The sequence below is a fragment of the Lutra lutra genome, chromosome 1 (assembly GCF_902655055.1).
Source record: "Lutra lutra chromosome 1, mLutLut1.2, whole genome shotgun sequence".
Taxonomy (NCBI): Eukaryota; Metazoa; Chordata; class Mammalia; order Carnivora; family Mustelidae; genus Lutra; species Lutra lutra.
The window spans coordinates 172,099,882-172,163,054 of record NC_062278.1 but is presented as its reverse complement, the minus strand read 5'-3'; the positions used below and the strand labels follow the sequence as shown (position 1 = coordinate 172,163,054).

At 50.1% G+C, this 63,173-nt stretch overlaps 2 protein-coding genes across 2 annotated transcripts; one reads left to right on the top strand and one right to left on the bottom strand.

Annotated features, from left to right (window-relative positions):
• Nucleotides 1–15,371: 15,371 nt before the first annotated feature.
• Nucleotides 15,372–28,719, top strand: CAV3 (caveolin 3). The gene is made up of 2 exons (XM_047746089.1): nt 15,372–15,626; nt 28,001–28,719. Exons 1-2 carry the CDS (start codon nt 15,513–15,515, stop codon nt 28,340–28,342), a joined length of 456 nt encoding a protein of 151 aa, XP_047602045.1. The 5' UTR covers nt 15,372–15,512; the 3' UTR covers nt 28,343–28,719.
• Nucleotides 28,720–33,830: 5,111 nt separating this feature from the next.
• On the bottom strand, nt 33,831–55,789 carry OXTR (oxytocin receptor). The gene is made up of 3 exons (XM_047746077.1): nt 55,527–55,789; nt 53,576–54,665; nt 33,831–35,724 (listed from the first exon to the last, which is right to left on the bottom strand). Exons 2-3 carry the CDS (start codon nt 54,501–54,503, stop codon nt 35,477–35,479), a joined length of 1,176 nt encoding a protein of 391 aa, XP_047602033.1. The 5' UTR covers nt 54,504–54,665; nt 55,527–55,789; the 3' UTR covers nt 33,831–35,476.
• Between the last annotated feature and the right edge of the window lie 7,384 nt (nt 55,790–63,173).

The window sequence follows — 63,173 nt, the reverse complement described above, 5'->3', positions numbered from 1 at the left end:
ATGAGTCAAATTCCTAGAAAAACTTCTGGCTTTACCAGGTACTGTGCAAGGGCTTATTTATTAAAAGGTACACCAATAAGATATTTTTCAAACTCATCACCCACCACTACTTATCTAAGGGAAGGGTGAAATTTTTAGGGGGGAATTTGCTGCAGTAACCCGTACCAAGGCATTTCCCCACGGATAAGGAAATAGGGAGTTCTTCCTGGGCCTCTCAATCCAAGTGTGGGGAAGCCCAGGAGAGCATTTTGGATGGAATGGGGAAGGTTTGCAGGATGAAGACATAGGCATATCCTACTTGGCTGGATCTCTGCTGAGCTGCAGAATCTCAAATGCCACCATAAGCATTCATGGAGTTCCTAGGAGCAGCAGACAAGATGCCCAGGAGGTCCCAAGAATTGGAGGGATATGCAAACGTAGGCCTCGCTTTAGCCCCCCAGAGAAGCCTATGGTGGGCAGCTCCCAGAAGCAGCCTGGAGTAGCAGAGCAAGAACCGTCTGCATGGAGGGTGGGCCCAGGGCTTTGGACAGAGTTGCTCCTACCCAGCCCCCCATTCAGATGCCGAAGCTCTCACCCCCGAGTGTGATAATGTGGGCCAAGGAAGTAGTAAAGGTTAAATGAGGTCATAAGGCATGACTCCAGACAGCTGACTCTCTGCCACGTGAGGACACGGCACGAAGGCTTCCATCCGCAAGCCAGGAAGGCAGCCCTCACCTGACACCATATACACCTGCACCTTGATCTTGGACTTCCAGCCTCCAAGACTGTGAAAGATAAATGTCTGTTGTTGAAGCTACTCAGTATTTGGAATTTTGTTACGGCCGCCAACAGCAAGACGCTCACTTGGGATGACTGCACAACCCCCGGCACCAAGGAAACTCTGGAGGGCTGCGTGCTGCGGAGCCCCGGGGGTGTGTGCCAGGAGCAGGACCCAAGATCAAGCAGAGGGGAGAGCTGGGGAGGCAAGAGCAGAAGCCTCTTCAAAGCATTCTCCAGAGAGAGAATGGGCTGCTGTGTCTGCCATCTGTCCGCCCAGAGGGGTCAGCTACAGATAGCACTAGCTTTGTACAAAGGCCTTTGGAGCTTTGCCCCAACAGCCCGTCCTCACTTCTGGGGAGCTGGTGGTGGGGTGAAAGGGGAGCAATGCACTGAAAAGCCAGACCACATCCCCTTCCCCACTCTGGTTCCCAGACAGGGCCAACCTCGACTGAGCAGAGGAGACAAGCTTCGCATTAGAAATAAAATGGCATTTATACTGGGCTTTCTTTTAGTTTTTGTTTTTTTAATTGAAGCATGACATGTTGCTGCCCACAGTGGGGTCCCCAGATGGGACACGGCATCACCTGGAAGCCTGTCAGAAATAGTCTCATCTCGAACCCCAGACCTGCAGAGTCCACATGTTAACAAGAGCTGACGTCTGCTGAGGTTCATGCCCACAGAAGTTCGAGAAGCACTGGTGTCACATACATTCTGCCTGAGGAATGTCTACACGGGGACACACCCAAGGACCCACCACTCACCTATGCGTCCTCTCCCCAGCACCCCAGTAGGCAAATTCCCCTAAGAGAACCTGAAGCAGGAGTCTCTGCTCCGGATGTCAACAAGAGAGGCAGGGTGCCCAGCCAAGCCTTCTGAAGGTAGCAGTGGGAAAGAAAACAAAGCAACCCCAGAAGGCCCCCTGCTCATCCAGCTCTTGCAGAAACCAGCCCCCTGCAGGCGCTCTCCCATCCTCTCTAGCTCTGCCCCATCCCTGCACACCTGGTTTGGTGTCCGGGTTGACCTTCAGGGCCCCTAGACTCCAGATTCATAGAAACGCAAATGGTGGACTCGGGGACTGGGAGAGTCTTGGGCTGGTGGGGGTTTTACCACTGAGGCTACTTGCTTTTACCATTCCAGACAAGAACACACTGTGTTTGCTTTCCATAACACGTCATTTCTCCAGTTTGCCATTCTCACCTGCGCAGTGAGGCTCCCAAGACTTGGCTGGTACTGACGCTGTTTCTCTGAGGTTCCTTCAGGCTAATTCATTAGCGCCTTGAAGATGCCACCATGTTCTCAACGAGGAACAGGTCCCTCTTCCCAGTGGTCTTCCTGTGTGCTTGGGGTGGGTCTCCAGGGCTGCACCTGCTCCGGAGGGTTCGTCCTGGGGGACGGGACTCTGTCCTGCCAAAGAACTGTGCCCAGGGTGACTGACTGCCATCATCAAAAAATAAGGTTTGTGAACTTTAGCCCTACCGACTTTCTGGCCGGATGTTCATTCCACTCCCCACACTCCAGGAGGAAGAGTGGAAGATGCCCAGCCCGGAGGGCTGAGTCTCAGCTTCCAGGCCACTGCCAAAGCCCCACCCCAACTTCCTGAAGAAGCAATGCACCTGATCCCCATGCCCCAGACTGTGACCCTGCCTCAGCGCTCACCCCTGCCCTGAATGGATCCACACTTCCCTCTGAATTCACAGCCCTGCCAAATGGACTTACTGTCAGCTGAGAGGGAGAGAGAACTGTGGGCTGGATTTAAATAAAGCGGGCTTTTCCACTTTCTACCAGGTTGACCTTGGGCAGGTCACTTTCTCAGAGCCTTAATTTCCTAATCTGGGAAAGAAGACAATAATATCTTCCAAGTTCCCCTGATACTGCCTGGGCTTACAGATGCCAGCACTGCCCCCTTCCATCCCCACATTTCCGGCACCCCCCAGAGGAAATCTCACCTGTGTCCAAAAAAATGTTACCATCAACCAACATATGGGCTCCACAGGATCTGATTGTTGTTATGGTTGTTTAAAGTTCTGGACGCCTGCTGGCCCCTGCTGCTACTTTGCCCGTGGGCCCTCCCTGGCCTCAGGCTCGCACAAGCCATGTGCACCGCTCACGCCTCTCGGACACAGCTTCCCACCTTTTGTGCTGCTGGCCACGTGGGCTTCAGCTGCATCCAGCAGGACCTCACCCCAGCACCTCTCCTCCCAGCTGCAGCCCCAGGAGGGACTGACTCTGAGGTGAAAGTCCAGAGAGTGCTCACACAAGAAGACCCAGGATCTCTGATCTCTCACTCCAAAAGGATTCTCTGGCCCCCTTGCAAAAGTAGCAGCCAGAATCATATGCAGCCTTTTTGCAAAGGCTGGTCCCCACTCTCTCACCAAAAGATCATCTTTCCTTTTTTTTTTAAGGTTTTATTTCTTTATTTGAGAGAGAGGGAGGATGGGGGTGGAGCAGAGGGAGAGGGAGGAGAGAGAATATCAATGCGGGGCTTGATCTCACAACCCCAAGATCGTGACCCAAGCCGAAATCAAGAGCCGGATACTTAACTGACTGAGCCACCCAGGCACCCCAGCAAGAGACCATTTTGGTTGCAAACCACAGGTCTTCTCTATCTCTTTCAGAACCATCCTGTGGCCCAAGGGAAATCTTTGGCATCACTGAGATCTAATCTCAGCACCACTGCTTAGCAGCTATGTGACCCTGGGCATGGTGTTGCACCTCTCTGAACCTCAGCAGCTCCCACCATTTTCTGAGAGTTATGCGGGAGATCCAACGAGAATGGATCTGATGTGCCTAGCACAGTGCCTGGTGTGTAATCCTCAGAGTCCACAGGTTCAACCCAAGAAACTAACACATGTTATCCCTCCCTCCATTTGAATAAACATTACCACCACTGATTACCAACAATCAAATACCAAGCCTTCACCACGGGCTGAGGGCTGTTGTACCTCCCTTGCATTAATTCCTGTGTTTACTCACTTAATCTCAGGAGTTAGGAAACATAATTACCCCATTTTCCAGAGGAGGAAACTGAGACATGGTGAGATTAATTCATTTGCTCAAGGTCACACTGGGTATACAGCAGATGAATCTGAATTTATACAGCCCATTTTACATCTCATCTTCTCAGGGCACCTGAGTGGCTCAGTGGGTTAAAGCCTCTGCCTTCAGCTCAGGTCATGATCCCAGGGTCCTGGGATCAAGCCCCACATTGGGCTCTCTGCTCAGAGTGGAGACTGCTTCCCTTCCTGCCTCTCTGCCTGCTTGTGATCTCTGTCTGTCAAATACATCTCATCTTCTCAAAAACATGCATCTCAAGATTTTCTGTGTTAAATAGAAGTATAATGGCCTTGAATGTCAATTCAAAAGTACAGTAGTCACCCCTTATCCCAGGTGGATACATTCCAAGACCCCCTAGGGGATGCCTGAGACCTCAGATAGTAGTATGCCAGATAGAGATAGATAGAGATACATAGATATGAGAGAGTTTAATTTATAAGTTAGGCACTGTAAGGGATTAAAAATAGTAATAAAATAGAGCAATTTTAACAATATGCTGTAATAAAGGTTGTATGATTGTGGTCTCTAAAAATATCTTATTACACTATATTCACCCTTCTGGTGGTGATATGAGGTAAGACGCTGACATGATAAGATAAGGCTCTGTGAGATGGGTGATGTAGGTGTTGGGATGTACCGTCAGGTACCACTGTTCTGACCATGCCTCAAAAGGAGGACCCTCTGTGTCCCACCCTGGCTGACTGCCGGTAGCCAAAACTACAGAAGGCAGACCCGTGGATAAAGGGGGACCTCCGCACTCAGAATCCAGCTGAAAGCCATGTGTATTTCTTGACTTGGCTTTGACTTGACTCATGATATGTGCATAACAATAGCCACCCCTGAGAGCTTCCAGACAGCTCAAGGCAAGCAAAGCCTTGATTATCTATCAGCCACTTCCCTCCTGCTAGAGCAGACATTCAGCCTGATTGGACTTGGACCCACTTTCACAATCGTGAAGCAAGCCCACAGACGCCCGGTCCTAAGCCCATAGAGTTCACATGAACATATGTAACAAAGCACAAACTCTTTCCATCATCCTCCGTTCATAGAATTTACTGGCTTAGCATCTCTGCTCTTATGTTCTTTCCAGACATGAATCAGTGTGGAATTACCTCCATTTATTCACTCTACGAATACCTATAGAGCCCCTACTGGGGGCCACGCACTCTTATCCAAAAAGTTTAATTCATGAAACAACTTATTCCCAGTTTTTATTCATTTCTCATGAATCAATTTCTTCTAAAACTCCCTTTCGGTTTCTGGAGGAGCTGTTACAGTCAATTTTTCAGAACATATGCTCAGAAACCTTGGTCTTGTAGGCTCAATAACTCCTCAGGTAACCTGATTTTATTAAAGGAAAAGATCGTCCTCTTCCAGCCCCTTTAGATAAGCCCACCCCACTCCACCAAGCCGGCCATGGGGCAGCCTGGGAGGCTCCTGCTTTTCCCTCTGCATTCTCTCCTTTTCTGGTTCCATCCTCCTCTCTCACTTTGAAAGCTTTCTTCCTCCCATCCTTTGGTCCCTTGCCCCCACTCCAAAGCCACTTTCTCCTCAGCACCTCTCCAGGGCAAGATGCCCCATACCTGCCTCCAGGGTGTGCATTTTCCCCAGACCACCAAGCAATTCTCCGACACGCACTGGTGTCCTACAGTTCAACCCACTTCTGACACTCTCTACCTGGGGTCCCATGAGACCGCTTCCACCGCCCCCCCGCCGCCTCCCGCACACACACACTTCAGAGACCAATCACACATCCAGGTTGTCACCAACCAGCGATAGATCAGAGGTCCCCAGGATCCCCTTCTTGGGTTGCATTAATTTGCTAGAACAGTTCACAGAACTCAGAGGAACATGACCAGACCACCGGTTTATTATCAAAGGATATAACTCAGGATCAGCCAGATCGAAGAGATGCATGGTGCATGGGCGTGGGGAAAGGACGTGGAACTTCCAAGCCCCCTTCTAGCACATCTGCGCGTTCACCAGCCCAGAAGCTCTCCAAATCCCAGCCTTTGGGGGTTTTATGGAGGCTTCATTACATAGGCATGAATGATTAAATCACTGGCCATGGGTTGGGACACAGTACTGAAAATTTCAGCCCTCTAATGACATGGCTGGGCCTCCTGCAAGCAGTCCTCATCCTTGGTTTACCTAGGGGCTTTCCAAAAGTCACTTCATTAACACAACCAAGGACACCTTTATCACTTAGGAAATGCCAAGGGTTTTAGGAGCTCTGTACCAGACACAAGAAAAAAGACCAAATATTTATATAAATATAAATATAAATCACACTCCACTGCCCCTTTCCTGCATTCCAGCCACTTCCTTCTTCCCCAATTTCCTTGCCTCCAGCGAACCAACCCACCAGACCACTCTTTGCCTGGTTCACTAAATGGGGATAAGATAAAGGTCTGCCGAAAGGGCGTCCTATTACCCCCTCCCCCACGAGATTAATTCCTCCTACAGGAAGGCCCGCAAAGAAACCGTGGACAGGAATATGCATGTCAGCTACAATGGAAACTTCTCTCTACAACTCCTTGCCAGCTCTCCAGCATATAAGAATGAAATAGTACACTGATATCCTCACATAGCTGAGCAAAACAAAGACGAATCATAGACCACAAAAGTTCTATTTCAATAAGAATGGCTTTTATTCACCTGGCTGTGGCTCCAGCCCAGCAGATAAAGGCAACCACAGAATCCTGGCTCCTGCTCGGGCTTGGTGATGTCAATGAAGCTCCCGCAATGGTTTTCCTGGGATGATGGAGGACTTTTTCTTTCTTTCTTTCTTTTTCTTTCTTTCTTTCTTTCTTTTTTTAAACACCATTTAACTCCTGACAATCATTTCCTACACATTCCAGTACTTTGTCCCCTTTAAGTTGGGGTTGAATTGTAAGCTAGAGTTTACAAAACTGGCAGTGGTTGGGACTTTGTGTTCCATTTTGGATCCTCAGCAGCTAACCCGCACCTCTAACCTGACACCAGTCACTTAACCCGTGACCCCCAAAGGCTGTCTTCCCAACCCCCAGTCTGCAAATCTCCTTTCTCTTTGTAAGTGGACCTTCTGTAATTCTTTTTGCTTGAGTTCTGAAAAAGGAGGTTGTGCTGTTTCCCATAAAAGACTGACCACAACTAAGTAACGGCTCAAGAATATTGGCCTCTGGTCCTCAGTACATTAGCTGCGCTTCTTAGCCACAGCGGTCATTTTAGGCCATGTCAAGCTGCTCCTGAACTCAGCCCCTTCCTCCAAAGCCCCTGACAACAGGCACATTGAGGCATGAGAAGCATCATGAAGGGGAAGGGTCACACTGCCCCAGCAGATGGCACTCACCCCCCAGGCCCCAACACCTATCCCTTCTCTTCCTCAGTCTCTCTCCCAGGCCCCAATCTTCAGGGGACCCCCTGGCCCTGACCTCCTCCCCACTGCCTCTCCTTTCACTGAGAGGAGAGGAAGAGTTTTAAAATGATCAACAACAGGTTTGAACCCAGAGATACTGTCATGATGAGTCTGGGGTATGGCCTGGGCATTGGTGTTTTTCAGAGCCCATGAGGACTGGACCCCAGATTAGGCCCGCTTAGTCCCTCCTCACACAGGCTGAGCCACTGGGCACCATCCCCAAGCTTGCACACACCAGTCCTCTCTGAGGCAGCAGGACGTGCCATCCCAGCTCCCAAGGTCCCTAACACTCTGTGCTGTCTCCCCACTGAGACCAATCACCCCTTGTGACATCATTCGTGTTTGCCCTGCTGGGGTCCTACAGCGAAAAGGAAAAGGGTATGTTTCTTGTCAAAAGACAGACAATCACCCAGGCCCTGTGCTTCTTTCAGCTGGCCTGCTCTGTCCGCTCACCTGGAGGACATGTCAGTTTGTGACCCTGGCCTTGTCCTCATTCCAGCCTACTATTATCATCATTCCTAACTCCCATGGGAGAAAATTAAGGCTTGGGGTCATGCAACTTGTAGCTGATAGATTTTCTTGGGTCAACTTGACTCACAAACCCAATCTTGTGATCTTAAGATCTACATTCTGCATTCTGTAGGGGAGCCAACTCAGTAACCTACCCTACTCAACTGCCAGAACGTTCTGGCTGTTGGAAAGTCCTGCCTTCTGTGGAGTCCCAACCTGCTCTTCATCAGCAAGCACAACAGGCATATAAAAAGAGAAGGAAGGAAGGAACGTCTGAGGGCTAAAGGGGGTTGGGCTGACCAGAAGGTTCTGCTCAATGAGCATCTGCTGTCTGGAAAGACTGCCCTGGCATGTGGGGTCCCAGAATTCCCACAGAGCCCAATGCTGTGGGCTCGAAAGGAATCTGGGAGCTCACATGCTGGCAGGAGAGAAGGAAAAGATCCCTGGAGATCAGAAGTTTGGGACTGGGGGTGGCCAGGGAGGGCAGAGGGAAGGCTAGAGCTGGAACACAGCCCCTGGTTTGGAACAGAGGTTGAAGGGATGCACTTTGAAGATGGAGACAGGAGCCACATACCAAAGAATACGTGTGGCCTCCAGGAGCTAGGAAAAGGAAGAAAGTAAATTCTGCCCTAGAGCCTCCTTAAAAAAAAAAAAAATGCTGGCCTGCTGACCCCTGATTTTAGGACCTCTGACCTCCAGAACCATAAAAGGGAAATTTTTGCCTGATTCTACAATAGGCTGTGGTCCTTCGTTACACAGGCACAAGGAAAGGACTGTGGTTAGAAGTTGGGGTTCTTCCTGCGTGTGTCAGTTTGCTAGGCTTCTGTAAGGACGTACCACGCACCGAGTGGCTTATAGAACAGACATTTATCACCTCGCTGTCCTGGAGGCTACAAGTCTGAGCTCAGGCTGTGTGGAGAGCTGCACTCCCTCCCAAGGCTGTAGGGAGGGAGCGATGATTCCAGGTGGTTCTCCTAGCAGCTTGGGTTGCCTTGGCTGGCGCGGCAGTCTGCCTCCAGCCCTCACATCGTGTTCTCCCTGTGTGTGCGTCTGTATCTGGGTCCAAATTCTCCCCTTTGATGAAGACACAGTCATACGGAATGAGTGCCTAGCCTAATGAGCTCATCTTTATTGGATCGCCCACAAAGACCCTCTTTCTAAATAAGGGTAGGGGTTAGTACCTCATCTGATCTTTTAAGGGGACACAGTTCAACCTGTACACATTGTTATTCCTAAATGTGGCCTTCCTTTACAAAGCCCGGGGAGGAAAGAAAGCATTCCTTCCCTGCAAAAACAAGTCATCCGAATGTGCTCTGGCTGCCCTGCCCTAGCTCCCTGCAGTTGTCCTGCGAAACCAGAAGTGATGCCCAACACCCACGGCCAGGACCCACCCCACCCCCGTCCCTCCCCACCCCCTCCCTGTAATTCACCACACCGTGCTGGACCTGCTGGAGCTGGAGTGCCTCTGCCCAGACAAGACGGGGACATCCTCCCCAGGGGTAGCCTCCTCGGTTCTTCCTTGGCCACCCTGGCCTCCCAGCTCCAGCACCCGTGGCGTGCCACACGCCAGTTAAGTGTGGGTTGGAAGAGCGCACTGCTCATCTCTGCTTCCCATCCACTGAACCCAGGAACAACACCGGCACTGAGTCAGTGTGTGTGAAATGAAAGCATGGCCCCGGGAAACCTTCTGTGGACACAGAGGAGCTGAAGTCCACCTGTTTTCAAACAAGGCACTGCTGGCGCCGTGGGGACCTTCTCTGAGTCACCAGGACGCTGCGAGCAGTTCACCTCTGCAGCTCAGGCAGAAATAAATTGGAGCCCATCCTTTTTGAAGCAGAGACCAGACCGAGACCCTCTGGGAGATTAAGGAGACACACAGAGAGGAACGGAGCCTGCACGCACGCTACCCCACCACCCCCCACCCCGTGAGCGCAGCAGAGGGCTTCAGACAGAAACATCACCTGCAGGGTGCCTGGTCTCTAGAACATCGATGGGGTGCCTGCCGGGTCAGCTCAGAGAGGCCAAGATGCCAGCCTGCTGCCTGCAGAACCCCTTCCAGGCATCAGGTATCTGCATTAACAAAGTCGTGCCGAACACAGAGCTCATGCTGTTCTCAGAGAGCAAGGCCTCCTCTGGGTCTGGAAAAAAACCAGCAAACACTAGTCTCATCCACAGGCACACACACAGCCCCTGCGCCGGAGCCTGCTCCAGTGTTGCTGTGGGTCCTTGAGGCTGGCGAGCATTCCACTCCTTTTCTCTCTCCTGGGAGGCAAAGCAGACACCGCCTGAGCAATGCTCGTCAGGGGCCAGTCTCCCCGGTTTGGGCAATGAGCCTAGCAGGGAACATGGAGACTTGGGCCCATTTCCTTATTCTCATCCCCTGACGGAAAGGGAGATCAGGACTCAAGGAATCCCAGTGAGTTGTAGGACTCGAGGCAGAGGTACAGTCTTCCTGGGATGGAAAAAGAAGGCAGGAGAGCAACTCTGGTGGGTCAACGGTGGGCAGAGGCTCGGGCATGGAGCCTTCCTGCTGTGGCTCTTGCAAGCCTCTCAGCACCCTACGGCAGAGTTAGCAAACTACAGCCCGTGGGCCCAAATCTGGTCGCCACTTGTTTTTATAAATAAAGTCTTACCAACACACAGCCATGCCCCTTGATTTGCATATGGTCTGTGGCTGCTTTTGTGCTACAAAGGTAGACCTGAATCACTGTGACAGAGACGATATGGTCCGCAGGGCCCCAAACCAGGGGTAATTTCATGGGCATGCAACCCATGAGGCCCAGTCTTAGAAGATGCCACAAGCTTAGTTTAATTCTCTGCCGCCACCATCTTGGAATTCGTCATCATTTTCAGCAAGGAGTCCTGCATTTTTGTTTTTCACTGGCTCCTGGAAATTATGTAGCTGGTCCTGCCCAGAATATTTATTATCTGGCCCCAAAGTCTGCCTACTTTTCCCTGTACTTTTCCAACCCTTGACTCCCTTTCACCCTCTGTCTAAACAATTCCAGCCTTGGGAAGTTCACTCCTTTCTGAAGCAGCCTAGTAGACTTGTGGACAAATGAGAGTCCTTTCTTTCCCGTACTCTTGACAGGAATCCCATCAGTGACCATCAACAGGCCTACAGTGAGCCGGGCACTGGGTTGAATGAAGTCTGCTGCTTACTCACAGGTCCTCAGGACCACTCAGAATAAATCTCATCCCTTAAGCTTTAATGGGTTTGCGTAAGGTTCTTCTGTTCTTCCCCTTCAGTCTTCTCTCCTTCAACTTGACATTATTTTATTTCTCATGAGACGTGCTTCCAGCTCTTGTACCATTTTTTACCCTATTTAGACAGGATCTAGTTTCCCAAAACCTCTCTTGGAGCCTGGACCCCTGGTGTACCAGGCTCCCACTGTAGTCTGACCAGCACAGAGCTGAGTAGGTAAGTCACCTCCATAGTTCTGGATGGTATAACTTTATTAATGTATCCTGAGACCACATCACCTTTTTGGGAAAACATTCTAAAAATCTCCAAAATCTCTGGTAGGAATCAGGTACCAAAATCTGGTAAGAGGGGATGGTGTCCTTATCTTCATTATATAGAGGAGTTTCTTCTTCTCTCTCCAAATCCTTAGTTCTCCCCTCCAGCAACCAACACTCTTCATCTGTAAAATGCAGAAACTTGGTCTCTTCCAGCTCTGGAATGCTATTATGTGTCTTCTACATGCAGGCTCCAAAAGCCAAGTAGGAAACAGAAAATAAAGGCCCTCTGCCTAGATCTAAAACTCTGACAAAAAGCAGAAAGGTTTCCTTCTCTACGCATCCTCGCCTTACCTCTCTTGGAGACTTCTGCATTAGCGATAAATTGTGCTGGCTAACACAGCCTTCAGTCTGACAGTTAATTGAGTCTTCAGACTGTAGTGCTATGACTCTCCCGGTGAGTTGGTCTCTATCATCTTTCCTATTACTTCCCCTTTTCTCACTCCACAGATTTATGTCTTCCTGCACATCCCATTTTCAAAGATTTTTCCCTCTCTCCCTGAACAAGCCCAACAGCAACAACAAAATGCCTTTAAAATAAGAACGCAGCGTCCTCCACAAACCCCCAGGCACAAAATGGGCTTCGGAAAGCCACTCTGCCTCCTTTACTGTGCTCCCACGTCAGGAGCTCTGCCCCAGGGCTGCCTCGAAAGCTTCATCTTCTAGCATGTTCTTCGTAATGTCTCCTCCACGGGTTCATGGGCCCGGAGGTGCCCTGTTAGGGCTGTTCCTGTGTGTGAGGCATGGAGTCCGGGTGAGGGTGGCCACCCACAGCGGACAGGTGGGAACACGGAAGGTTAGTTGCCGACTCGAAGTCATGAAACTGGCTAGTGATGGAGCCAGGGGAAAACCTCAGGCCCGAGTTCCTAACAGTTCCTGAGTTAAAAGCTCTTCCCACTACATCGCCTTTGGAAACAGGATTGTCAGAATGAAATAAGAGACGGCTCTTTCTCCACCACTGGCACGTGGCTCTTCCCACTCTGCCTAATTCCACTCATCCATCTGGTCCCGCTGCAACACCGCCTTCAGAAATTACTCCCTCATCACCTCAGGCCACAGCATCTCCTTCCTCAAACACCCAAAATGTGTATTAACTGCCCTACAGCCTCCTCAGCATCGACCACCATCTTGAGGCGGCCACCCTTTCACAGGACCAGTGGGACAGCTCAGGGACACCGAGCTTTGCTTCGCAAAGCACCAGCGTGTAGGGAACCTCGACAAACAAAACCAGCTATTCCTGCTATTCGCACTCACTGGGACTGTAAGCTAGCTACCCTCAGGTCCAGGGCCATCAAAAAGGTATGTTTGAGGTCTCTGTGGTTTCGATATTGAGATAGGATGCAGAGCAGCGTGTCTGCCCCACGACATCTGGGGAAAGCTGTGAAGGTTTAGGGGTGACTTGAAGCCCAGGGATTGGCTTCGTCGATTGCCATCAGATAACTAGTGTCCGCTGCTAGCCGGGGGCCTTAGACCCTTCGCACGTGGTTCTCCACATGGACTCCTATGGGCTTTCTCAGCCCCCAGCTGATTTCCCAGAGCAGGAGTCCCGAGAGTAGAGAGCTGGCAAGCTGTATCCTTCCTATAGCCTGGCCCAAAAGTCCCAGAGCATCAGTTCTGCTGTGTTCTCTAGGTCAGAATAGTCTAAGCCCCTGCCCAGATGAAAAGGGAAGAGCACAGACCCCACTGAGTGGAAGAGAGTCAGTCCTCCTATAAGAGCATAGATGTGGCCATCTTTGAAAAAACACAATCGTCCATAGTCATCACTATCTGTTATCATGACTTCTCCTTTACCATGAGCCTCCTCCAAGCAGCTCCTCCTCCGTCCTTTGTGAATTACTACCGCCCCAACTTCCCTGGCTCTTTACCAGACACATCTGGTCCCACAGTGGACAAGACTCAAGCTCAGACTCAGACCCCTGCCACATCCCACGTGAACACAGACAACAACGCTTTCTTCATCTCGACTCTTCATAGGAGAAGGTCGAGAGTCCCAAGACCTTGGGACCCAGGCAGGGGGTGAAGGAAAAAACCAACGGGTAAGTCCTAAGAGTGTTAGGAATGAAGTTTGCTAGTTGCCTACCATTTATCCCTAGTGACAATGTGGGGCTACCAATGTGCTCTGTGACAAATCTGCATTTCCTAACCTCGTTGGCCAAGAGGGATGGCCAATGACAAAAAAAAGTTGTCAAGAGGAACTCGGGGGAAACATCTCTGATGGAGCTGACTAAGCTGGCAGATACCTTCTCCTGGTGCACCCTTGCCCCCTTTTCCTCTTTCATCTGATCACTGGAAGAGCGGCAGCCCCCTTGTGCCTATGAGGTGGCTATAATAGCAGAACAGAAAGATGGCAGTCTGGGAGCCTGATGGCATAATGGAGCTCCCACAGTAGTTCTGAACTATCTATTCGTATTATGCGAGACAAGGGGGAAAGCCCCTACCTTGTACAAGCCACAAGTATTTTGCATTTTATTAGATAGTAGCCAAGCAAAATTACTAATAGAGCCCAGCTTTTTGCCTTGAGCTTTTTGACTGTCTTCCTGCCTCAAATTCACTCAAGTTCTAACCACCAGTGATCTTCCCGATAGATCCTCTGCAGTGCTGAAGTCTCCAATGGTTTCCTAATACCTCTGTAAAATCCATACTCTTTAGGGGGTGCCTGGGGGGCTCAGTCAGTTAAGCAGATGGTTAAGCATCTGCCTTCAGCTCAGGTCATGGTCTCAGGGTCCTGGGATCAAGCCCCTTTCCCTGTGCCCCTCTACCCACCTCTCCCTGTGCTTCTCCTCCCCATCTCCCTGTGCCCCTTCTCCCTCTCTCCCTGTGTACCTCCTCCACCCACCACAGCTCATGCTCTCTCTTGAATAAATAAAATCTTAAAAAAAAAAACCCACTCTTTAATATGATATTTGGGATCCTTCCCACCCAGGCCCAAGCTGAGCCTTATGTCCTGCCTCACTCACATCAGACAACCCTGGACACTGCACACTTCTCAGCAACCTAGTTCACACCAGTCCTCTGACACCTATGGTCTTCCACCTGAAATGTTCTAGGTAGTGACCTCCGGCTTGCCCTTCAACACCTAACTCTAAAGACACTTCCCGCAGGAAGCCTTCCCTGATGGCCTCCGAGTAAGCTATTTCTTCCTGAGGACCTCTTAAGGCAAGTTCTTTGTAAAATATCTCTGAGCTATTGCCACAACCTATCATAATTTCTTATTTTTTAATGGGTCTGTCCCCACAGACTAGGAGCTCCTCTGGGCAGGAACAGAGCCTAATTGGTCTATTTGTCACCAGCTGTTAGCAAATCTTGAATGAATGAGTGGGAGGCTGGGTGAATGAGTCCACAGACCCTGGCACCTAGGGACCCAGAGTCTTGCTCGGGGACCTTGTGTGATGCCCAAGGACCCAGGGAAACCGAGCAGACACCTTGGAAAGGAACATCCCACTGATATCCATGCAGTGTCTGTGGCCCACGGGCACCCCAGAAACTGTCACTTGGGGCAGAGCAAAGGGCAGCATAAACATGGATTTCATGTGCCCTCCACGTGGCATCAAGAAGGCAGGGGAGGGTGGGCAGCCCCATCAGGGGTCTGCTTCTCTGTCTCCTCCCACAGTCCATCAACTCTCCTCCCAGGGAAACCCCAGAAGTGGCAAAGACTCAGCCCTGCTCCCGGCCCCCAAAAGGCAGGGCCAGGTACTAAATGCTCCAGTGAGAATCCCTACCATACAGCATTTCAGTTCCTCAAGCCCCTTCCCACACACGAGCTCATCTCCTCCTCTCCAGAAGGGCAGGCAGAGCCCCTGACTGTTATTAGCGAGGCCCCATTCTCCAGGTGGGAGCGTGGTGGGCCAGAGAGTCGAGGCGTGCCAAAGCTCCCAGCCCACAAGGGGCCAAGCTGGGGACCAACCCACCACCCTGCCCAGAGCAGGCGAATTCCAGGGCCTGCACCAACAGCCCAGCCATCCTGTGGTCCACAGATGCCAAAGCCTCTGCTCTCTCTCGGGTGAGGCCCGTGCCCTCAGCAGCCCCTGTAAGGAGTGCTGGGCCTTCCAGCAGAGCTCCAGTCTTAATTTTAGCTTGGAGGTCTGCCACAGAGGCTTTAGCGAGAGGGAGGCTGAAGTTATGTGGGACAGCTGTCAGCTGGCATGCTGGGTGGGGCCTGGTTAGCCTGCAGGGACACAAGTCTGGGGACACTGAACTGTGTCCCTGCCCCAAGTCTTTTCAGCCACACTGGCCACACGGCTCGGATCTCCCCCTGCAGTCCCCCAGCTCCAAGATGATGGCCGAAGAGCACACAGACCTGGAGGCCCAGATTGTCAAGGACATCCACTGCAAGGAGATTGACCTGGTGAACCGAGACCCTAAGAACATTAACGAGGACATTGTGAAGGTAAGCTCGGCGGGCCTGCCTGGGCACCGCTGCCCGGAGGGTATCGGGTCTGCAGAGTGTCTGGGCACAGGACGGGGGAGGGCTTTGCTCCATGCACAACCATGACCGGCTTCCCCGATGAGAGGCCCTGTTCCTCGGTCTTCTCCAAGTCCTCCCTCAAAAGCCAGCATGTACACCCCCAACGAAAGTTTAGCGTAAACAAGAACAAAATCTCAGCCGCACATACATGACGCAGGTGTTGCCTGGGGCGGGGAGGCAAGTCAGAGGCAAGTGCCTCCCTACTACTCCGAAGCTCTTCCCATTAGCTTCTGGCCCTCGTCCCAGGATGAAGACAAACGGGTGGCCAACTTGGGCTCTTTTCTGTGCCAGGGGTTATTTCTGCGGTCTCCGCAATGGATGCGGGGTTAATCCCCAGAGGGTGGCTTCCAGTCGGCATTAATTCCCCCAGAGCACTGCCCTGTGTCTACCGCCCATGGTGTGGGGGACCATGCCCGGCATTCATGCCAGCTCCCCGCCTGACCCCAGGTCCTGCAGCCAGACCAGGGCAGAGGCCTCTGGGAGGGCTCCTGAAAGGAAGCTCTCAGCAGACAGTTACCTAGCTTTTAGGGCGTCTCCCCCATCACCACTGCCTCTTTCCACATCTGGATGCCACTAGCAGCCTGGCTGCCTCCAGGCCTACACCCCTCACTCCAGCCTCCTCCCAGCAGCTGGTAGCCACAGGGATCTTTCAGCAGAATTCCTGGAAGCAGGGTGCCCCACCCCCAGCATGGGAGTCTCTGGAAGGGCTGTTAAGAGGGCAGGTGCTTGGGACCCCTTGGGTCCTATAAATGCATCAGAAGCACAGATCAGCCCTGACCAGTAGAAATACAATGCGACCCAATATACAATCACCCAAAGTCATTTCACATTTTCTAGCAGCCACAATTTCAAAAAAGAAAAATAAACAGGTAAAATTAATTTTCGTAATATTTTTTATTTAACCCAATATTTCCAAAATAGTATCATTTCAGCCTGTAACTGATCTAAAACAATTATCAGTGCACGAGTAGAGTCTGTGTCCATCTTTGAGATCCAGCACACAGCTCACATGTAGGCTGTCCATCCCTCCAGCCTCCACGTGGATCAGAAATCCTTGTCCGGTCTTAAGATCTCATAAATGTACAGTTGAAATCGAGTCACAGGCCCAAATTGTTCCCAGTATTTTTTAAAATTTTCCCATCTCAGAATGAAGTATTGCTTTTTACATTTGAATTAAAATTAAACAAGATTGAGAATTCTTCTGTTGCCCTACTCATAGATCGAGTACTCAAAGCTCGTGGCCACTGGATTAGACAGTTTGGCTCCACACTTGCTCAGAAGCACAGCCCTTGTATCCCACAGCTCGGTGGGATACCTCCCACGTCCCATAAACTCTAACTCCTCGCCATGGCTTTCAAGCCCCAACCTTCTTCTTCCACCTTCCAGCTCCAACGCCAGTAGCCAGACACACCTATCCAAACATACTCCTGTGTCTATACCAGGAGCCCCCGACCCCTCTCCCTCTCCTCCCTGCGGTAAATGCCGTGCTTGGATTTCAAGACCCAACTCAAAGGTCACCTCCTCCAGGAAGCCTTCCTCAGCTCCTCCAGGCAGTCAGCCACACCCTCCTCCATGTCCCAACTTCCCTCAGGGCATTTCCCCATCACAGCTCATACTATGTTATTATTGTATTTATCTGTATCATTAGTGGGGCAATAGAGTACTTATGGCCCAGTGTGAGAAGTGCCACAAGGAGGAAATGACTAAATGTACAATAGCATTCATCAGTGGTTTGTGCAGCATGGTCTGGAGGAAAGAGTCCTGAACTTGGCTTTAAAAAGCCTGGTTTCAAAAAAATAAAATAAAATAAAAGGCCTGGTTTCAAATTACTCTCTTCTGCATCAAATTGATGACCCTGGGCAAGCCACCCAGTTTTTCAGGACCTGAGTTTCCCTCTGTACAAGGAGCATTCCCTCATTTACCTCCACCAGATACAGGACTCTCAGAGCAGCGCTGTGAAAACAAAAGTATAATGTGAGAAATAAAAGAAATAAGGGATTGGAAAGTGCCTAATGCAGTCGCTGGCTCGCAGCAAGGGTGTGGCCCGTGTGAGCGGAGCTGGAGCTCAGAGGAGTGTGCAGGACGGGGCCACGCAGCCACGGGCCAGCTCTTACAGCCAGGTGCCCCTCGGGAGATCCCGGCCGGCTGCTAGGGGTGGAGAAGAGGACCCCAAGGGAGAAAGTGGCTTCTAAAGAGACCCACAACAGGTAACCAGTGTAGAGAGGCTCTTGGGCCCCACCAAGCCCAGAGGGAGTCGGCCCCAGGCCAAGGGAGGCTCTCTAATCTGAGGGAGGGCTGGGAGCTTAGGCAGCCTCCCAGGGGGCTGAGAGCTGTCTCTCCTGAACCCCAGAAACATCCCTCAATGGCTAAGCAAAACCCTTGCAGATAATCTTGTCGAGAAGAGATGGTTATTTGGTGTATTTACTGGACGTTCCCTGGTTTGGGAGGGGGGGTTATTTGACTTTCTTTTGTTTTTAGTAACTGAGAAATGAAAAAGTTTTGAAATTCAGAACAAGGATCATAGATTGGAGTCGGATAAACAGCACAAACAGGTTGAAGTAGACTTGGGGTTTGTGTATGGTTTTATGAAATGGTATAGAAAAGAAAGAAAGAGGAGAGCTGGCTGGGCAGACGGCTTGTGAACAGGAGCCTGGGCTACCTCGGCTTTGTTAGTCAGCTGGGGCAAAGACAAGACGGAGGGAGGCAGCAGGAAAAGGAAGCAAAGGGTGAGAGAGACAGAAAGAGGAACAAGGCAGAGGCCAAGAAGAAGGCTTAGGAGGTGTTATGCCCGAGTTTTCGCGTCCGAGAGACCACCAAGGAGCCAAGCACCAATGCAATCGCACGAGGGTTTATTTGACAAGCTTAAGCTTGGGCCCAAGTATACCCGACACAGCAGAGTAGGGACTTGGACCCCCAACCAGATTAACCAGAGTTAGAGTTTTTAAAGGCAGAGTAGGAGTGGACTCGGTGGTGGGTGAGGACAAAGGGGATTAGGGATGGTGTAAGTCTCTAAGGAATTTTGGTAGCAAGGTCTCAGGACCTTGAGGGGCTAGCTATTGTTGGGAGAAAGGTTATTTATTACCAATAATAAAAATCTTCTCGTGAGACCCTTTAGATGTATATCAGTGGGCCATATACTTGGGAATGATTCTGGACACTATCTTGGAGGTTTAGAGATAAAGCTTCCTAAAGGAATTGTTGTTGTTGTTGTTGTTTTTAAGATTTTATTTATTTTTTTAAGATTTTATTTATTTATTTGACACAGAGAGAGAGAGATCACAAGTAGGCAGAGAGGCAGGCAGAGAGAGAGGAGGAAGCAGGTTTCCTGCTGAGCAGAGAGCCCGATGTGGGGCTCGATCCCAGGACCCTGGAATCATGACCTGAGCCGAAGGCAGAGGCTTTAACCCACTGAGCTACCCAGGCACCCCTGGAATTGTTAAAGTAGACTTACAGGATTCTGGTTGGACCTGTCGGGGCAGGAGGTCGGTCAGGCTAGGATTGTCCTTAGCAAAGTTTCAAGGTGAGGGCAGTTAAGTCCCCAGGGGAGAGCCACTCTATCTGTTTCAAGGGCTTGTCAGTAGGTGAGGAATTTTAATGATTTTCTTCTGCCTCTGTTTCCCACATCAGCCTGTTAGGGTACGGAGTCGACCACCCCTCAATTAGACAGAGAACACTCTCGATAATGCAAGTCACACAGCGAGGTTTATTTCCAGCTAGCTGGGGTCCAAGTATCCACCCGGCGCAGCGGGTTTCAACAAGGACCCTGAGCACTCAAAGCCAAGGGTTTATATAGCATTTTCAAGGCACTTTTTCATAGCTACATACATATCTTGCGCCCCACTTTGACAGTTTAACTTTGTTTAACCTTTTGCCACCCCGGCGTCACCCTGGCACCATCCTGGCGGTTAAGTGAGATTTAGGTTTAGAAGAAATTTAACTTTGCCTCAGCCTCCCTCAGTTTTGTGGTGGGGAGGGCGACCTTAGGCCTCAAGGTACTGAGCCATTTGTCTCTGGAAATTGGGCCATTGAAGAGATAGCCCTTTTTGTTGTAAATCACCAGGACATTTGCAAACCAAGGGAGATTCCTGTCTTGCAGGATTGTGATCTCTGCAAGTTAACTATTTGTTTTTCTTTAACATTTGGTTCCTGTGGCGCCACTGCCTAACCGCCCTGGTGGTATATGATTAAGTTGTTTTTTCAGGTTTTAGCTACTTTCTCTTGTCTCAAGTCACGTATGCCCTGTGGGCTGGTTAGGGACGCTCAGTAAAATGGCTTCTCGGCCTTCAGGATGGCCATTCTTATGCTAACCCACTCTTAGTGCAAGGTGCCGGCTTTTGCTTTGCCAAGATGGCTGTACTTATATCAGGGCTAGACTCGAGGTGGGTACAGCCTTGTTTTTCTTGGTCTCCACATCTGGAGCTGGTTTCCGGGACTTGTTTTTAAGTCCCTTGGGGGAAGGGGAGCAGGGACAGTTTAAGGGTTAAACAACAAAGTTATTGTTTAACTTCAATGGAAGCCTCTGGCTAAAATAGAAATATAAAATACATCCTTACAAGCCAAACTTGAGGTGGGATGGCCTTAATTTTCTCGGCCTTCACAGAGGGACCTGTTAGGGTGGTTTCACCAGCGCTAGCCCTGTGGGCTAGAATGCAAGACACAGGAAGAGGCCGGAATAAGACCGAGCTACAGAGACCCAGGTTCCGGTCCCAGCCCTGACACAGGCTCACTATGTGACTCCAGGAAAATCCCTTTCCCTCTCTGGCCTGAGTCCTGGCAGCAACAGAGGCTGGGTGGCAAAGAGGGAGACCCATTCCCTCTGCCAGCCACTGCTGAGCTTTCACACAGAAAAGCCAAGGACGCAGAGCAGGAGAGAGACCCATGTTGTCTGTGGATTTGATGCCCAGAAGACCAGAGGTGCTCCCTTTTGACTTTCTAGCCAAAACTTCCCTAAACTTCCCCAAAGAAGGCATGGTATGGCCCTTGAACCAGGGCTGGAAAATGAGTGCCAAAGGCAGAGCAAGAGCCCTGTGCAGCCCACCAGATTTGAACTGCAGTCCCCAAGGTTCAGGGCTGGGTCTCGGGAAAAAGGGAGAATCCTGGGGATTAGAACTGAGCACAGCCTATTCCCCCTGCTCCCGACCATCACCACTACTCCCAGAGTACGGATTCCACAAATCGTTTCTGAGTGCCTACTATGTGCCAGGTTCTGTGCTGTCTCAGAGGAGATGGTGATGAGCACAACAGGCCCACTGCACACAAGGCCCTGTGCCGGGCTCTGAGGGATGCGAAGCTGCAGCAGCAGTCCCCAGGGCTCTCCAGCCTTTCCTTCAGACCCACCTGGGAAACGTCCCAGCCATCTTCCCTGGCATTCCTGCAGGACCACAGCCTCAGCTCAAAGGCCTCTCTGAGTTCTGAGAAGGCTCAGGATTGTCTCCCTAACCCACACCTAGGCACCCAGATTCTAGAGCAGGAATGTACGAGCCCAAAGTGTCACACAGCTCCCTCACCTTCAGGCTCCAACCTCCCTCCCTGCAGCCACTAAGAGTCAAACAGAGCAGGAGCCCAGACATGACTCCCACCCATCCTAGAGGTTTCCATCCCACCTCCAACCTACATTTGCCACTAAACACCCTCCTCCCTCAGAAAAACACACAAACCACACCCTTTGCCTATCAGCTCAGACTAAGAAACAGCCAAAGGACCCAGTAGTCACCAGTTCGGCAGACTCTGCCCCCGATTTGGGTCCACCTGGATACCCCATTGCGGAAAGATGAAACTGACCTGTACTTCCTCTGGAGGGGGGAATCCAACCCAACAGAGAGGATGAGATTCAGATAATGAGAATATCTGGGAAAAGGTGCTAAACACCATAAATGACAACCTGGTGCAGTGTCCTGGGGTTTAAGGGAGGAAGACCTCACACTAGTCTCGGAAAAACAGAAACCAGATCCATGGGGAGACAGGAGCCCAGGTGCATAAAAAAATGGGGAGAAAATTAAAATGTGAATAAGGCTTTTGAAGAAGAGGGAACGAAATAAGCAAAAGCCATAATATTGAGAAGGACGTTGAGTGGCATTGACAAACTTGAGAGACAGGTACTGCCACCACCACCACCTGCACCTACCTATGTCCATGGCAGACATTACCAGTGGAGCCCAGCACTCTTTCAAGCCATGAACCAGGGGCGAGGCAGAGTTAGCTCACAGAGGAAATCTCTTTGCTACTCTGCCTGCCAAAGAATGATAAGACTAAGGGCATCCAAAAGAGAATTTGTGGGAGAAAGAAGAAGGGGCAGGCTGAGACTGGGTTATGGAAGGTCATTCAACCTGCCATTCATGCCATGTTGGTGGTTTCTTCCTTTTGGACATGTCTGGTCCCCTGTCAGGTACTCTTGGAAGGGCTACACTGAACTAACTCACACTGAGGTACTTAGAATCCAGTGTTATGGGGACTCCTAGTTCCTAAGTCATCTAGCTTTTCTTTCCTTTTTTTTTTTTTAGATTTCAATTTATTTATTTGACACAGAGAGAGAGAGAGAGAGAGAGATCACAACTAGGCAGAGAGGCAGGCAGAGAGAGAAGGGGAAGCAGGCTCCCCGCTGAGCAGAGAGCATTGCTTTGGTTCCCCCAGATCATATAGGATTCTATTATTGTGATTACCAATCACAAAACAAGAAGCGAAGCTTTGTCATTTTTCAGCTGTTTCAGAGCTATCACGTCATGTTAGCTTCCTACTACATCGACCAGCATTTCTCAAATTATCTGGGTGAAGGGCCAGTTTTATTATTGTAATTTCAATTTGTTGAACACAGAGACTTTGGTAAAATTCAATAGAGATGAATTACTAGGGAAACGAAATGAAGAATAAACATCTACAATATAAACCCCAATTTTTATTATAAGAGAGTTACCAGACATACAATGACTGGCTCAAATTTCTGTGACAATTTCTAAATGCTTACTCTCAACTGCTGTCCATACCTTGTTGAGAAGAGGGGCACCTGCTCTGAACCAACCTGTAAGTAGCAAGGTACTAAGCAAGAAAACTAAGACCGGTAAAACTAAGCCTCCCCCTTGGGTGTTCTGACTTGAAATCGAACTCTGAGTCACTGGATATCTTGGCCCAATCCTCTTGGGGTAGTTTAAAAACAAAGAAACAAACAAACAAAAAACCCCAGAGACCCAGAGAGGAAAAGCACCATGACCCAAATCACACAGCAACTCAGTGGTCAAGAGCAGACTGGTCCCCAGATGTCTATCCCCCTGCCTAGAGCTGCTTCCCACCCACAGATACTCTATCTGAATTGTCCAGAGCCCAGGATGCCCAAGGACTGAGTCATACTGGAATCGTGGGAGGTATTTTTGACAGGGGGTGACTGCTGGCCTTCCCCGAATCCTCCGGCAAAGCCCGCCCCTGTTGTCCTGCACCCTTCCCCACCCTCTTGGAGCCTGTGGGGGCTGTGCTGGCTCATTCCAAGTAATCAGCTGGCTCTCTCACTGTTCCAAAAATAAATATGCCAGAGAAGGGGACACCGACTCAATGGGCAGCCACGTTCACCCTTCCCATCCTCTACCCTTCCTCCGATTGCACACCAAGCCCTGAGGCTCTGCTGATAGGTCCAGCACCCCCCCCCACCACCGTCCCAGAAAAAGCCTTCTCTCCTCCACTTTAGAGACAAATTCGGAAATGAAGTCACTCCGTGCTTCTAATACACTGGTGTGACTGGCTAAGATCTCCCTGAGCCTAGTCTTATAAATACCTCCCCAAAGCTGTCCCAATGCTCACCTTGAGTGAGGGAAACAGCTGGGCCCGCCCACACAGCCCACACCCCAAAGAGCACATTTTCTGATTCCCAGAAAATGAGCAGTCGCCCCCATGCACAGTGACCAAAGGCAATTACGGGGAATAATTCAAACGTCAGCACCGATGTCTTCTGCAAAGAAATAATCATTAAAAGACACAACAGAGAGGTCTCGGGGAGTGAGATTACCATAAATAGAAAATGAGGGAAAAGAGGACTGAACCCATCTTATCTGCGCAGGCAGAGGCATGCGTGCACACGCACACAATCACAACCAGGGAAGTCACAGCATTACTGTATTTAGGATCTGGGGTGTCAACAGATTTTCTGAGATATATTTTTGTAGGAACTTGAGAACAAGTGAACACATACTCACTGTCACTAAACACCTAGCACGTGCCAGGTACATTGTCTATGGCCAAGCACAGAGTGGGTGCTGAATAAATCCGTGTTTGAGGGAGGGATGGATGGACGCGTGGATGTCTGTGGATGGAGGGATGGATGCGTGGATGTCTGTGGATGGAGGGATGGACGCGTGGATGTCTGTGGATGGAGGGATGGATGCGTGGATGTCTGTGGATGGAGGGATGGAAGTGTGGATCAATGCATGGAAGGGTGGATAGGTGGATGGATGGATGGATGGATGGATGGGTGAGAGATGGATAGGTGGGTGAATAGATGGTCAGGGGGATGAACGGATGATTAATTATTTCTATTCCTCATAACAAGGTAGTAAGAAATAGCAAGCCCATTTTACAGATGAGCAGGTGAAGCGCAGAGCTGTAAGACACCTGCCAAAGTCACTCAACAGAGCAGCGCATGCACTGGTGTGGCAAGCCACTTTTGGGGCTCTACTGTCCTCTTGAAGAGAACACTCTGTAACAACCCACAACAGCAGCTAACGGTGATGAGTTCGGTATTCTGTGCCGGGCGGTGTTCTGAGTATTTAGATGTCTTACTTTATTGAATTCTCCTTCAGACTTTTTGAGATGAATCCTGGAAGCTGAGGCACAGAAAAGCTCACCCCGCTTGCTGACGGTTACGGAGCAAGTGCGCAGCCGAGCTGGACTCCAGCCTCCGCAGTGGGACTTCAAACGGGGCTCTTTTCCACCCGGCCGCCTCTCAGAGGCCAGACGCAAATAATCACATGTGTTGAAAGGCAGAATACATGGGACTAAGTGAACAAAGCGGGCTGGGCTACTAAGGAGCAGGGTGGGTGGCTGGAAAGAAGGGGGCAGGAGCCCTGCCTTGGGGCATGTCTCTCTGGCTGACAAGGACCAGACCTCAGATGCCGCATAGCCAGCAACCACCTCGGCGTCTGATGCTGGCCGGGCGGTATGGACAGCTCAGATTAGAATCAGGAGGCCTAGATTCTCTCCCACCTCCGGGTGGTCTGCCTCCTGTGAGGTGAGGAGGCAGGGCTGGGTCACCTGTGAGTAGGGGAGGCACCATCCTAAGGAACAGCCCCAAGAAGGGCAGGGAGACTACACGCACTGAGTGGGAGGACGAAGAAAGGAGGAAGTGCCTGCTGGGACAAAAACAGGGAGGCATATCTCTGCCCTAATATCTCCTTCTGCTGGCAAAGCTCCTGGGGCTCTGCCATGCTCCAGAAGCCAGCCTGGGTGCTCAGAGGCATCAGGCTGGGGCACGGCCATGATGGAGGAGGGATAGACTGCAGAGGTCAGAACTCCCTCAGTGGACAGGACCCAGGCCCTAGGGACCTAACTGAACCTCAATAATCATTATGGGTGGACCCAGATCAGGGCTGGAACGATCATCCCAGGCCTCTCCTCACCAGCTTCTTGGATTTGAAAGCTCCCCTGAGAAACAACAACTGAACTTTTGCCTCATAAAAACCAAATAGAGAAGATACCAGCCCTTTCCAAACACTGTCCAAAGCTATGAAATGCTCCTCAGCTATCTTGGGCCTTCTTTTCCAAATATCCAGCACACCAGTTTTCCATCTCTGCCTCCAAACCTCACAGTCCACCAAATTCCCAGCCCACCACCACCTCCCAGAAGCCCTCCAGGAATAAGTACCATCTTTCTGAGATGAGGACCGTATTTATATTCTTCCCTCCAGCCCTGCCCTTCCATCCAGCCCCCACTTTAAGAGGTTAAATGACCCCTGCTGAACCCCAGCAGAGACAGCTGGAGGCTGAGATTTATAGGGGGTCCTGGAAGGTCCCACTGACTCCCTGAGCCAGCTTTTCACATCACCTGCAGACTGAAATCCCAGTCTGTCTGTCAACTTTGCTCTCCATGAACATAGCAGCCCCTGGGGGAGAATTCATCCTCTGCTGTCTCCAGAGGGATCTGGGGACCCGAGGCATGGCACAGGAGCTCAGAATATACTCATGTGCCAAAAACAGGACTTGTCATTGGATGTATAACAGGATTATGTCCACTCCCTCCCCGCAAAAAAGTCACCCTGGAAAGAAAAGTACCAAAGCAATGACATTGTTAGTACTAGAGAAATACAAGGTGGAGATGCTTTCATTTTCTTTTTACTATTTCCCGAATTTTCTGCAATGTGGCTCTGTCATTTTATAATGAAAAGTAATTTGAGTAGTGATTCTGGGCCCAGATGAGAGGATCCCCTGGAAGACTGATGTTTGAGCTCTGGCCCACCCAGAGCCTCACAGGCGACCCCTCCACCCTGGGTCTGATGAGTCTGAGCCTTCCTTCAACCAGCTTCTATTCAAATGGCCCAGGAGCACGGAATATGATCATGTCCCCATTTCACAGACAGGACAGCTAAGGCTTAGGGATGCTAATGGACATTGCATATAAGAAAGCAGCTATGATGGTGTTTAACGCATAACAGCGACTCAAGAAAGATGAGTTAAATGGCTCAGCTGAAAGTAATCTTTTTTTTTTTTCAAGTTTACTTATTATTTTTTCCCACCTCCCCTATGGGGCCTCAGCCACTATTTTAGCGGAATGTGTGAACCGGATTCTCTGAGCACCGGTGCTCCCTCCAGCTGCAAGGCAGACTGGGGTGGGCAGCAGGGAGAGGACAGTCTGAGGTCGCCGCGGGACTAGGGTGAGGTGCTGCGGGCCTGCTCGGCCTGACTCGGCACCAGACACCTGTACGAGCCAGGATGGCACGGCCCTCACTTCACCACATGCCAGACCCTGAAATAGCCCTCCGACCCGTGCATCCCTCTCTAACCCATCACCATCACCCCAAACCAGCCCACAGCAGGTCCCATCTGGAATATTGCCATGGGTCCCCACTGGGCCCCTCCCTGTGTCCTCTCTCCCAATCCACACAGGCTCAGCCAGCTGCTCACAATTCAGATCAGAGAGCAGAGAACAGACGGGTGGTTGCGGGAGGTAGGAGTGGGTGGTGAGCAAAGGGGAACAACCTCCAGGGGGCGCCTGGGTGGCTCAGTGGGTTAAAGCCTCTGCCTTCAGCTCAGGTCATGATCTCAGGGTCCTGGAATCAAGCCCCGCATCGGGCTCTCTGCTCAGCGGGAAGCCTGCTTCCTCCTCTCTCTGACTGCCTCTCTGCCTACTTGTGATCTCTCTCTGTCAAATAAATAAATAAAATCTTTAAAAAGAAACAGAAAAAGAAAAGGAACAACCTCCATTCATAAGATAAATAATTCATGAGGACCTAAGTTCCGGCACGGTGACTGCAGTTCACAGACCGGGCAGCAGCTATGAAAGGTGCTAAGAGAGAAGATCCTGAAAGTTCTCATCACACACACAAATGTGTGTCGATCTGTGGGGACAGACGTTAACTACACTTAGTGTGGTGATCATTTCCCAAATATACACATACTAAATCATTATGTTGAAACTAATATAATGTTATATGTCCATTATACCTCAATTAAAAAAAAAAAACAACCCTCCGATCAAGTCAAGCCAGTCCCTGCGCAAAAGCCTTCGGAGACTGCTCATCACAGTGACTATCTGGCCGGGCCCCTCCTGCCTCACTCTGGCCGCACTGGGCTTGTACTTGGCCTTCTGGAAGCAACTGCATCATCCCTGAGGGTACACACTGTCCATCCCAGGAGTCTTAGCTGTGCCCAATATGCTTCTCCAGTCCTCACCCCGTCTTCCACCTGGCCACCTTCAGGGACCAGCCTAGCTAGATAGCTCCTCCTTACCCCTAGGACCACGAGGACCGTCCAACTCTCCAGGATCACAAAATCATAGAAATTTAGAACCAGGCCTCTAAGCCTGCCTCTAACTTGCTTGTGGCTTTAAGCAAGTCACGCAACCCCCCAGGGCCTGTTAGCCCCCCATAAGTTGGGGGGGCACTTCTGTGCCTCACTGCTCCTGGGTGTCACCGTCATCACCTGGGAGCTTGTCAGAAATGCAGTGTCAGGTGTCCCCCCAGCTGTGCTGGTTCAGCATCCCCAGGGGTGGGACCCTGCCAGCAGGTGCAACCAGCCTTCCAGAGCATTCTGATGCTGGCACACAGAAGGGTAGGAAGTGGGTGGATGCTGTGACTAAAAGATTGCCCTTCCTGCCCCCGCAGGTGGATTTCGAAGACGTGATTGCAGAACCCGTGGGCACCTACAGTTTTGACGGCGTGTGGAAGGTGAGCTACACCACCTTCACGGTCTCCAAGTACTGGTGCTACCGCCTGCTGTCCACGCTGCTGGGGGTCCCGCTGGCCCTGCTCTGGGGCTTCCTGTTCGCCTGCATCTCCTTCTGCCACATCTGGGCAGTGGTGCCATGCATTAAGAGTTACCTGATCGAGATCCAGTGCATCAGTCACATCTACTCCCTCTGCATCCGTACCTTCTGCAACCCTCTCTTTGCTGCCCTGGGCCAGATCTGCAGCAATATCAAGGTCATGCTGCGGAAGGAAGTGTAAAGCCAGGTGGGGGCAGTGGGGGTGACAGGGCAGGGGGAGTCAGTCCAGGCTGGCCCCCTGGTTCTGCTCCATGGGCCTGCCGGTGAGCACTTTCTCTTTAGGGACTGCTATTTCCCCCCAAGATGGAAAGAAAAGACAGCCCAGCCACGCAAGTAGTCTGCCCCTGACCCCACCTCGATGCCCCCGTGACCAGGCAGGAGGAAAGAGAATTTGCTAAGAGGCAGCTACCGCAAATTTTTGCATTCACCTGTACTGTAACAGCACAAACCAGCACTCAGTTCCCACCCGCAGCCAACCTGTCCATGCATGCTGCCCGGGAAAGCTACCAGTGACTCTTGGCATTAGGAGGGTGGCTCCAATAAAGGGGTTTGGCTGCATTTGGAGAACGCTGTTTTGTGTGCATCAATAAGGTCCGTGCATGTCCCCATGAGCTCCAAAAATACAGTTTGCTGCCCTGAGAAACAAGCGGGGCAAGTTGGTTGGCCCTTCTCTTGGCCAAATTCAAGAACTAGAACGGAGTCTGGTTCCTCTTGGGCTTCTTATTTGCTGGGTATCTGCTCCCCCATGCTCCTTAAGAGATTACTTCCCACTGAGTTCTTTTGCTCTGGGCCAGCCAGTGGTCACCAACAGAAGAAAATGGCCCTTGGGCTGGAACCGCCAACGGCAGAGCCTGGGTTCAAAACTCTCTGAACCTCCCCTTTGGCTCAGCAGACCCCAAGCCCCTGGCACTCCTGCTTGGCACATGCACCCCTTAAACATTCAGAAATGTGATGGGGGCATAAGGTCCAATATGTACATTTGTGGGCTCACTATAGATGTAAAGAACAATAGCAAGGGCATGCCCTGCCCTCTCCTCACCTAACCCCAGTGGGGGAGAAAAACAGTAATCTTACATTCTTTAGAGATACTGTTCCTAAGAGTGTTATTCAGAACTTAGTCCTTAGAATAAAGGGTGGGGGTGGCTGTTGTGATTAAATTTGTTTGGAAAATGCTCTGTATTTCTCTCAGAGATTTTTTAATAGACATCAGGACATCAAAGGCTCTGACAAGTCCTGCAGTAAAGAAAACTGATTAGGACATTGTCTCCCAATCCCACTTGACCTTTTTTTACGCCCATGTAACACCCATATAAGTCTCATAAAATGATGGTTCCACAAAAGTTTTTCAGAGGCATCGCCTCACTGGTGCCTGGCCATGAGCCCAAGGGGTTTGGGGGACAGTGTGGTAGAGCAGATTGGGAGACAGGGCACAGGCAGCCTCGGTTCCCGTCTTGTCTCTCCTCCTAGTTGCCTTCTCTGTTTCAATTTTACCATCCACAAAATGATCCCTAATGTCCATCTCAGCCCTAAAATGTTACCCGTTTTCGCTTTTTCTAGTATCTTATTATGCCATTTTCAAACACAGAGGAAAGTCGAAAGGGTTTGCTGTGAACACCTGCGTGCACTCCATCTAGGTCTGACAATGAATGTTTTACTGCTCCTGCTTTGTCATAGCTCTATCCATCTGCCAACCTCAGCTTTCTTTACACAAGCTTATTTTTTATGCATTTTAAAATAAGCTGCAGGTATCCATATTTTTGCTACTAAACACTTCAGCAGTCATCCCTTAGTTTTTTCCAGGTGGGGAAGTTACAGCCCAGAGAGTCAGCAGACTTGCCAAAAGGCACCCAGCAGGCCGGCACTGGAGCACAGCCGCTCTTGCCCACTGCTCTTTGCCCTATGCTGGGTCTCTCCGCATTCTCGGGCAGACTCAGTAGCCAGGCTCCTCCTACTGAAAAGGCTTAAATTCAGTATTACTTACATCCCCCTTGAAGGGCGGCCCTTTCAAACATCTCTTGAAGGCATTAGGCTAACAGCTTCAGACTTGGAATCTTGGGTTATGCAGAGATTTTTCACCCCTTTGACATTTCCCATAACCTGATTTGACTACAGCTCCAATTTTCGAAGCTCTCTCTCTTCCTCTAGGGGCAGATGAGAACAGGTGCTCAGTTACCCGTGCTGTTCACGGAACTGGAGAAAGGACACACATTTAAGATGCATGTATGTCTGAGGAGCTCTGTTTCTTCCAGGAATCTCCTGGAGAATTAGCGGGAGAGGAGCACACTGGGGGCGTATCAGGAACAGGCTGGAGGAGGGAGGTGGAGTTCTGCTCTCTCTCACATGCTACATTCGGCTCATAAGGGACACGTACTCGTAATGCAGCTCCAGAGTGTGAGCCCGTGGAGCCCAGGAACAAACACAAACCCATCTGTGGTTCTGCAGATGGGCCCCTTACCTCCCTGGAAGAAATATGTGCTAAGGTTCATTCGAGATGACGGTCTAGAATCCTATTACCTCCAGAGTTCGACGGCGGCATGCAGTGGGTGTGGCCATGTCATATCCAAGAGGTCGGTGCCTGGGTCTTGGAGCCTCTTTTGATGGCACTCTGACAGATCATGACCGAAGGCAATGGGACCAGGTCCCCCCATCCCTGCCCCCCACGCCTTCCCCCACCACACCCCACGTGTACTTCTGTCATAATCAGGCAGAAAACTCTGCCGCCCCGTGGGGGATTCCAAGTCTGCAAACCATCAGACACAATCACTGTTTTAGGGAGGGAGAAAGAGGACAAAGCAACATATGAAAAAGAAAGTTTGTTCAGTGTGCCTTTTATAAAGCAGGTGATGAAGCGGACATCTTGGGATTGGCCACATCATTCACCGACAGGCACAGTCCATGAGGCTACCACAAAAACCACCACGGTAGAACAAAATGGAGGAATTCACATTTTGCATTTAGTGGTGTTTCATTGCCACTGAATAGAAAAGGCTAAAGACTTTGAAACCAGGATCTTTGTAAAAGGCAGCCTCCTGCAGTTGTAACCCACAGATCCATCCCCAAAGGAGCACAAATTGTGTGACAGATTATTCTTTTCAGGGCCTAAAGAAATAAGGCTCGGAGTCTTCAAGGGTTCACATTTCACTTCTGACCACCAGAATAATGAAACGTTCCAGAAAATAACTTATATGTTCCAATTGATTGGCACTGCCAGTCACGCATGTGGTTTGTCAACAAGTCTGACACTGTGGGAGAAGACAGTATGCAGACCTCAGGCATGGGGTCTGGGGAAGGAGGGCACCTGGGCTCCAGACAGTGATCAGGACCCCACACTCATGCTTCCAGGCTCAGTTGGACAAGGACTGAGATGGTGAAGATACTCTCCAGCACAAGACTGGGAGGGTAGGGGTATAGAGCCACGAGTGCTGCTGAAATCAAATGCCACCAATTTGGTGGTTCTCCATGGTGCTCAGGAAGGGTGTGCCCCTAGTGAAAAAAATCTGTGACTCGCTGTCCGCTTAGTCCCCAGTGGCCTCTGTTAGCCATTAGGGTAGCAGCTTCCCCAGGAAGAGCAGAGGCAAGGGCATCTCTGGTTGGTGAGCAGGGAGGCTCAAAAGCCAACAGACCCCACCATGGCTGCAGGTGCACCCAGAGTGCCCCAGGGGTCCCAAGCATGGCCACAGAGTCCCCCAATCAGCATCGCATTAGCTTCCCGAAGAGCGGGGACACACTGGTGTTCACACTTTCGGGACATGTCACAGCAACACCGCCTCTGGGTCTTCAGTGTCCAGTTAGTCCTGAAGACCTTGTACTAACTGTTAAGAATCTGAATATGGGCATTCTAGCGCATGCCTCACTTCTCTCTGAATGTCTAGACCACGCCAGCTCCTTCTACTATGTGCATAAATGTGTACGTGTATGTGCGTAACACTGTGCAGGGAGAAGAGGACAGTGTGTAGAGTGACAGTGTGTAGAGTGGGCTTTGGGGAAGTGCTCTTCCTTGGATCACAATCCAAAAAAATATGTATAGAAGTTTTTTAAAAAGTGCCCTAGAGTGCCAATGAGTTGGCCAGTCCCCACTGAAAAACCTCTGATCTAGAACATCCTGTACTTAACAACCAAAGGTAGTTCTTGGGTGTGGTTGTATCCTTCCTCAAGGCTGAGAGAACACCTGAGAACATGTTTACCAGGTAAGTAAAACCTTTGAGACCCTTGGTGAATTGCTCTTGTCAGTAAAACACAACAGTCTGCAACCACAAGACATCACTTGTGCAGGATGGGGGGTTACTAGAGCAGGATGGGGGGATTATCACCACTGGCTCCTTCGGCCAAACTGGGAACACCATCTCTTGCGGAAAATCTGAGGAGCCATTCCTCCTAAATGGTGAGTCACAGAGACAAATGGAAGCTCAGGGAGAGTCTAAGGAATTCATCCTTCCAGCTGGTAAAAAATTTTTTTGTTGTTAACTTCCTTTAAATATTCAATTCAGCGGTTTTAGCATATTCTAAAACTCAACTACCATCATCACTAATTCTAGAAAATCCTCATCACCTCCCCCCTCAAAACCTGGCATCTATTCTCATTCACTCTCCATTCAGGCCAGCCCGGAGCCCCTGGCCAGCATGGTCCTCTAACATTCTCTACAGATTCGCCTATTCTGGACATGTCACAAAGACGGAACCAGACAGTATGTGGCTTTCTGCAATGGCTTCTTCCACCCGGCATCACGTTTTCAAGGGTCACCCGTGTTGTAGCGTGTACCAGGATTTCATTCCTTTTTATAGCCAGATACCATGCCACTGTACAGAGAGACCATATTTATCCATTCATCTGCTGATAGACATCTGGGTTATTTCCACTTTGGGCTATTACAAGTGATGGTGTCAGGAACATTTATGTCCAAGTTCTTGTACTTGTGTATGCTTTCATTTCTCAGTAAATACCCAGGAGTGGCATTTCTGGCTCATATAGTAATTCTATGTTTAACTTTTTGAGGCACAGCCAAAGTATTTTCCAAGAGGCTGGACCATTTTCTATTCCCACAAGCAATGCGGGAGAGCTCCAGTGACTCTACATCCTTACCCACACCTGTTAGTGCCCAGCTCTTTGAGGACAGCCATCTTAGTGGGTGTGAAGTGGCATTTCCCCGTGGCTTGAACAAGCATTTTCCTAATGAATAATAATATTGAACATCTTTTCATGGGCTTATTGGACATTTTTATGTCTTCCTTGGGGAAAATATAAACATATGTCTATTTATTTGTTTATTCAAATATATTGCCCCTTTAAAAAAACCAGCTTATCTTTTTATTGTTAAGTGGTAAGAGTGTTTGATATATTCCAGATAGGAGTATATGATTTGCAAATATTTTCTTCCATTCTGTGAGGTGTCTTTTCACTTTTTTGACAGTGTCCTTTGAAGCACAAAGGTTGTGTACCCCGTTTCGTGATGAGGTTAATTTACCTATTTTTTTCCTTTCCTTGTGCTTTTGGGTAGCATATCTGAGAAATCATTGCCTAACCCAAGGTCACAAAGATTTATGCCTGTGTTTTCTTCTAAGAGTTTAATAGTTTTAGCTCTTACATTTAGGGCTTGAAGCATTTTGAGTTAATTTTTATACACAGTGTGAGGTAGGAGCCCAACTTCATTCTTTTTTTAATTGAAGGATGGTTGACATACAATGCTTTATTAGTTTCAGGTGAACAAGATAGAATTCCAACAATCCCATACATTATTCAATGCTCAAACAGTAAGTGTAATCACATACAAAGTTATTACAATATCATTGGCTATATTCCCTGTGCTGTACTTTTCATCACTGTGACTTACTTTTATAACTGCAAGTTTGTTCCTCTTAACCCCCTTCACCAACTTCATCATTTTGTAGGTGTATTACCAGTTTTCCCAGTCCCATTTGTTGAGCAGATTGTCTTCCCTACTGAATTCTTCTGCCACACTTGTCAAAAATCAATTGACCATGAATGGGAGGGGTTTTAACTGCACTCTCCATTCTATCCCATTGGTCTACTCCATTGATCCACATGTCTATCCTTATGCCAGTACCACACTCCTTTGATTACTGAAGCCTTGTAGTGAAGTTTGAAACCAGGAATTGTAAATCCACCAACTTTGTTCTTTCCAAAAGATCATTTGGCTATTCTGGGTCCCTTGCATTTCTGTGTGAATTTTAGGATTAGCTCATCAATTTACGCAAAGAGGCCAACCAGGATTTTGATAAGAGAACTGCATTAAGCCTGTAGATCATTTTGGACAGTACTGTCATCTTAATAATATTTAAGTCTCTGATCCATGAACACAGGATGTCTCTCCATTTCTCTGAGTTTCTTCAGTTTCTTTCAATGATATTTTGTAGTTGTCAGGGTATAAGTCTTATACTTCTTTTGTTAAAAGTATGCCTATTTTTTCTTTCTTATACCAGTATAAATGCGTATATTTCTTAATTTCATTTTCATATTGTGAGTTGCTAGTATAAAGAAATACCACTGGTCTTTGCATATTGACCTTGCACCCTGCAACCTTGACGAATTCATTTATTAGTTCTAATGGGTTTGTATGTGTGCATGAACTCCTTAGAATTATCTACATGCAAAATCATACCATCTGCCAAGAATTTTACTTCTTCTTTTCCAACCTGGATGCCTTCTGTTTCTTTTTCTTTCCTGACTATTTCACATAAATATTAGCTTCTTAAACACTTGTAGCCCAACTTTTCATCAGCTGCCAATTCCAAATGGTTTCATAAGGGAATCCCCTGTTCCTAGGGCTATCTTCTGACATGCTGGTGCCCAAGGATGCTGGGACGGTTCCATGCAAAAGTAAAAGCACTCTAAAGTCAGAAGGATATTAGCACCACCCTCCACATCTGAGGTCCCACTCCCACTCCTTATTCTGAGCTCAGAACAGTAAGCTTCCACACACCAATCCCATACTTACCACCTTTCACGAGATCCCAGAATAAAGGAGTAAAAAGATACTGGAGAGAAATGACAGGTCCAGGAGAATAAAACCAACCCATCAACCAATGAGAGCAGCAGTGGGGGCAGGGCGTATAAACCCCCGTAGGAGGCCAGGGGAGATCCAGGGACTGTCTGATGGCTGAGTCACCCCAACATTTCCACCGTGGAGACTACTTCCCCAACCCATGCCAGAATTTCCCACCCCACTCAAGCTACCCCGAGGTGTGGAAGGGTGCAAACTGAAAGGTACCTTATACATACACGCACACTGCCACCATGGGGCAGACTGTCTATGCCGGCACACTCCGAGCCACAAGAGGCAGTCCTGGCCCAGCCGGGTCACACTGTGGATGGCTGCGAGCAGCTCCTCTGGCTGGAGCTGTGGCGGCTCAGGACAAAAGTGGATGAGTTGCTCTTTTTGCTGACGCTGGTCTCTCCCGGACGATTGCCCTTCAGATAGCTGGAGGAGCAGCAGAGGAAGCGCTGTACCAGTTCGTGGAAGAGATGGCCCGTGAAGAGCAAGTAGATCCACGGGTTGCAGCAGCTGTTGAGGCTGGCCAGGAGCATGGCTATGATGAAAGCCGAGGCTGAAAGGAGGATGGGGGCGTGGGGAGAAAGGAGAACAGGCCATCACTACTGGAGGGCCACCATCATTTCCCGAGAACAGCCTTCCCCAGGCACCAGGTGCTGAGTCACAAGACAGAGATGTAGAGGGACAAGTTCTGCCTGCCGTCCACATCATGGCTCCGGGTGTGCACTCAGCCTGCCCCCACCACACACACACCCCAGCCTTCCCAGGCTCAGCCAAGCCCTAGAATGCTCCCTGTCCTTTCTCTCGTCAAGAGTACCCGCCGAATGCTTCCGTCAGCAGGAGCTGCGCACGTCACAGCCACCTGTTCATTCATAACTCACCCAGCGCGTATCCAGTGCCCACGACTCTGAGTGCCCAAGAGCACAGAGTCGAGGAGCTGCCAGACCTAGTTGGTAGTCTTGTTCTGCCAGCACAAATTACTTTAGTTCCCCAGGAGACTGCTATTTGCTAATCTTTACATGGGGATAACAAGAGCATGCAAAACACGCAGGAAGACTGCAAGGATTAAAAAAATGCCTGGTATACAGTAAGGGCCCAATACACGGTAGCTGCTATCATGACTGTGTGCCATGCACCAGGCTAGGCCCTGGGGACACAAAAATAAAATGAGTAGCACCACAGGGTGGGCACAATGCAGGCCGGTTGGGCAGACCAAGGAAGGGGAGCAACTCGGAGCTAATCATAGGCCAGTCTTACAGAAAGCGACGTTTGAGCCGAAACCTGAAAGATGCTTAGGAGTTTTCTAGGCAGAGAACGGAGGAAGAGTGTTCCAGGCAAAAGGAATGGCCCAGGCAAAGGCATGGTGGCAAGAAAGCGTTGCCATCTTCGCCGTTGAGAACACTGAAAGTTCTGTACCCCTAAGAGCACGCTTCGGCATGACAAATCAGACTCACACAGGAGAAAAGGTTATCCTGAAATTCTTTAAGGTACTGGGCAGAAGCCATTATACTAGGGATTTATTGTGTTCCAGACAAAATTAAGGATCAACTTCAAGACACTGCTTTTTGCAAATTCAAACTTTAAGAAGAAAGAAAAATTCTGAATCCTGAGGCACCTGGCTGGGTCAGTCACTAGAGCGTGCCACTGTTGATCTTCATGTTGTGAGTTCAAACCCCATGCTGGGTGTCGAGGAAAGAAAAAAGGAAAGGAAAGTAGGGAGGGAGGAAGGAAGAAAGAAGGAAGGAAAGGAAAGGAAGGGAGGGGAGGGGAGAAAAGGGAAAAGAAAGGAAGGGAAGGGAAGGGAGAAAAGAAGGAAGGAAGAAAGAAAAGAAAAATTCCTAATCCTATATACTTCCAAGTAGAGGAGAGGGAAAAAATTTGAGTTTCTTGAAATAGACTTCCATCTGACAAACTACAGATCTCTCCCACCAATGGAGGAGAGTGAGCACTCCCTCCAGAAACCTGCCAGGACAGCAATACACCCAAGAATGCTGCTCACAGCCACATCCTTACCAGTGAAGGCAGCTGCAAGAGGGCTTGAAAAATCTGCTGCTCTTTGATCTTTTCTGCAGAAAGTTTTCAGAAAATATCTCCAGAATTCTGGGCGCCTGGCTAGCTCAGAGTGGCCTGTGACTCTTAATCTCAGGGTTGTAAGTTTGAGCCCCACGTCAGACATAGAAATAACTTAAATGAACAAATAAATAAAATAAAAACAAAACAAACCTCCAGAATTCAACAGCTGAATCCAGGAAAAGATTTCTCACAGGGACTGTGAAGCCACAAGACCTAGATGCCACCACAGAGGCAAGCATGGAGACATCTGTCAGACATCTGTCACCTAGTCACCAAAGGAGGAAGGATGATTATCCACAAGATGATGGTTTGGTTCTCAAACTGGGATCCCTGTGTCACCTGGGAACTTGTTAGAAATGTAAATTCTCAGGCCTTACCCTAGACCTACTAGACCAGACTCTTGGGGGTGAGGTTCTGACACACACACAAGTTGGAGAACCACTGGTCTAATTCCTTGGTGCACCTGTCGGCACAAGAGTAAACCAGAGCAGATAAAATGGAAAGTCTTGCACAAGAGACTGTCCAGGGAAACAAAGGAGGAGCATCTAAACCTTAGACTAAAATAGTAAAGAACAGGAAAGTGGAAAAGTGGAGGGGGAAAAAGTCAGTACTGCTCATTTTCTATAAAAGAGAATGAAAAAAATACATATTTGATTGAGTAGCTAAGAAGATGAATTTAAGTTTAGAAATTCTGGTGAGAAATCACCAAGACTAAAAACAGAATGTCCTCAAAAATTCAATGTATAAAATAAAGGAGGCAAAATCAACACACGGTTAAAATTTTAAAAAGACCCTGAGAAATAAACTACCAGACTCAGCGGCAAGAATGCAGGCATGTAAGGTTAGAAAACAAGAGAGAGGACAGAGCAGGAATGAACAGGCTTGCACAGGAAGGCACCACCTTTTACCTAACTGTATAGAGTTAAAACTGTTATCTTTTCTCTTAAGCTATTTGCCTGACTTTACATTTGGATCATTTAACTTATTTATTCTATTTAAAAAAAAAAAAAGCATACAGAAACATCAACAGCAAAAAAGGAAACAGTTAATGAATTCCAGATACACCACCCCCCACCCCCAATGGAGATTCCCTTCCTCTGTGTGGCCAGCCCCTGTAGGACTCTGGACCAAGGCAGGTGCCTCTGCCCCCCTCCCATCCCGGTGGCCACAGACACGTAGGATGGGCCTGGCTTGGCTCCCTGGGGGATAGATGACCCTCTCTAAGCTGAACCTGCTCCTGTCAGGTTGCCAAAGGCGAAGGGCACAATTGCACTTTTAAAAATCTGGCAATATCCTAACTGTCTAGAGACAGGAGTCCACAATGGTGGAAATGCCAGCCCTCAGCAGGGAGGAGAGCTCTCTGGGAATCAGGAACCAGCTGTAGAGGACATTTCAGAGGAAGGAAGCAATAGGAATGAAGGCACATAAGTGAGAATGTCCAAAAACATTCAGGGACTACCAGAGTTGTGGAAAGGGAGTTTCACGGGGAAAGAAACAGGAAAGAGCCAGGCTGAGGAGGACCTTGAGTGCAGGCCGCCTAAGCTTTAGTCTACAGACAGTGGGGAGCCCTTGGTGGTTTCTAAGCAGGGGACTGATTGACTGCCCCTCACAGGCTCTCTGCATTTTTTCTGTTCCTTGTTTAGACCACACTGTTGCCCTTTCTGGTGGCTAGAGAAGCCAACAGGAATAGAACAAAGCATGGAAAATATTGTCCTCACAATTCACGATGTTGTTTCCAAAAGAGCACAGGGCCATGTAGTGATGCTGACCATGGGAATCACTGCTCAAGTTGGCACAGGACCCTTTGGTTTTCAAAGCAGACTCATCCCCGTCTTCTGTGTGAGGAAAGGGAAGCCCAGAAGGGAAGTGACTTCCCCAGGGACACACAACATGTCATCCCGTGTTTCTACCTGAACTTAATGAAGCTATTCCTTTTCAAACTAGGTCAGTGTTCACACATGTCAGGTTGGTACCAGTTAGTGAATCCTCTCAGTCTCAAAGCAAAGACATAGGCTTGCCAGACAATCCCTCTTAGGGTATGATTTGAGGGCAAGTCAGAGAGCAACTATCCTTTTCCCACACAGGTAGAATTGCCCACGGAGGCAGGGTATTGCCTCTTCTCAGTGATGATCTTTTATAATCTAAGTATATCTGGGATGGGAAACACATTACCTCCTATCAGACCATCATCGTTCCTAGCAGAGATATCTCCTGGTCTAGACCAGTGACCAACAAGCTCTATTGTTTGGCCTATGGGGGCCAAATCCCACCTGATGCTTGTTTTTCTAAATAAAGTTTTATTGGAACACAGCACACCCATTCATTCATATATTGTCTATGGCAGCTTCTGCACTACAAGGAGAAAGCTGAGTACCTGTTCCAGAGACCTTATACCCACAAGCCTAAAAGAGTTACTGCCTGGCCCTTTACAGAAAGCTAGCCCATCCTTGATGCCTGGAGGAGGGGCAGATGTTAAAAAGCTGTGGAAAGGGCTCCTAAGGAGGGGGGGGGGAATCCCACAAAGCAAGCCCCGCCCACTTCTCCCCACACCCCTGTGATGGCTTTGGTTTCAAGTTACCCAGACTCCGGCACAAATCCTGGCTCTGCCATTTTGCACTTTGTGGGTTCTAGGGCGAGTCATCTAACCTCTTTTTTTTTTTTTTTAAAGATTTTATTTATTTATTTGACAGAGAGAGAGATCACAAGCAGGCAGGGAGGCAGACAGAGAGAGGAGGAAGCAGGCTCTCTGCAGAGCAGAGAGCCCGATGCGGGGCTCGATCCCAGGACGCTGGGATCATGACCTGAGCCGAAGGCAGAGGCTTTAACCCACTGAGCCACCCAGGCGCCCCGTCATCTAACCTCTTAACCTCAATTTCTCCATCTGTGAAATAGGAGTAATAAAAAGAACTCCTTTACAGAATCATTGCCAAGTTTCACTAGTCAGGACGCCAAGTACCCATCATGATTCCTGGCACTCAGTAAAAGTAAAAACTTAACGTACTCAGTTATTACCATTATCACTACCATGATGTGTACACGCCCAGTAAATGCTACTTTTCTTAAGGATAACAAAGTTAACGCCAACCCGTGTGAAACAATGGGGAGAGGCTGCTCCCTGGGTTGGGTTGTGTCTTGGAATCTGAGATAGCCCAGGGTGGGGCACAGGACACAGGACCCAGTGGCTGAGCTGCTGGAAGATGCACTGACATATGGCAGTGTCCATCCAGTGAGTCTCTTGGGCCAGACCGCATGGCCAAGGAGGTCAGCTCATACGTAGATTTGTTTCCTGGCTCTACAGGCCCGCACCACCAGTCCAACCAACAAGCTTATCTACCCTGTTCAGCTAGCTTGTGACTTCCGGACGGGTTTAAACAGACTGAAACAATGGGCCATCTTCAGGGAGAGCGAGGGGGTTGCCGAGGCCCCACAAAGTCAAAGGTATGCCGAAACAACGAACCAGCGATGGAGGAGAATGTCCTTGCCTTATTCCATCTTCTTTGGGGTCCTGGGAATGTCTGATCTCGCCCTGCAGATTTCAGTACGAAGACCCGTTTTAACTCACATGCAAGCCTGGACATCGCAGGGAAGAAGCATCTGTCTCTGCACCGCAAACTGCCCTCTCTCCTTTCTGCTCCAGCATTCCAGCTCGAGGTTCTGGTGCACGCCACACGCAGGGTGTTCTTCTGGACCAAAATCCTTAAATGCGGACTTCTTTCTCTCTTTTTCTTTGTTTTTCTCTTTTTCTCTTTTTCACTTATTTATTTGAGAGAAAGCGTGAGTGGAAGGAGGAGCAGAGGGAGAGAGAGAATCCCAAGCAGGCTCCATGCCCAGTGCAGAGCCCCACTCGGATCTCGATCCCACAACCCTGAGATCATGACTTGAGCCAAAATCAAGAGTCAGCCACTTAACCAACTGACCAAATGGGTGCCCCAAGACTGTCTTCGTCAAAACACATCTACCCGTGGGGTAGCTGTTAGAGAGGCACCATTGAAAAGCGACTCAGCGTGGTGCCACCTCGAGCTGGGTCTAGCAGAATTGCAGCAGATGGCATGGCGCCCTGAGCCCAGATCTCATCTTAGGACCCAGCGCGGCTCATTTCCCAGCTACCAGGGAGCTGGCCAGTGAGGCTCTCAGCTGGGTTCCTTTTGGGGCACTGTCTTTCACCACAACAGAAACCCCTGTCCCAGGAGCAGCCTACACCCAATGACCAGTCCATGCAAATGTACAAAGGCCCACCCCTTTGCCTTAATTCTGGCTTCTCTGAAGGGCCGTTCCCTGCTGCCCAACTCCAACCCTGGCCCCTGGCCACATGTCAGACAAAGCAGAGCAATGATGAAGTCAGTGCAGAAAAGGAGGAGCTGGAAGTCAGAATCCACAACTCCTCCAAAGGTGTGGTCTACAGCCCGCACCTCCTCTGGGGCCAAGGGGGTGGGCAAGTGGTCACAGAGGGGCCCCAGTGGAGCCCTGGCTCAGGGAGGAGCCAGGGACACAAGATTCAGATGCAAACCCGTGGGGTCTGAATCCTCCACCTAATCTTTCTCTGAGCCACATCTACTGTATGAGCCTTAACATCCTTATCTATAAACTGGAGGTGACACTTGCAAGGACTTTGAAAAAACTGGTGGGGGGTGTAAAAGGGCTTTGTGAATTGCAGTGTTTATTCAGGTGATTAGTATCGTTATTAACAGATATGAGATATGACCAGCTGCATCATTTTTAAAGCCCAAAGTTTAGAGGCTCCGGATCCCAGATCAATTAAAGAAAGTGTCCTTTGCCTGTTTTTCCATGACTTCAAAAATTGGAAAAAAAAAAAAAAAAAAAAAAAAAAAAAAAAAAAAAAAAAAAGGAGCCTGCGTGGCTCAGTTGGTTAAGCAACTGCCTTCAGCTCAGGTCATGATCCCAGAGTCCCGGAACTGAGTCCCACGTCGGTCTCCCATCTCCATGGGGAGTCTGCTTTTCCCTCTGACCTTCTCCCCTCTCATGCTATCTCTCGTTCTCTCTCTCAAATAAATAAAGAAAATCTTTAAAAAAAAAAAAAAATGAAAAGCCAGAGGCCTGGGGTTGGATGCCATGACACCAAAGGAACTCCTGATCATCCATTTGGAAAAGCTTACCTAGGGGCACCTGGGTGGCTCAGTAGCTTGGGTGGCTGCCTTTGGTTCAGGTCATGATCCCAGGGTCCTGGAATTGAGTCCCGGATCAGGCTCCTTGCTCAGTGGAGAGATTACTTCTCCCTCTCTCTCTGCCTGCTTCTCTGCCTAGTTGAGCTCTATCTCTATCTCTCAAATAAATAAATAAAATCTTTAAAAAAAAAAAAAAAGGAAAAGCTTACTCAGCCAGTGACTTAAGAAAAGCCAAAAGGAAAGGTGGTTGCAACCCTGAGGAGGGCAGAGGAGGAACCCAGAGCTCCACTGGGACCCCATCTCTTCCACTTGCTCCCCATAAAAATAACATCCCTCCCCAGGGTGGTGCAAACTGAGTGCAAACTGAGCCCTGAGTGGTGCAAACTGCTCTCTCTGGTCCTTGCCAAAAATGGGGGGCCACTGGGAGGCACTGGCCCAGGGACTGGTCCTCACACCTGCCTGGTCACCAGCTTAGCTTTTCTCGGAGGAAAAAGAGGAGATCAGATGTTCTAGCATCCTTTCATGCCCTGTGCTCACTGTCACAGGACCTACTCTCAAGGGAAACATAGAGAACACAGCACTCTATTCAACAGGGAGGGGCAGCACTGGGGGAAGGGGGCGGGGCTGCTGTGCGGGTGCAAGCCTGAGGACTAGGGGTGATCCTCAAGCGGGGCTCCTAGGCACCAAGCAAGAGATGTGAACAGAAATGGCCACCCACCAAAAGCCAGATGCCCTGCTGGGCAATTTTACACGCAGGAGACAGACACAACTCTGTATTTCCACTAAGCACTGTGATTCATGGAGGGGTAGGTGGCAGAGCACCACTTGAGGATGAGGACGGTATGCCCCAAAGTGTTCCACCAGCCTACGAGCCTGGCTTTACTCAAGCCCCAAGAACTCCCATGTTCAGATTTCCCAGCACCCCCTCCATCCTGTCACCGAAGGCCCAAATTAGCCCCGAACAGCTGATGGGCAGCTGGCCGTGGCCTCTCTGGGCTGCATTGTGCCTGAGGCAACTAATGCATTTCACTTCAAAGACGTGTGGCTTAGCTGACACCTCTCCTCAGAGTCAAATCAAGCCCACCCACTTTCATAAGAGGCCCTCGCTCCAGAAACCAAGTGCTTGGTTCAGGACCACACCCCTCAACAAGGGGACTGGGAATTTGGGTATAAGTACCTTATTCCTAGATGAGCTTTATAAGAATTTGAGAGCTGTAGTTCACAGAAGGCTTTTTCTTTTTACGATTTTTGAATGTATACTCACATAAAGATTGAGTACTAACATGTATTATGGAGTGCCTTTTTTGAAAAGACCACAATTTTACAACATTGGAATGGTTTTAAAATTCACAGATGTGTGATCACCCCACGTATTATAAAGCCAGGATTAAAAGCCAAATTTGTGGGCTACATAGCTTTAACCGAGCTTCTATTATATCATTGTCCAAATCTGGGGGAATCTATTACATCACTGCCCAAATTCTGGAAGCAGAAGGGCTGGGGCTTTTTGGTAAAAAACCAGCCCTTCTTTACCCTGCAGGGAACGACAGGCCATGCAGCCAATTTCAACCACAGGTGCAAAGGCAAACTGCACATTTTGATAAAAGAGGTAAGATATTAAAGACTTCCTATTCAATATGTAGTCCTTCTATGGGCAGGCTACACAGGCATAGCCTGGCCGCTTGGTGAAAATGCACTCTCGGGCTCCCTCCCAGACCTCCTTAATCAGATTCTGCATTTTAACAAGATGCTCCCCCACTCCGCCAACGTGAGCTCTGCAGCTCACTGAAATTTTATAAGTATTACTAGGGAGAAAGATAATAATAAAGTATCTGCCCCATGAGGTCAACAAGGAATGTGCTTCTTTGCACAGCCAGCTCCTACTCATCCTTGGAAACCCTTTTCAAATGCTGCTTCCTCTCTGAAGCCCTCCTGATTTTTTTCCTCCAGGGAGACAGAATCAACAAATGCCTCATGGGGCACTCATCAGGGAGGGGGGAAAGGAGGGAGGGGGGATAAATAAACACTGATAGTAAAGATCTCTCTTCCTGTGGCATCCCTTCACAGTATCATTACTTACATTTCCAGACTTGTGGCTGGGGGGATGGGTGTCATTTGCAAAAAACAGGAAGAGTTCTAGTAGGGACTGAACTGAAGTGAAGCGTGAAATTAGCGGACCGGAAGTCCTGATAGAACTGCTGGAAAGGCAAAAAGGCAATCTCTCTGCTTGACAATAGGAGGGGGCTTTAACCCCACGAGTGGATTCTCATGCAGTACCCTCTAGGAAAATCAGGTTCATACCCAGATATCCAGGTCTGGTGGAGAGAGAGAGAAAAATGGAATGAGCAAGAGTGACCCTTGTAACTCGGAGTGAGGTGTGGGCCGGAGCATCGCCGTTGTGGGGGTAAGTTCCAGCTCCCTGCAGAGCACAACTGGAGACTCTGGCCAAGGCTGCCCCTCTGTGGGTGGCTGGAAATCAGGGGCTGCGACTCCACTGCCTGGTTACACCCCCTTCCTGCTCACCCCCTGGACAAAAGCCCCCTGCCACTTCTAAAACCCAGAACTAGAACTTCCCACCTCCCCTCCTGCTGTGTCCTCCAGTTAAGGCTTTTGTTTCTCTTCACCTCTTCATGCTGGTTTGGAACACCCAGGGGCTTGCTTCCGGCCCTCACCAGAAACTGCAGCCCTCTTGCGGAAACCGCTCTTCCTGAGCTCCCGACAACGCCCACCCCCAACAGCACTGACCAAGCCCGGGACCTGGCAGACCTTGGGGGCGCCTCAGTGGCTCAGTTGGTTAAGTTTGCCTTGGGCTCAGGTCAGGATCCCAGAGTCCTGACCTGACCTTGATCCTCTGGGATCAAGTCCTACATCAGGGCTGCCTGCCCAGTGGGGATCCTGCTTCTCCCTCTGCCCCTCCCCACCAGCTTGTGCTTTCTCTACTGCTCTGTCTCTCTCTCTCTCTCTCAGATAAATGAAATCTTGAAAGAAAGAAAGAAAGAAAGAAAGAAAGAAAGAAAGAAAGAAAGAAAGAAAGAAAGAAAGAAAGAGAAAGAAAGAAAGAAAGAAAGAAAAGCAGACACTGATTGAGCACTTACTATATATGCCAGGCACCATGCCTCTGGCAGGCAGAGCCCACCCTGCCCACAAGCTAAACTCTATTCCTAACTCCAGAAAACTGGGCTCTAGGCTGGTTTAGTCAACTGCCCAAGGTCACTGCTGCCACACCATCATGCTATACCTCAGGACCTAAGAGCCCGATACCAGCTGGGCAGAAAATGAGGTGTTACTTCCAGAGCTCTGTAACCCTTCTTGGCCTGACTGTCCCATGTTCATGCAAATGCCAGCTGTTGGCCTCAGGAGGGCAGGTGAGGAACTGGGGATGGCTTCCTGCAAACTCCCCTCACTGGAGGACCAAGGTATCAAAGCAGAGGCTGTGTGGACAGGACCTTGGGAGGCAGTAATGACTGTTTGCAGAGTGGATGCATCGGCCTTCAGAGGAGGAAGAAGACCCCGGATGAGGCTGCCAAGTTGTGCCCTGCAAGGCTCCTGGGAGCATCATTCTCACAGACCAAGAGGTAAAGGGCACCCCCTGGAATTGTGCCACAAAGCAATCCACACCTGGACTTGACCTTTGAAAGACAAGTCTCTGCAGAAGAGACTACAGTGGGCATCCCTACGGGGAGAACAGAATCAGCATGGGTGCTCAGCAGAAGGACCCTGTGGGAACCAGCAAGTCATCAGGGGTTTACAAGGCAGATTTAGCCGGAGCCCAGGACAGAGGTGACGAGGGTGTCCTTGTTTACTAAATACTAGGTCAGGCCACACCTCCATAGTGGGTCTAAACCAGCGCTTCTTAACCAGAGGCAACATTCAGCAATGTCTGGAGACACTGTTGGTGGTCAGGACAGATGGAAAGGTGCCAGTGGGATACAGGGGGGCAGAGGCCAGGGATGCTGCCCAAACATCCCCCAGCACCCTGGACAGCTGCCCACCCAACAGGGATTACAGGGCCCAGAATGTCAGGAGTGCTGACATCGAGACACTCTAGTCTCCACCCAAAAAGAGATGTGTGGTAGAGCTAGAATGGAGGGGTCATCAGGGAGTAGGAGGATCCGAGAAGCGGAGGCTTTGAACACACAGTGCCCAGTGGGTGGTACCAGGAGGACACAGGCAGCCAGGTGTGTGTGTGTTGGGTGTTTCAGCCAAGAGAGCCAGGAGAGTAGAGATGTTGGGGTCACAAAGAGGGTGCAGGGCTCTGGGGCCAGACCAGGAAGGTGGAAATGCACAGAGGCCTGGTGTTAAGTGTTTCCTTGTTTGCAAATGAGCTTCCCAGCTCCTCCCTTTTCCTGTGGAACTGTGGTCCCTCGGGTGTGGCCTACCCACCTCACCTTTTCAAGGATGTTGTTCCCAAGGTTTGGGTGGGCCAGGCACCTCAGAGGGTCTGGTCTTTAGGTGAGCCATTGATAGGCAAAGCAGTGGGAGAGGAAGGGCAGGAGGAAATTGGACAGATCATTCTCTGCCCTGAAGAGCTCTTGAACTTGGCCCTTCTGGGGATAAATTGCAATGAGATGGACAGTTAACAACCACACTCTTGTCATTAAGCAATTGTGAGTTATGTTTTTGGCTAATGCGAGTGCTTCCCCTTTGGGTTTCTGTCCCAGGTGACTTCACCTTTCTCCCCAAGAGGTTTGATCAATAACAGAAAAAAAAAATCTGTTGGAGGAGGCTTTGCTGCACATTTCTTCCATTGGATGGATATCTGCAGGGGATACTTCTAAAAGCACCCAGCAGATCCCAAGGCCAAGAGTGGTAGGCCACCTTGAAAATGCTGGCCTAGGGATGAAGGCCAGTGTGACAGGGCAGCCTAGGGAAGACCTAGGTTCAAATTCCATGCCTCACTCAACAGTGTCCTCAAGCAGGTCTTGCCTCTCTGGGCCTCAGTTTCTTCCTCTGTAAAATGGGGACAAAGCCCCTTTACCTTGCTGTGTTCAGGTGAGGATGAGACGTGGGACTGTGTACTCAACAAGTGGGGGCCTCCTGTTTCCAACTACTCTAACTCCTCATGTCACTGAAGCAGATGGCCACAGAGGGTGTCCTGTTCTAGCCCCACAGGTCTGCTGGGGGTAATGGAGGCCCAGAGATCACACAGAGATATGCCCCAAATCACAGAGAAGGCAACAAGACCAGCTCTCAGCACTGCCCAGTGCCGTCTCCTAGGGCTGATGCAACAGGGCCTGGCAGAGCACAGGTTCACCTGAGGGTGAACCCCATGAGGTTCCCTTCATTTCCAACAATTGTCAGTGCAAAGTGCTGGGGTTGTCAGGTGGCCCAAGCCCTCAGGCAGCAAACCTGCCAGCCCAGTCTCTCCAGAGAGGACCCAGAGCCAGGGGGAGGTCTCTCCAGAGAGGACCTAGACCCACAGCCAGACACAGCCTCCCCATCCCCCAGAGGGCACAACATCCTTGAAAAGGTGAGGTAGGTAGGCCACACCAGAGGGACCACAATTCCACAGGAAAAGGGAGGAGCTGGAAAGCTCATTTTCAGACAGGGAAATACTTAACACCAGGCCTCCTGTGCGTTTCCACCTTCCTCCTAGTACAACACCCCTGACAGAGGTTTGGTTGCCCCCAAGTGACTAGGGCGCTCACTTCTTCACCAGGCAGCCAATGCTAGTGTTGGAGGGCTGCTTAGAAGATCCTTATCTCTCTGGAATCCAAATCCACACACCCAACCCAGGCCATCTCAAGCACCTTTTTCCTCCCATATCCCTCGTGTCTGTTCAACCAGCATTGGCTGAGCTTCTGATGGGTGCCCAGCACCATGCTCGGCAGTGGATGCACACTAGTGAGCAGAAAGAAGGGGTCCCTGTTGTGACCAGGCTCACAGTCCAACCTTAACAAGTTTCTCCTCCACATCCCCACCACCCTGGATGCACTGCCTATCCTCTACAGGCTCTGCCTCTCCATGCCCCAATCCCCTCTGCCTGGGCTCTTTCGAAAAAATGCCCATCTCCTTCCTCAGGAATACCTGCCAAGATTCTCAGAGTCCATCCCAAGAATGCAAACAAAACCTAACAAGTAGAATGGGGGAAGAGGAGAAGAGTGATGTTGATCACGTGGCCCCCAGGTGCCTCGAGGCACACCCTGTCATTCTCCTAACAACCCCACAGGTAGGCTTTGCTTCCTTGATTATATACAGGAGGAAGCTAAGGCCCAAAGAGGTCTAGTGGTTTGCTCAAGGACACACAGGAGAAAAGGGCAGAGCAAGCTCCAAATAGGCCAGACGCGTGCTTCTTTCCCTGCACAAACCACGCAGGATTCCACAGTGCCTGCCCGCTGTGCTGGCCCACCAGACAGGTCCCTAGGTCCCTCCACAGTCTCCGTGGAGTGGAGGTCCCCACCTTCTTCTCTGGGCATTTTCTTGCTCCCATGGAAATCAGCCAGTTTGAGAGAAAACAGGGACTATTCTGTATATGACTCATCTATGAAGTGTTAGTGAGATTTTTTAATTCAAAAGCTTCTCCCCTAGCTTCCAGGCACCAGACAGGAGCCACGAATAGTGTTCAGTGTGGACGGGTGGCACACCTGCCCCATCTGTCAACCTGTCCCCGCTTCTCTCTCATCTCTGCCTACAGGACCAGGCATTTCACCAAAAACTAGAGCCGGAGACTCAAAATCACCCCCACCACATCCAACCAGCATCAGTGAACCCCTGGAAATACAGACATGCCCCCTCTCCATTTCCTCCCTCCCAACTACCCCAGGTCGGAATCCTGGGGGCCAGCAGCCAAGCAAATCGCACTGAGTTCAAGGGGAGAGGTCAGCACTGAATCTTTGACAGTGGAATTTGCTTGCCAAGATACATATGGGGCTGGTGCACACGCGCCGCGGGTGTCTGGTCTCACTCCTCCTCCTGTGGTCTCACCAGCCTCATTAACGCAGGGCTCCAATGGTGGCTTTGGGCTTTGGGTGGGAAGGAGTGCAGTAATTACCACAGTGCTCCTCTTCCTTTTCTCTTCTCTGTTTTTTCTTCTGAACAATGGAAATATTGAAATTGAGAGTTTCTGTCTTTGCTCTGGCTCTTAGAGAAAGGAAACTCCATGCATGGCTCACCTCTACACACAGAGCCTTTATTATTATTATTACTATGATTATATTATAATTTTCCTATCCCTTTCTCCCCTTCATCCAGGTTTCCTTGTATCTACTTTGTCTTGCCACAGTACCTGAATCTTTGTGGCCAACCTCTCATTACTTTTGGAGCAAGGTGAGCTCTGAACCCCTAAAGGCAGAGCTTGGTGTGAATGCAGGTGTAGGAGGGAAAGAAGCCCATGAAAGGAGAGAGGTGCGAAAGGAGTGCCTGGGCTTGCAGAGAAGGTCAGGGTGCACAAAGCCTCAGAGAGGTAGGGGGTTTTGAGGTCAGCAAAGGGCCACATGGACAGCTGAAAGGCCAGTGTGACTTCTCCAACCCCTCTGGCAGCCCACGGTTCAGTTCGGAGCTTCTCCTTCCCTCAGACGTTTTTAGAACGAAGCTGTTGGCAGGGACAGATCCCACATGTGCCGCACTCCCTCCACATTTTTTTTTAAAGATTTTATTTATTTATTTGACAGACAGAGATCACAAGTAGGCAGAGAGGCAGGCAGAGAGAGAGAGGGAAGCAGGCTTCCTGCTGAGCAGAGAGCCCAATGCGGGGCTCGATCCCAGGACCCTGGGATCATGACCTGAGCCGAAGGCAGAGGCTTAACCCACTGAGCCACCCAGGCGCCCCATCCACCTTTATCTATACCTGCCTGCCCCTGGGCTTCCTGCAAGAACTTCTGCCTGCTCTCAGTGGGCTTCCTGAACTTCCAGCCTCTACCCCCCAGGAGATGAGCAGAGCAAGGGGCCCGGATCTAGATATTTTGCATCTCTTCTCAATTCCCTTCATCTTGGAAAGTGAGGGCTGTGCATTCCTTCCATGGTGCTGATCATAATTCCTTGAATAGCTCAAGTATCTCCTTGTTTTGTTCCTTAACACTTGCCGATGGCCTCCAGGCAGTCATGTCTCCAAACTGACTGTAAACACCATTATTTCTGATGGCCCAGCCTGCTACTTGCAATTATCCCAATTAATGCCAGGTGGGCACAGAGCTTGCAGTCCAGCTGAGCCCAAGTCCACTCAGACCCCCACTGCTGCCCTGAGGCCGTGGCACGGCTTGGCGGGGCTTGTGGCCAGAGCCCAAGTCCTCGATGCTGGACAGGCCCTCACATGGGGACTGGGTGCCCGGTCCTGGAAGGAGGCATCATGAATCCCACTGTCTTCATTTGTTCTCTTCTCGGAACACCCAGGACACAGAGGGCCAAGGATGAGGGGGCCCTGGGCTTTCCATATGGCACCCACCCTTTCCTCTGAACTGGGAAAGAAGCCAAGGAACAGAGGGAAGACCTGAGGTTCCTAGAGTCTGTTTCTCTTTCTGCTCCTAGAGCCTGAGAGCAGGAGCCTGGCCCCACCAGGAGAGAAGGCCCCACCGTGGAAATCCTCAGGGGACAGCATGCACACAAAAGTCCTCTGGCCCCCACTTTAGTCGGATGCTCCCTCATTCTCTCTCCTCTTGTGTTTTGTTTTTTTTTTTTTTTTTAATATTTTATTTATTTATTTGACAGAGAGAGATCACAAGCAGGCAGAGAGGCAGGCAGAGAGACAGGAGGAAGCAGGCTCCCTGCTGAGCAGAGAGCCCGATGTGGGACTCGATCCCAGGACTCCGAGATCATGACCCGAGCCGAAGGCAGCGGCCTAACCCACTGAGCCACCCAGGCGCCCCTTGTGTTTTGTTTTTAAGACAAAGACATGTATTATTATCTGATGCCTTTTCAAAGCACAGGAAACATCGAAACCTCACTCAGTAACTAAGATATATGTTGACCATATATTCTCATTTTTAGGGAGGAAAATAGGAAGAGGAGAGCAGGTGAAGGGGTGGACAACAAGAAGTCATATGAAGGGGGGTGGGGGAGAAAAGGGAGGGAGAAAAATTCACCAGGAAGAAAAATGAATGAGAGAAGCCAGGGGAAGGAAAGAGAGGGAAATGAATGAGTGCTGAAATGTCCTCATTCTAAAAGCAAGACACTAACAGCCAAGGGAGAGAAGGGGACCCCTCACCCAAAGTCCCACACTAGTGAGGGCTAGAGGGAGGGCTCCCCAGTAGGCATCTCCAGAATCTGCTCAGTATCAGTCTCACTTCCTCAAGGACTGGGGTTTGAGCTCCTCAAGGCCCAGGTCTGGTATTTCTTTGGCTCCCGCCCAGGAAACAGATGTAGTCTGATACCTTAATGAGAAACACCCACTGGTGCCTTTGGCTGGGCCCACTCCCTAGTTCTGTGTCCTTTATCAGAAGGCTGGCACAGGAGGAAAGAGCTGAGGTGGAGCAGGAACCCTCCCTCCCACACCCGCCCGTTCTAGTCTGCCTCTGACTGACAGTGTGACCTGGAGAAAGCACCTTCCCCACCCTGGACCACTGAACCCTTTCTGTAAACTGTGACCAGGGGCTACACAATGGAGCCAGGCTGGCTCTGCTGTGTCTGCCCGGCAGTCCTCCCCTCCCCACTGCCCCAGCCTGCAGCACCACAGGTGCCCCCTATGTGCTCAATGATAACTGTCCTGGCCGCTAAGAAAAATGCTGGATTACGAGGCAGGGCTGGGTAACGCCAGGAGTCTGTGGTTTCTGAAAGACAGCAAAGGAAAATTATCCAGCTGAACGAAGGGAGATTTCGGCTTCCACGGGATGGTTGTATTTTAGACTTCTGGGAGCAGGAGTGATCATATTTAGAAATGGGACATTTCTGCAAAAAGGGTCTAAAGCAAACCCCTTGCTCTACTCTTACAATCACTAGAGTCACCTGCATCCCAGTGCAGTGCTATGGGCTTACAGGCAAACAAAATGTGTAAGTCATTCACCACCACTGATCATCCCTCCTGCTCTTTGCAGATGAGCTATTAGAATTGTGTGCAATGAAGGTGAAGCTGTCTGGAGCTCCCAGCAACCCAAAGCTGGCCACAAGCCCCAGGACCCAAGGCGCTCTCTGCTCCCCCAAGCTCCCTCCCCACATATCACTCCATTCTACGCCCCACCGTACTTCCCCTTACCACCCTCAGCCCAGACCTCCACAGTCCTCCCATCTGGAGAGCTCATTCCCTCCCTACAGAAATCCCCCAGCCTACCAGGTCAAATCCGAAAATTTGCATCTTTGCCGGGAGCCTCCCATCCTTTTCCCACCCCTCCCCGCCCAGCACCACCAACGTCTCTGGCACAAGGCACCGCCAGTTCCCCGCTCCCCACTCCCCCCACCCCCAACCAGGCACTCACCTCTCTGCCTTTGGAGACTCTCCGCCTCCAACAAGCCAGGGGTTCAGAGACTCGACCTTAGACCTTACTTCCCCACAATGCCCCGCCCTCCTACGACTACTCAAGTACTCAGCGACTACTCAAGTACTCAGCCTTAAACTGGACAAATCAAATAGCCCACCTACCACAGTCCTCAACCAGACCAGACCCAGGAGTTCAGGTTGATTTGAACTTAAAGGGGAAGTTCAACATAAAGTAAATTTCAAGTGGCGAGAGCTTCGGCTTGGACAGGGTTCGAAAGTTACTTCCAGGGGCACCTGGGTGGCTCAGTGGGTTAAAGCCTCTGCCTTTGGCTCAGGTCATGATCCCAGGGTCCTGGGATGGAGCCCCACATCGGGCTCTCTGCTCAGCAAGAAGCCTGCTTACCCCCTCTCTCTGCCTGTCTCTCTGCCTACTTGTGATCTCTGTCAAATAAATAAATAAAATTAAAAGAAAGAAAGAGAGAAAGAAAGAAAGTTACTTCCACCACTTGCTAACCAAGTGGCAAAGTCATTTGAACCTCAGTTTTCCCATTCATAATAAGGAACCATATGCCCCATATGTAGCCCAAGGACTGTGCTAAGGACTTTGCGCGCATTTTCTCATTTCATACCCCCATGAGAGCCAGTACTTCCATCATCGTGGCCGTTTTACAGAAGAGGAAGCCAAGGCTCAGGGAAGTTAAGCCCCAAATCCCCTGGCCAAAGGATAATGGAGCCATGCCTCAAACCCTGCAGGATTCCGAAACCCACATCCCCAGCACGAGATCCCCAGAAACCTGTCAGTGTGGAAGAGGCAGGACAAGGACCCCGTCCCGCCGCGCTCCCTCCGGGTTTCCAGCCAGCGCTACCTTCCTTGGGCGCGTTGGCATCCCAGACGCTCCACATCTGCACGAAGAAGAATGGCGTCCAGCACACGATGAAGGCCAGCACGATAATGAAGGTCATCTTAACTGTGCGGATCTTGGCCTTGGAGATGAGCTTGACGCTGCTGACGCGTGCCAGAGCCGCGCGCCCCGCGCTGCCCGCCGCCCCGCCCTCCGGCCCCTCTGCAGCCTCCGCTGCCGCCGCCGCTGTCTTGAGTCTCAAGTTCTGCCAGATCTTGAAGCTGATGAGGCCGTAGCAGGCGGCGAGCACGATGACAGGCACGATGTAGACGGCGAGTGTGATCCACGTGATGTAGGCCTTGGGCCCCCAGGGCTGGATGAAGACGGCCCAGCAGTCGAAGACGCCTTCGGCCACCTCGCGCAGCGAGAAGATGTGCACTTGCGGCGCGCTAGCCACCAGGCAGCCCAGCCACGTGGCGAGCACCGCCAGGCGGTCCGCCCGGCGACGCAGCGCCCGCAGCGGCTGGCAGATGGCCAGGCAGCGGTCCAGAGACATGAGCAGCAGCAGGTAGGTGGAGGCGAACATGCCCACCACCTGCAGGTACTTGACCAGGCGGCACAGCAGGTCGGGCCCGTAGAAGCGGAAGGTGATGTCCCACAGCAGTTGCGGCAGCACCTGGAACACGGCCACCACCAGGTCGGCTATGCTCAGGTGCTTCATGAAGAAGAAGAGGCGCGAGTGTTTGTGGCGCGTGGTGCGCAGCGCCAGTAGCACGCAAGCGTTGCCGCTCAGCGCCAGGAAGAGGATGAGGCACAGCACGGCCACCTCCACGCGCGCCAGGGCCTCGTTGCGCTGCGGGGGCCCGGCGGTGCGGTTGCCCTCCGCTTCCGGAGGCGCCTCGCTGCCGTTGACCGCCTTGGCGCTCCAGTTGGTCACCAGCGCGCCCTCCATGGCCGTGGTCGCCCTGCGCCCCTGGTCTTCAAGCCCTTTAAGGAGTAGTGCGGCGGGGTGGGGCCGGACGCGTAATCCCGCGCGCCTGGGGGTGGCGGGGGTGAGAGGCGCTCCTCCGGTTTCACTCGCTGAGACGCCAAGGACCGATTTGCTGGTCGGAGCCTGAAACGAATCCAGAGGACTCTGTGAAGACCAAGCACTACTCTCCGGAAGCACATCCGACTCAGTTGTACCCTTCCCAGGAGCCCCAAATTATTTGGGACTAGGGGTACAACCGCCAGCCCCGGGGATGGTTCAGCTGCCACCCCGGAAATCCCCGTTTGAGGTACCTCCTCTGAGCCACTGGAAATGAGCGGGAATCTGCCAGACTGCCGGTTCCTTAAGATTTTAAGTCACTTACACTGAGGGAGAGGGAAAGGTCCTAATCACTTTCCCGCGGGACTGCGCCTCCTAAACAGACCACCTCTCCCAGAGATCCCCAAACTAGCCGCCCCGCCCCACCTTCCAGACCCTCAGCACTTCGATCTTCCGCCAGATGCCCAAAACAGCCATCTCTCCTTCCTCCAGTTACTTCCTTCGGAGATTCCCCCAAAGGTCCACTTGGCTTGGGAAGCTCCAGCTCAGAACCATCCCCCTTCAACCTCTTATTTCTAAGACGTCTAGCCATCCCCTCTCACCCCCGAACTTCCACAACAACTGCTTCGGTGGGTCCCCAATCCAGAGGCCCCTCCTGGAAGAACTCCTGTCTGAATACCTACCCCCAGGGCTCCCAAATGCTGTTCCGGGTACCCCCTCTCATAAGGATCCTCCCCAGCCCAGCAGTCCCGGGAAGCCAACGCTGTTTTAGCCCTCGACAGTTTAGGGCTATGCATCTTGAGCCTGAGCGGTCTCTTTGCCGTCTCTCAGAGCTCGGGGCGCGTCTCCAGGTACCAGGGGCGCGAGGCACCCCACCACCTCCACTTGGGTTCCAATGACTCCTCCAGCCCCAACCAACCCGTCTACCCGTGCGCAAGACCCAGCTACCTGCACCCAGTCCTCGAGCTGGCCTAAAGTTGGCTCCCTGGGGAAAGTGCACCGCCGCGGACAGCTCCGAAGACGCGTGCGCTTCCAGGCCAGGTTGGGATGGCTGCTGGCGGCACCCAGTCTGATACTATCGTGCGGTCCCGGACTCTGAAGCCTCAGCTGGAATCCCCTCGCCCGCACCTAACTGGTCACTGGATAGGGACAGAAGGCGAGCTCGGAGCGCTGCCGAGGCTGTGCGCGCTGACAGCGTCAGGATGCGGCGCTGTCTGCTGGTGCCCCGCTTTTCTGCAGCCTGGGGCTGGGGCTGCACCACCACACGAGTCCGCTGGGAGGCGCGGAGCGCAGGCCCCGCCGACCCCGCGGAGCAGGGTTAACTCGCCCAGCGTTCGCCCCAGAACGGTAATAAACAGGGTTCTTTCACAGTGGCTTAAAACTGCAAGAGGGAGGGAGCTCATAAATAACCCGCTTGGTTTCTTCCTTTCTTGGTTTGGAAGCTCCTGACTCTCAGGCAAACGGGAAGCTTGGACAGCGGTGTTTTCCCCTGAGTAGATGGTGATGAAGTTGCAAAAGCATTTAACTGACGTTTCCCAAACATCAGGTTAATTTCAACGCTTATTTTTCCCCTCCCCTGAGCTTGATATACTGGATTTAGCAGTGAATTCAAGTAAGTCCTTTTATTCCTATACCCATTCCTAAGGAATGAGAAATGCCTTCTGTTCTAATCAGCACTGGCAGAGGACTTCATTCTTTAGGTAGTTTTAGGGGAAAGATCTCAAGAAAAGAAAAGGAAAAAAATCTACCTTCCTCTTAAATTGATTCTGTTCCTTTGTGGCCCGAAGCCATTTCTGCCTCTTTGTCATGCTTCAAAATTAAAATCCTACATGATGCCAAAGGAAGAAGAAATGTTAAAGACATCTTCTTCTGATACCTAACTCCTTTTCTATTCTAAAATCAGGTGTTGTTTTTTTTTTTTTAAGTAATTTGCAGAGACCAAGAATTAAGGCATAAAAGGTGAGGATTCAAAAATGAACAAGGCTGTTTAAAATTTAAATGCATACTTCCTCCTGACATTTCCCTTCACCCTCTTTTAATTATGTGGAGAGAATTGAGTTAGTCACGGACTGGGTTTCCTGAATCCACAATTATAGCCCTGTGCCAGGACATCCCAGGGACAGACCATTACTCCGTCCTGGTCCCAAGGTTCTAGTTGAGTGAGCATTCCTGGATGGGCCTGGGAATTCCAGCAGCCCTGGGAAGAGGTGAAAGTTGTCTTTTTCTTGCCCCATAATATCATTTAAAAAACAAAATTCAAATGAATAAAATTTAAAGATCTTACTGGCTTTTTTCAGCAATGCATGAATCAGGCAGTATCCCATCTACTAGATAAAAAGAAGCTCTGAGGAGCTTTACAAAATGAAAGATTTTTATAGGCAGAAGGGAGCCCAGAACATGGGAGTTACACTTGACAACAAAGTGACTGGTTATTGCCCGGTTACTTTCACTATAGGGAAGGCAGGGGTCTGTCAGACAGATTCTCACTAGTGCTGATCAGGTGGTTCCAGATTGACTGGTTTGAAATTCCATCCATCCCTGGGTTAGCTGAAACTGAATCTTAGTTTGGTAATGTGGGGCTAAGCATAAGCAACTCCATTTTGGGTCTGTTGCCTTGTTTTTAACATGTTAATTAATAGTCTCCGTCACACAAATTACAGATCAAATTACAAACTACTCAGGTGAGAATTAAGTAGTCTTCACTTTCTCCCCTGGCCTCAGTTTCCCCATATATAAAATGAGAGGGTTGATCAAGATCATCTCCTCTCTGAGATTCCATCCTTCTGGTTTTCTGGAATTTGATGATATATGCCATCTGAGAATCTAATTCTCGGAGGTAAAACACACCTGCCCTCAGCCATAGCAACATCTTCCTAGGAACATCACCAAAGGCAAGGGAAGCAAGGGCAAAAATGAACTATTGGGATTTCATCAGGATCAAAAGCTTTTGCACAGCAAAGGAAACAGTTAACAAAACCAAAAGACAACTGACAGAATGGGAGAAGATATTTGCAAATACATATCAGATAAAGGGCTAGTGTCCAAAATCTATAAAGAACTTAGCAAACTCAACACCCAAAGAACAAATAATCCAATCAAGAAATGGGCAGAAGACATGAACAGACATTTCTGCAAAGAAGACATCCAGATGGCCAACAGACACATGAAAAAGTGCTCCATATCACTTGGCATCAGGGAAATACAAATCAAAACCACAATGAGATATCACCTCACACCAGTCAGAATGGCTAAAATTAATAAGTCAGGAAATGACAGATGCTAGCGAGGATGCGGAGAAAGGGGAACCTCCTACACTGTTGGTGGGAATGCAAGCTGGTGCAACCACTCTGGAAAACAGCATGGAGGTTCCTCAAAATGTTGAAAATAGAACTACCCTATGACCCAGCAATTGCACTGCTGGGTATTTACCCTAAAGATACAAATGTAGTGATCCGAAGGGGCACGTGCACCCGAATGTTTATAGCAGCAATGTCTACAATAGCCAAACTATGGAAAGAACCTAGATGTCCATCAACAGACGAATGGATAAAGAAGATGTGGTATATATACACAATGGAATACTATGCAGCCATCAAAAGAAATGAAATCTTGCCATTTGCGATGACGTGGATGGAACTAGAGGGTATCATGCTTAGCGAAATAAGTCAATCGGAGAAAGACAACTATCATATGATCTCCCTGATATGAGGGAGAGGAGATGCAACATGGGGGGTTAAGGGGGTAGGAGAAGAATAAATGAAACAAGATGGGATTGGGAGGGAGACAAACCATAAGTGACTCTTAATCTCACAAAACAAACTGAGGGTTGATGGGGGGAGGGGGGTTGAGAGAGGGGGGTGGGGTTATGGACATTGGGGAGGGTATGTGCTATGGTGAGTGCTGTGAAGTGTGTAAACCTGGCGATTCACAGACCTGTATCCCTGAGGATAAAAATATATTATATGTTTATAAAAAATAAAATTAAAATTTAAAAAAATGGTTTTAAACAAACAAACAAACAAAAAAACACCTGCCCCACTCCATGGTGGGATCAGGGAAGGGTTTTCCCTAAGTACCCCCAGTGGGATACATTATATTTACCCATCACCTTACTTATTCCATACTTATCAATAAAATGTGTTGAAAAAAATGATTAATGGATTTCCCCAAGAATATCCCCCAGTATATTAATCACTAGGGTCAGACCCTGGCTTCCCAGAATAAATATTTCTGTGGCAATCTGGCTATAGGAGGGCTGTGTGTAAGAAAGTATGGCATTTGTACACGTGGGTCATTCTTCCCAAGAGAAAGCAATGACAGAGATAAAGCATGACAATGAATGTGACAACATAACCCCTATTAAGGAAGTGGCATAAATACATGTATTCTCCATCTGTAGACACTGTTGGCCTAGGTGAAGACACAACAAGACATAACTGAGACAAAAAGCATTCTTTGGGAATAACTGAGCTTGGAATAAAAGCAGGCTGTTCTTTTGCAGAAGAAAAGGTTTATTGAGCATCAGGATCTTTGAAATCTGTGGCTTCTTTCAGAGAAATAGGGCCCCCGAGGAGCTGAGAGTCATTTCAAGGTGTTGTTATCCTCCATACAAGCAGAGCAATTGGGATTCTCATGTTGTCTATCTTACAGATGGGGTTTAGAGGTTCAGAGAGGGTGAGGGGCTTGCCCAAGGCACACAGCTGGTCAAGGGCCAGTGTGGCTGGCATGAAGCATGAGGCAAGCCTAGAGAGGTCCACCAGAACCGGACCACCCAGGCTGGCAGCCTTGGAAAGGGGCTTCATGCTCTCTCCCTCCTGAAGGAGAGATGTGATAGGCAACAGCAGGAGGAGAGATTGGAAGGGGGCAAGTGGCAGGAGGCAGATGGGATAAGAGCCCCCTTGAGAACAGGTCTGGCCTGAACAGGGAGGTGGCCAGGTTGATATGGCAAAGACAGGTGACTTGCCCAAGGTCCCACTGCCATCAGAAATGAAGCCAGACCCAAACTCCTGCCTCTGCATAGACCCAGCCACTTCCAGTGTCCTGAAAGGTCTGAGCAGCACTGAAAAGGGATTGGAGATAAAAGCCAGAAGGACCTTTTGGTGAAGGCGAGGGCAAGGGGGCAAGGTCTGAGAAAAGCAGATAAGGGAGAGGACTTGAGATAGTCCCCAGGGACCATTTAAGAGGTCTGTATAGATTCACACAGGACACCAAAGGAAACTAAGCTCTCTTCTCCTGTCTGCCACCCCTACCTTGTGTCTATCAGTCCATCTCTGCGAGCACAGAGGAACCTAAGGCAAATTCCAGTGACCTGACAGCTCAAACACAAACACTGCCCCAAGCCCCAGATAACCCCATCTCTCCTCCTCCACCAATTCCAACAGCCTACTCATCTTCTTTTTTATTAAAAACAACAACAAAAAGGCATTTCTTCCCAGAGGGGCACCCAACAAAACATCCTTTCCTCTTGGAATGTTGAGCACATTTTGGCAAATGAAAATGTACTATTTCCTGTGCTCTGTTATGCAGATTCATTAAGTAAATATTTTCTTAGCACCTACTGTATGCCCAGTGAGGTGACCCTGAATTGAACCCAGGAATTAAACTGGACCAACAGCAGTGCTCTTGAGGATAGGTGAGAAGATCAGGTCAGGACAAGCCGAAGGACTGGAATCCCTGCCTGAATTCAGGGTTCCGATTGCACCAGAAATGCGCTGCTCTCTATGACCAGGGGCAAACCCCCACCCCTCCCTGGCCTCCATTTCCTCTCCTTAAAATGAGGGTATGGACAATCTCTAAGGTCCCCTCCAGCTCAGTCTGTCATTTTCTAAGTCTAGGCAGCCAGACACACGGAGTGAAGCAGCGGGCACAGAACGGCTGCACGGGGGAAGCCTCCTCAGGGGCAGGGATGGCTCGGGCACGTAGTAGGTCCTCAGGAAACACGGGTCAGAAGAGTGTGGACTGTCTGGGAAAGGATAATTCTCTGCCAGGAGAGGAAGTCTTCAACAACTGAAAATAGCATTTTTCCCCTCTCTAACTGGTGAGAAGGAGCAAGAAAAATACCCTGGGGCAGAGGGTGGCGGGGGAAGGGGTCCTGGGGCTCTCAAACAATGCTAATGGGAATGCATTTTGGAAGAGCCTCCTTAGAAGGAAATAAGACAATATGTATCAAAAGTCTGGAAAACCTGGATACTTTTTGCCACAGCAAATGTATCCTTTTGGTGACAGAACTTAAAGGACACAATCCAGCAAGAAGGCAAAGAGATTTATACAGATGTTAATCAAGCATTGAGAACAGTGAAAAAAAATGAATGGAAAGAGCCTTATTACGTACCTCCAGCGAAAGAGGATACAGAGGTTAAAAATGACAGAGCGCAGATGCCTCGGTGGCTCAGTTGGCTGAGTGACTGCCTTCCGCCCAGAATCGTGGGAGGGAGCTCGATCCCGAGATCGAGATCGAGATCGAGATCGAGCTCGGGATCGAGCTCCCTCCTTAGCGGAGAGCCTGTTTCTCCCTCTCCCTCTGCCTGAGGCTCTGCCTACTTGTGTTAGCTCTCTATCTCTCTGTCAAATAAATAGATAAAATCTTTTTTTAAAAAACTGACAGGTTGGATCTTTGTTAATTGACCTGTAATGGGTTTGTGTGTGTTATGTATGTGGCTGAGAGAGAGAGAGAGGAAGAAGATGATAAAGGATGGGGAAGAGGATGGGGAGAAGGAGGGAGAGGGGAGAAAGGAGGGTGAGAGTATCTATAAAAGATGTTACAAACAAATTAACAGCAGTTATCTGTGGTTGGTAGGGTCACGGATGGCCGCAATATTTTGACGGTCTGTACCCTGTGATATTCATAGTACATATGGATCATTTCTGCTATGTGAAAAGAGAGAATTCTGTTTCCCAAAAGCCATGTCACAGACTGACAGGAATGACTCTGGACACCACCCTCTGCCTTGCCTTCGCAGGATTCTCCCTCACCTACTGGAGAAGTCGAAGCATTCCTGCAAGTGTTTTCAAGCATCCTAGGCTTTGAGTGGGGCTTGCAGCTGGTGGGGGTCCTGATCCCGCAGAGGGAACCCCACTGGAAAGGAACAGCTACTTTCTTCCATCCCCTCCCCCAGCTCTTCCCGAAGCTGTCAAGCACACAGCACTTTCTCTACAATGCTGACACACTCCATCCTAAAGGGCCAAGTTCCGGCAACATGTCCTCACAAGACAGGTGTACCAGACCAGACCGGGACAGCCAAGGTCTTGCAGCCTGTATTCTTAGAGGCAGCCCATGTGCAGGAGCTTTTCCGTAAGAGCCACGCCCCGGAGCTGAGCCAGGACACCCGAGCTGAGGGCCGAGAGCCCAAGATTCTGGAGCACTAGGACTAGGAAGAACACAAACACACATCTCCGTTCATTTCCCGCAGGGCGGATGTGAGAGGTGGAAAGGAGGAAGGGTTTCTGATGTCACCCAGCGAAACAGAGGCTGAGCTGCCATCCGAATGCCAGGCTCAGAGTGCTGATTAAGCTCCCCACTGACCAAACCACCTCTCCAATATGGCACAAACACCACCCTCCTTGTCCCCAGCAGACTCTTAATTCCACCCCACAGCCCCTTGCAGGCCTCTGGCCTGCCCCCTGCCTCCTCTGCTCCCACAAAACTCTGCTCCCTGCAGCAAGCCAGGCTCTGTAGGCAGGACTCCCGACACTCCCTGCCCTCAAGTAGCCTGTCCCCTACTGGGAGGGCCCTTCCTGCTCATCCCCTTGTCAAATCCCACACCTTGTCCACTTTACAGGTAGAGAAACTGAGGTTCATGACAGGAAGGGACTGCCTAAGATTGCCCCACTCACTGGCATCAGACTAGATCTCTGACCCCTTTTCTGATAACTGAGTTCTAGAAATTTCCACCTGGGTGCCAGAGAGTGGACACTTGCTTTGCTGCCTCCAAAATGGATGATCGTGATCCTAAAGCCTCAGATCTCCTGAGGTCTCCTTATTTATGCCTTTAGGGACCCTTAGAGTTCAAGGCTGGTAGAGGAGGATTCAATGAACCAGCTCGTGCAGGCTCGCCTGGGGTAGACGCACAGCCCCCGGGTCTGGCCCCAGTGTTGCATGGAGGGGCAAGGCCTGCCAGCATTGAGCCTTCGGGCTACCACATGCTCACGGTGTAACCCTGAGAGGCATCCCCAACCTCTCTGTGCCTCAGTTAACTCAATTAACAAGTGATGATGGTGATAATAGCCATGTGCTCCAGTTACTATGGCTACAGAACAAATTGCCCCAAGAGGTAGGGCTTTAAAACATTTATTTCACTCACAGAATAATGGTTTGAGCAGCATGTGGACGGGATAGCCCATCTCTGCTTCATTCAACATCAGCTGGAGCAACTCAAAGGCTGGGGTTGGAATCTGCTATGGCTCGTGAAGGCTTGGTCTCCCACAGACAGCGGTCGGTTCCAGTGGGAACCGTGGCTGGGGCTGCACTCAGAGCCCCTGCAAATGGGCTCCCACGCTGCGTCACACATGGCAGCTGGGTTCCAAAGGCAAGCTTTGTGTGTGAGAGAGACACAGAAAGAGAGAGACACAGAGAGAGAGAGAGAGAGAGCCAGAGAG

Bases quoted from the DNA above. Each gene is read 5' to 3' on its own strand.
- CAV3 (XM_047746089.1), top strand. From the start codon at position 15,513: ATGATGGCCGAAGAGCACACAGACCTGGAGGCCCAGATTGTCAAGGAC. The intron at 15,627-28,000 runs GTAAGCTCGGCG...CTGCCCCCGCAG, and splicing joins TTAACGAGGACATTGTGAAG to GTGGATTTCGAAGACGTGAT.
- OXTR (XM_047746077.1), bottom strand. From the start codon at position 54,503: ATGGAGGGCGCGCTGGTGACCAACTGGAGCGCCAAGGCGGTCAACGGC. The intron at 35,725-53,575 runs GTAGCGCTGGCT...TCCTCCTTTCAG, and splicing joins TGCCAACGCGCCCAAGGAAG to CCTCGGCTTTCATCATAGCC.